Source organism: Heterodontus francisci, unplaced genomic scaffold, assembly GCF_036365525.1.
Source record: "Heterodontus francisci isolate sHetFra1 unplaced genomic scaffold, sHetFra1.hap1 HAP1_SCAFFOLD_518, whole genome shotgun sequence".
Taxonomy (NCBI): Eukaryota; Metazoa; Chordata; class Chondrichthyes; order Heterodontiformes; family Heterodontidae; genus Heterodontus; species Heterodontus francisci.
In genome coordinates, this window is record NW_027141084.1 from 481,071 (window position 1) to 543,294 (window position 62,224).

The 62,224-nt window shown below is 49.0% G+C and overlaps 4 protein-coding genes across 4 annotated transcripts in view; all 4 read left to right on the plus strand.

Annotated features, from left to right (window-relative positions):
- The window catches only part of LOC137361974 (double C2-like domain-containing protein alpha), a 134,358-nt gene extending 133,891 nt beyond the window's left edge, over positions 1-467 (plus strand). Inside the window, exon 10 of the mRNA XM_068026572.1 lies at positions 346-467. Within this exon, the coding sequence (XP_067882673.1) occupies positions 346-467 (122 nt within the window). The remainder of the gene's footprint in view (positions 1-345) is intronic.
- Positions 468-22,545: 22,078 nt separating this feature from the next.
- LOC137361975 (epidermal differentiation-specific protein-like) lies at positions 22,546-30,289 on the plus strand. Its single transcript, XM_068026573.1, has 2 exons — positions 22,546-22,769; positions 29,179-30,289. Exons 1-2 carry the CDS (start codon positions 22,546-22,548, stop codon positions 30,287-30,289), a joined length of 1,335 nt encoding a protein of 444 aa, XP_067882674.1.
- A 2,708-nt stretch (positions 30,290-32,997) lies between these two features.
- Positions 32,998-54,758, plus strand: LOC137361989 (cylicin-2-like). Its single transcript, XM_068026590.1, has 3 exons — positions 32,998-33,261; positions 45,341-45,461; positions 52,800-54,758. Exons 1-3 carry the CDS (start codon positions 33,083-33,085, stop codon positions 54,756-54,758), a joined length of 2,259 nt encoding a protein of 752 aa, XP_067882691.1. The 5' UTR covers positions 32,998-33,082.
- Positions 54,755-59,920, plus strand: LOC137361990 (HIRA-interacting protein 3-like). Its single transcript, XM_068026591.1, has 3 exons — positions 54,755-55,168; positions 55,860-56,034; positions 59,600-59,920. Exons 1-3 carry the CDS (start codon positions 55,100-55,102, stop codon positions 59,824-59,826), a joined length of 471 nt encoding a protein of 156 aa, XP_067882692.1. The 5' UTR covers positions 54,755-55,099; the 3' UTR covers positions 59,827-59,920.
- The last annotated feature ends 2,304 nt before the right edge of the window (positions 59,921-62,224 follow it).

Here is a 62,224-nt window from a genome sequence, read left to right on the forward strand (position 1 = left end):
GATCTGTACCCCGGGGGGGGTGTCAGTGCCCGTTGGGGAACTGTACCCCGGGGGGGGTGTCAGTGCCCGTTGGGGAACTGTATCCCGGGGGGAGTCGGTGCCCGTGGGGGAACTGTACCCCGGGGGGGAGTCGGTGCCCGTGGGGGAACTGTAACCTGGGGGGGAGTCGGTGCCCGTGGGGGGAACTGTACCCCGGGGGGGAGTCGGCCCCCGTGGGGGAACTGTAACCTGGGGGGGACTTGGTGCCCGTGGGGGAACCGGACACTGCGGGTAATCTCTCTCTCCAGCTCACCCCGCAGATCCGATTCTCATCCTGTCTCTCTCTCTCTCTCTCTCCCTTTGCAGGAGGGGTAACTCTGGGTGTGAATTCCCAGGGTCCGTGTCTGAAGCATTGGTTCGACTGTCTGAAGAACGAGAATATCCGCCTGGATCAGTGGCACGTACTGATCAGTCAACTGACCGACTGAGGAGGGGGCTGGACGGGTCCCCTTCCCCGAAAACACAGCCACACCCCACCCCTGACCGCAGGCCCCCCCCCCACCCCACCCCCCCCCAACAAATTCCCCAGATCGAACCGGAATGACAGAAGTGACCGCAGTGCCTTCGAAACACTCAGCGGTCAACACAGACTCCAGCTGGTCCAGAATCGAGAGGAAGGAGCTCGATGGAGAATATCCCTTCGTATCCAATAGGAATCCCAAACATTCCCAAGGCCAATAAAAAATCAACCGTTAGAAATCGTCCCATCATTATTTCTTAATCGGGAGGAGTACAGAAGTATCCCTCCACACCGGGAGTGAGATACACCGGGAGAGAGATACACCGGGAGAGAGATACACCGGGAGTGAGATACACCGGGAGTGAGATACACCGGGAGTGAGATACACCAGGAGTGAGTCACACCGGGAGTGAGATACACCGGGAGTGAGATACACCGGGAGTGAGATACACCGGGAGTGAGTTACACCGGGAGTGAGATACACCGGGAGTGAGATACACCGGGAGTGAGATACACCGGGAGTGAGATACACCGGGAGTGAGTTACACCGGGAGTGAGATACACCGGGAGTGAGATACACCGGGAGTGAGATACACCTGAAGTGAGATACACCGGGAGTGAGATACACCGGGAGTGAGATACACCGGGAGTGAGATACACCGGGAGTGAGATACACCGGGAGTGAGATACACTGGGAGAGAGATACACCGGGAGTGAGATACACCAGGAGTGAGTCACACCGGGAGTGAGATACACCGGGACTGAGATACAACTGGAGTGAGATACATCGGGAGTGAGATACACAGGGAGTGAGATACACCGGGAGTGAGATACACCTGGAGTGAGATACACAGGGAGTGAGATACACCTGGAGTGAGATACAACTGGAGTGAGATACAGCAGGAGTGAGATACACCGGGAGTGAGATACACCGGGAGTGAGTTACACTGGGAGTGAGATACATCAGGAGTGAGATACACCTGGAGTGAGATACACCTGGAGTGAGATACAACGGGAGTAAGATACACCGGGAATGAGATACACCGGGAGTGAGATACACTGGGAGTGAGATACACCAGGAGTGAGTTACACCGGGAGTGAGATACACCGGGAGTGAGATACACCTGGAGTGAGATACACAGGGAGTGAGATACACCGGGAGTGAGATACACCGAGAGTGAGATACACCTGGAGTGAGATACACCGGGAGTGAGATAAACCGGGAGTGAGATACACCGGGAGTGAGATACACCTGGAGTGAGATAAACCGGGAGTGAGATACACCGGGAGTGAGATACACCTGGAGTGAGATACACCGGGAGTGAGATACACCGGGAGTGAGATACATCGGGTGTGAGATACACCTGGAGTGAGATACAACGGGAGTGAGATACACCGGGAGTGAGATACACCGGGAGTGAGATACATCGGGAGTGAGATACACCTGGAGTGAGATACATCGGGAGTGAGATACACCGGGAGTGAGATACACCGGGAGTCAGAAACACCGGGAGTGAGATACACCGGGAGTGAGAGTCAGTACTGAGGGAGTGTCGCACTGTTAGAGGGTCAATACTGAGGGAGTGTCACACTGTTAGAGGGACAGTACTGAGGGAGTGTCACACTGTTGGAGGGTCAGTACTGATGGAGTGTCACACTGTCAGACGGTCAGTACTGAGGGAGTGTCACACTGTCAGAGGGTCAGTACTGAGGGAGTGTCACACTGTCGGAGGGTCAGTACTGAGGGAGTGTCACACTGTCGGAGGGTCAGTACTGAGGGAGTGCCGCACTGTCGGAGGGTCAGTACTGAGGGAGTGTCACACTGTTAGAGGGTCAGTACTGAGGGAGTGTCACACTGTTAGAGGGTCAGTACTGAGGGAGTGTCACACTGTTAGAGGGTCAGTACTGAGGGAGTGACACACTTTTAGAGGGTCAGTACTGAGGGAGTGTCACACTGTCGGAGGGTCAGTACAGAGGGAGTGTCATACTGTTAGAGGGTCACTACTGAGGGAGTGTCACACTGTAAGAGGGTCAGTACTGAGGGAGTGTCACACTGTTAGAGAGTCAGTACTGAGGGAGTGTCACACTGTTAGAGGGTCAGTACTGAGGGAGTGTCACACTGTCAGAGGGTCAATACTGAGGAAGTGTCACAATGTTAGAGGGTCTGTACTGAGGGAGTGTCACACTGTCAGAGGGTCAATACTGAGGGAGTGTCACACTGTTAGAGGGTCAGTACTGAGGGAGTGTCACACTGTCAGAGGGTCAATACTGAGGGAGTGTCACAATGTTAGAGGGTCTGTACTGAGGGAGTGTCACACTGTTAGAGGGTCAGTACTGAGGGAGTGTCACAATGTTAGAGGGTCTGTACTGAGGGAGTGTCACACTGTCAGAGGGTCAGTACTGAGGGAGTGTCACAATGTTAGAGGGTCTGTACTGAGGGAGTGTCACACTGTTAGAGGGTCAGTACTGAGGGAGTGTCACAATGTTAGAGGGTCTGTACTGAGGGAGTGTCACACTGTCAGAGGGTCAGTACTGAGGGAGTGTCACAATGTTAGAGGGTCTGTACTGAGGGAGTGTCACACTGTTAGAGGGTCAGTACTGAGGGAGTGTCACACTGTTAGAGGGTCAGTACTGAGGGAGTGTCACACTGTCAGAGGGTCAGTACTGAGGGAGCGCCGCCCTGTCGGAGGGTCAGCACTGAGGGAGTGTCACACTGTCAGAGAGTCAGTACTGAGGGAGTGTCACACTGTCGGAGGGTCAGTACTGAGGGAGTGTCACACTGTTAGAGGGTCAGTACTGAGGGAGTGTCACACTGTCAGAGGGTCAGTACTGAGGGAGTGTCACACTGTTAGAGGTTCAGTATTGAGGGAGTGTCACACTGTTAGAGGGTCAGTACTGAGGGAGTGTCACACTGTTAGAGGGTCAGTACTGAGGGAGTGTCACACTGTTAGAGGTTCAGTACTGAGGGAGAGTCACACTGTCGGAGGGTCAGTACTGAGGGAGTGTCACACTGTTAGAGGGTCAGTACTGAGGGAGTGTCACACTGTTAGAGGGTCAGTACTGAGGAAGTGTCACAATGTTAGAGGGTCTGTACTGACGGAGTGTCACACTGTTAGAGGGTCAGTACTGAGGGAGTGTCACACTGTAAGAGGGTCAGTACTGAGGGAGTGTCACACTGTTAGAGGGTCAGTACTGAGGGAGTGTCACACTGTGAGAGGGTCAGTACTGAGGAAGTGTCATACTGTCGGAGGGTCAGTACTGAGGGAGTGTCACACTGTCAGAGGGTCAGTACTGAGGGAGTGTCACACTGTGAGAGGGTCAGTACTGAGGGAGTGTCACACTGTCAGTGGGTCAGTACTGAGGGAGTGTCACACTGTTAGAGGGTCAGTACTGACGGAGTGACACACTGTGAGAGGGTCAGTACTGAGGGAGTGTCACACTGTTAGAGGGTCAGTACTGAGGGAGTGTCACAATGTTAGAGGGTCAGTACTGAGGGAGTGTCACACTGTTAGAGGGTCAGTACTGAGGGAGTGTCACACTGTCAGAGGGTCAGTACTGAGGGAGTGTCACACTGTTAGAGGGTCAGTACTGAGGGAGTGTCACACTGTTAGAGGGTCAGTACTGAGGGAGTGTCACACTGTTAGAGGGTCAGTACTGAGGGAGTGTCACACTGTCAGAGGGTCAGTACTGAGGGAGTGTCACACTGTCAGAGGGTCAGTACTGAGGGAGTGTCACACTGTCGGAGAGTCAGTACTGAGGGAGTGTCACACTGTTAGAGGGTCAGTACTGAGGGAGTGTCACACTGTTAGAGGGTCAGTACTGAGGGAGTGTCACATTGTTAGAGGGTCAGTACTGAGGGAGTGACACACTGTTAGAGGGTCAGTACTGAGGGAGTGTCACACTGTGAGAGGGTCAGTACTGAGGGAGTGTCACACTGTCAGTGGGTCAGTACTGAGGGAGTGTCACACTGTGAGAGGGTCAGTACTGAGGGAGTGTCACACTGTTAGAGGGTCAGTACTGAGGGAGTGACACACTGTTAGAGGGTCAGTACTGAGGGAGTGACACACTGTTAGAGGGTCAGTACTGAGGGAGTGTCACACTGTTAGAGGGTCAGTACTGAGGGAGTGTCACACTGTTAGAGGGTCAGTACTGAGGGAGTGTCACACTGTTAGAGGTTCAGTACTGAGGGAGTGTCACACTGTTAGAGGGTCAGTACTGAGGGAGTGTCACACTGTTAGAGGGTCAGTACTGAGGGAGTGTCACACTGTTAGAGGTTCAGTACTGAGGGAGAGTCACACTGTCGGAGGGTCAGTACTGAGGGAGTGTCACACTGTTAGAGGGTCAGTACTGAGGGAGTGTCACACTGTTAGAGGGTCAGTACTGAGGAAGTGTCACAATGTTAGAGGGTCTGTACTGACGGAGTGTCACACTGTTAGAGGGTCAGTACTGAGGGAGTGTCACACTGTAAGAGGGTCAGTACTGAGGGAGTGTCACACTGTCAGAGGGTCAGTACTGAGGGAGTGTCACACTGTCAGAGGGTCAGTACTGAGGGAGTGTCACACTGTTAGAGGGTCAGTACTGAGGGAGTGTCACACTGTGAGAGGGTCAGTACTGAGGAAGTGTCATACTGTCGGAGGGTCAGTACTGAGGGAGTGTCACACTGTCAGAGGGTCAGTACTGAGGGAGTGTCACACTGTCGGAGGGTCAGTACTGACGGAGTGACACACTGTTAGAGGGTCAGTACTGAGGGAGTGCCGCACTGTGAGAGGGTCAGTACTGAGGGAGTGTCACACTGTTAGAGGGTCAGTACTGACGGAGTGACACACTGTGAGAGGGTCAGTACTGAGGGAGTGTCACACTGTTAGAGTGTCAGTACTGAGGGAGTGTCACACTGTCGGAGAGTCAGTACTGAGGGAGTGTCACACTGTTAGAGGGTCAGTACTGAGGGAGTGTCACACTGTTAGAGGGTCAGTACTGAGGGAGTGTCACATTGTTAGAGGGTCAGTACTGAGGGAGTGACACACTGTTAGAGGGTCAGTACTGAGGGAGTGTCACACTGTGAGAGGGTCAGTACTGAAGGAGTGACACACTGTTAGAGGGTCAGTACTGAGGGAGTGACACACTGTTAGAGGGTCAGTACTGAGGGAGTGACACACTGTTAGAGGGTCAGTACTGAGGGAGTGTCACACTGTTAGAGGGTCAGTACTGAGGGAGTGTCACACTGTTGGAGGGTCAGTACTGAGGGAGTGTCACACTGTTAGAGGGTCTGTACTGAGGGAGTGTCACACTGTCAGAGGGTCAGTACTGAGGGAGTGTCACACTGTGAGAGGGTCAGTACTGAGGGAGTGTCACACTGTTAGAGGGTCAGTACTGAGGGAGTGACACACTGTTAGAGGGTCAGTACTGAGGGAGTGACACACTGTTAGAGGGTCAGTACTGAGGGAGTGTCACACTGTTAGAGGGTCAGTACTGAGGGAGTGTCACACTGTTAGAGGGTCAGTACTGAGGGAGTGTCACACTGTTAGAGGGTCAGTACTGAGGAAGTGTCACACTGTTAGAGGATCAGTACTGAGGGAGTGCCGCACAGTTAGAGAGTCAGTACTGAGGGAGTGTCACACTGTTAGAGGGTCAGTACTGAGGGAGTGTCACACTGTCAGAGGGTCAGTACAGAGGGAGGGTCACACTGTTAGAGGGTCAGTACTGAGGGAGTGTCACACTGTTAGAGGATCAGTACTGAGGGAGTGCCGCACTGTTAGAGAGTCAGTACTGAGGGAATGTCACACTGTTAGAGGGTCAGTACTGAGGGAGTGTCACACTGTCAGAGGGTCAGTACTGAGGGAGTGTCACACTGTTAGAGGGTCAGTACTGAGGGAATGCTGCACTGTCGGAGGGTCAGTACTGAGGGAGTGTCACACTGTTAGAGGGTCAGTACTGAGGGAGTGTCACACTGTTATAGGGTCAGTACTGAGGGAGTGTCACACTGTTAGAGGGTCAGTACTGAGGGAGTGTCACACTGTTAGAGGGTCAGTACTGAGGGAGTGTCACAATGTTAGAGGGTCAGTACTGAGGGAGTGTCACACTGTTAGAGGGTCAGTACTGAGGGAGTGTCACACTGTTAGAGGGTCAGTACTGAGGGAGTGTCACACTGTCAGAGGGTCAGTACTGAGGAAGTGTCACACTGTTAGAGGATCAGTACTGAGGGAGTGTCACACTGTCAGAGGGTCAGTACAGAGGGAGTGTCACACTGTTAGAGGGTCAGTACTGAGGGAGTGTCACACTGTTAGAGGATCAGTACTGAGGGAGTGCCGCACTGTTAGAGAGTCAGTACTGAGGGAGTGTCACACTGTTAGAGGGTCAGTACTGAGGGAGTGTCACACTGTCAGAGGGTCAGTACTGAGGGAGTGTCACACTGTTAGAGGGTCAGTACTGAGGGAATGCTGCACTGTCGGAGGGTCAGTACTGAGGGAGTGTCACACTGTTAGAGGGTCAGTACTGAGGGAGTGTCACACTGTTATAGGGTCAGTACTGAGGGAGTGTCACACTGTTAGAGGGTCAGTACTGAGGGAGTGTCACACTGTTAGAGGGTCAGTACTGAGGGAGTGTCACACTGTTAGAGGGTCAGTACTGAGGGAGTGTCACACTGTCAGAGAGTCAGTACTGAGGGAGTGTCACACTGTCGGAGGGTCAGTACTGAGGGAGTGTCACACTGTTAGAGGGTCAGTACTGAGGGAGTGTCACACTGTTAGAGGGTCAGTACTGAGGGAGTGTCACACTGTCAGAGAGTCAGTACTGAGGGAGTGTCACACTGTTAGAGGGTCAGTACTGAGGGAGTGTCACACTGTTGGAGGGTCAGTACTGAGGGAGTGTCACACTGTTAGAGGGTCAGTACTGAGGGAGTGTCACACTGTCAGAGAGTCAGTACTGAGGGAGTGTCACACTGTCGGAGGGTCAGTACTGAGGGAGTGTCACACTGTTAGAGGGTCAGTACTGAGGGAGTGTCACACTGTTAGAGGGTCAGTACTGAGGGAGCTCCGCACTATCAGAGGGTCAGTACTGAGGGAGTGTCACACTGTTATAGGGTCAGTACTGAGGGAGTGTCACACTGTTAGAGAGTCAGTACTGAGGGAGTGTCACACTGTTAGAGAGTCAGTACTGAGGGAATGCTGCACTGTCGGAGGGTCAGTACTGAGGGAGTGTCACACTGTCAGAGAGTCAGTACTGAGGGAGTGTCACACTGTCGAAGGGTCAGTACTGAGGGAGTGTCACACTGTTAGAGGGTCAGTACTGAGGGAGTGTCACACTGTGAGAGGGTCAGTACTGAGGAAGTGTCACACTGTCGGAGGGTCAGTACTGAGGGAGTGTCACACTGTTATAGGGTCAGTACTGAGGGAGTGTCACACTGTTAGAGAGTCAGTACTGAGGGAGTGTCACACTGTTAGAGGGTCAGTACTGAGGGAGTGTCACACTGTTAGAAGGTCAGTACTGAGGGAGTGTCACACTGTTAGAGAGTCAGTACTGAGGGAGTGTCACACTGTCAGAGAGTCAGTACTGAGGGAGTGTCACACTGTCAGAGAGTCAGTACTGAAGGAGTGTCACACTGTCGGAGGGTCAGTACTGAGGGAGTGTCACACTGTCAGAGAGTCAGTACTGAGGGAGTGTCACACTGTCGGAGGGTCAGTACTGAGGGAGTGTCACACTGTTAGAGGGTCAGTACTGAGGGAGTGTCACACTGTCGGAGGGTCAGTACTGAGGGAGAGTCACACAGTCAGAGGGTCAGTACTGAGGGAGTGTCACACTGTCAGAGGGTCAGTACTGAGGGAGTGTCACACTGTTAGAGGGTCAGTACTGAGGGAGTGTCACACTGTCAGAGAGTCAGTACTGAGGGAGTGTCACACTGTCAGAGGGTCAGTACTGAGGGAGTGTCACACTGTCGGAGGGTCAGTACTGAGGGAGTGTCACACTGTCAGAGGGTCAGTACTGAGGAAGTGTCACACTGTCGGAGGGTCAGTACTGAGGGAGTGTCACACTGTTACAGAGTCAGTACTGAGGGAGTGTCACACTGTTAGAGGGTCAGTACTGAGGGAGCGCCGCACTGTCGGAGGGTCAGTACTGTGGGAGTGTCACACTGTTAGAGAGTCAGTACTGAGGGAGTGTCACACTGTCGGAGGGTCAGTACTGAGGGAGTGTCACACTGTTAGAGGGTCAGTACTGAGGGAGTGTCACACTGTTAAAGGGTCAGTACTGAGGGAGTGTCCACACTGTTAGAGGGTCAGTACTGAGGAAGTGTCACACTGTCAGAGGGTCAGTACTGAGGGAGTGTCCACACTGTCAGAGGGTCAGTACTGAGGGAGCGCCGCCCTGTCGGAGGGTCAGCACTGAGGGAGTGTCACACTGTCAGAGAGTCAGTACTGAGGGAGTGTCACACTGTCGGAGGGTCAGTACTGTGGGAGTGTCACACTGTTAGAGAGTCAGTACTGAGGGAGTGTCACACTGTCGGAGGGTCAGTACTGAGGGAGTGTCACACTGTTAGAGAGTCAGTACTGAGGGAGTGTCACACTGTCGGAGGGTCAGTACTGAGGGAGTGTCACACTGTTAGAGGGTCAGTACTGAGGGAGTGTCACACTGTTAAAGGGTCAGTACTGAGGGAGTGTCCACACTGTTAGAGGGTCAGTACTGAGGGAGTGTCACACTGTTAAAGGGTCAGTACTGAGGGAGTGTCCACACTGTCAGAGGGTCAGTACTGAGGGAGCGCCGCCCTGTCGGAGGGTCAGCACTGAGGGAGTGTCACACTGTCAGAGAGTCAGTACTGAGGGAGTGTCACACTGTCGGAGGGTCAGTACTGAGGGAGTGTCACACTGTTAGAGGGTCAGTACTGAGGGAGTGTCACACTGTCAGAGGGTCAGTACTGAGGGAGTGTCACACTGTTAGAGGTTCAGTACTGAGGGAGTGTCACACTGTTAGAGGGTCAGTACTGAGGAAGTGTCACACTGTCAGAGAGTCAGTACTGAGGGAGTGTCACACTGTCGGAGGGTCAGTACTGAGGGAGTGTCACACTGTCAGAGAGTCAGTACTGAGGGAGTGTCACACTGTCGGAGGGTCAGTACTGAGGGAGTGTCACACTGTTAGAGGGTCAGTACTGAGGGAGTGTCACACTGTCAGAGGGTCAGTACTGAGGGAGTGTCACACTGTTAGAGGTTCAGTACTGAGGGAGTGTCACACTGTCAGAGGGTCAGTACTGAGGGAGTGTCACACTGTTAGAGGTTCAGTACTGAGGGAGTGTCACACTGTTAGAGGGTCAGTACTGAGGGAGTGTCACACTGTTAGAGGGTCTGTACTGACGGAGTGTCACACTGTTAGAGGGTCAGTACTGAGGGAGTGTCACACTGTAAGAGGGTCAGTACTGAGCGAGTGTCACACTGTTAGAGGGTCAGTACTGAGGGAGTGTCACACTGTCGGAGGGTCAGTACTGACGGAGTGACACACTGTTAGAGGGTCAGTACTGAGGGAGTGCCGCACTGTGAGAGGGTCAGTACTGAGGGAGTGTCACACTGTTAGAGGGTCAGTACTGACGGAGTGACACACTGTGAGAGGGTCAGTACTGAGGGAGTGTCACACTGTCAGAGGGTCAGTACTGAGGGAGCGCCGCCCTGTCGGAGGGTCAGCACTGAGGGAGTGTCACACTGTCAGAGAGTCAGTACTGAGGGAGTGTCACACTGTCGGAGGGTCAGTACTGAGGGAGTGTCACACTGTTAGAGGGTCAGTACTGAGGGAGTGTCACACTGTCAGAGGGTCAGTACTGAGGGAGTGTCACACTGTTAGAGGTTCAGTACTGAGGGAGTGTCACACTGTTAGAGGGTCAGTACTGAGGAAGTGTCACAATGTTAGAGGGTCTGTACTGACGGAGTGTCACACTGTTAGAGGGTCAGTACTGAGGGAGTGTCACACTGTAAGAGGGTCAGTACTGAGCGAGTGTCACACTGTTAGAGGGTCAGTACTGAGGGAGTGTCACACTGTCGGAGGGTCAGTACTGACGGAGTGACACACTGTTAGAGGGTCAGTACTGAGGGAGTGCCGCACTGTGAGAGGGTCAGTACTGAGGGAGTGTCACACTGTTAGAGGGTCAGTACTGACGGAGTGACACACTGTGAGAGGGTCAGTACTGAGGGAGTGTCACACTGTCAGAGAGTCAGTACTGAGGGAGTGTCACACTGTTAGAGGGTCAGTACTGAGGGAGTGTCACACTGTTAGAGGGTCAGTACTGAGGGAGTGTCACATTGTTAGAGGGTCAGTACTGAGGGAGTGACACACTGTTAGAGGGTCAGTACTGAGGGAGTGTCACACTGTGAGAGGGTCAGTACTGAGGGAGTGTCACACTGTGAGAGGGTCAGTACTGAGGGAGTGACACACTGTTAGAGGGTCAGTACTGAGGGAGTGACACACTGTTAGAGGGTCAGTACTGAGGGAGTGTCACACTGTTAGAGGGTCAGTACTGAGGGAGTGTCACACTGTTAGAGGGTCAGTACAGAGGGAGTGTCACACTGTTAGAGGGTCAGTACTGAGGGAGTGTCACACTGTCAGAGGGTCAGTACTGAGGGAGTGTCACACTGTTAGAGGGTCAGTACTGAGGGAATGCTGCACTGTCGGAGGGTCAGTACTGAGGGAGTGTCACACTGTTAGAGGGTCAGTACTGAGGGAGTGTCACACTGTTATAGGGTCAGTACTGAGGGAGTGTCACACTGTTAGAGGGTCAGTACTGAGGGAGTGTCACACTGTTAGAGGGTCAGTACTGAGGGAGTGTCACACTGTTAGAGGGTCAGTACTGAGGGAGTGTCACACTGTCAGAGAGTCAGTACTGAGGGAGTGTCACACTGTCGGAGGGTCAGTACTGAGGGAGTGTCACACTGTTAGAGGGTCAGTACTGAGGGAGTGTCACACTGTTAGAGGGTCAGTACTGAGGGAGTGTCACACTGTCAGAGAGTCAGTACTGAGGGAGTGTCACACTGTTAGAGGGTCAGTACTGAGGGAGTGTCACACTGTTGGAGGGTCAGTACTGAGGGAGTGTCACACTGTTAGAGGGTCAGTACTGAGGGAGTGTCACACTGTCAGAGAGTCAGTACTGAGGGAGTGTCACACTGTCGGAGGGTCAGTACTGAGGGAGTGTCACACTGTTAGAGGGTCAGTACTGAGGGAGTGTCACACTGTTAGAGGGTCAGTACTGAGGGAGCTCCGCACTATCAGAGGGTCAGTACTGAGGGAGTGTCACACTGTTATAGGGTCAGTACTGAGGGAGTGTCACACTGTTAGAGAGTCAGTACTGAGGGAGTGTCACACTGTTAGAGAGTCAGTACTGAGGGAATGCTGCACTGTCGGAGGGTCAGTACTGAGGGAGTGTCACACTGTCAGAGAGTCAGTACTGAGGGAGTGTCACACTGTCGAAGGGTCAGTACTGAGGGAGTGTCACACTGTTAGAGGGTCAGTACTGAGGGAGTGTCACACTGTGAGAGGGTCAGTACTGAGGAAGTGTCACACTGTCGGAGGGTCAGTACTGAGGGAGTGTCACACTGTTATAGGGTCAGTACTGAGGGAGTGTCACACTGTTAGAGAGTCAGTACTGAGGGAGTGTCACACTGTTAGAGGGTCAGTACTGAGGGAGTGTCACACTGTTAGAAGGTCAGTACTGAGGGAGTGTCACACTGTTAGAGAGTCAGTACTGAGGGAGTGTCACACTGTCAGAGAGTCAGTACTGAGGGAGTGTCACACTGTCAGAGAGTCAGTACTGAAGGAGTGTCACACTGTCGGAGGGTCAGTACTGAGGGAGTGTCACACTGTCAGAGAGTCAGTACTGAGGGAGTGTCACACTGTCGGAGGGTCAGTACTGAGGGAGTGTCACACTGTTAGAGGGTCAGTACTGAGGGAGTGTCACACTGTCGGAGGGTCAGTACTGAGGGAGAGTCACACAGTCAGAGGGTCAGTACTGAGGGAGTGTCACACTGTCAGAGGGTCAGTACTGAGGGAGTGTCACACTGTTAGAGGGTCAGTACTGAGGGAGTGTCACACTGTCAGAGAGTCAGTACTGAGGGAGTGTCACACTGTCAGAGGGTCAGTACTGAGGGAGTGTCACACTGTCGGAGGGTCAGTACTGAGGGAGTGTCACACTGTCGGAGGGTCAGTACTGAGGGAGTGTCACACTGTTACAGAGTCAGTACTGAGGGAGTGTCACACTGTTAGAGGGTCAGTACTGAGGGAGCGCCGCACTGTCGGAGGGTCAGTACTGTGGGAGTGTCACACTGTTAGAGAGTCAGTACTGAGGGAGTGTCACACTGTCGGAGGGTCAGTACTGAGGGAGTGTCACACTGTTAGAGGGTCAGTACTGAGGGAGTGTCACACTGTTAAAGGGTCAGTACTGAGGGAGTGTCCACACTGTTAGAGGGTCAGTACTGAGGAAGTGTCACACTGTCAGAGGGTCAGTACTGAGGGAGTGTCCACACTGTCAGAGGGTCAGTACTGAGGGAGCGCCGCCCTGTCGGAGGGTCAGCACTGAGGGAGTGTCACACTGTCAGAGAGTCAGTACTGAGGGAGTGTCACACTGTTAGAGGGTCAGTACTGAGGGAGTGTCACACTGTTAGAGGGTCAGTACTGAGGGAGCGCCGCACTGTCGGAGGGTCAGTACTGTGGGAGTGTCACACTGTTAGAGAGTCAGTACTGAGGGAGTGTCACACTGTCGGAGGGTCAGTACTGAGGGAGTGTCACACTGTTAGAGGGTCAGTACTGAGGGAGTGTCACACTGTTAAAGGGTCAGTACTGAGGGAGTGTCCACACTGTTAGAGGGTCAGTACTGAGGGAGTGTCACACTGTTAAAGGGTCAGTACTGAGGGAGTGTCCACACTGTCAGAGGGTCAGTACTGAGGGAGCGCCGCCCTGTCGGAGGGTCAGCACTGAGGGAGTGTCACACTGTCAGAGAGTCAGTACTGAGGGAGTGTCACACTGTCGGAGGGTCAGTACTGAGGGAGTGTCACACTGTTAGAGGGTCAGTACTGAGGGAGTGTCACACTGTCAGAGGGTCAGTACTGAGGGAGTGTCACACTGTTAGAGGTTCAGTACTGAGGGAGTGTCACACTGTTAGAGGGTCAGTACTGAGGAAGTGTCACAATGTTAGAGGGTCTGTACTGACGGAGTGTCACACTGTTAGAGGGTCAGTACTGAGGGAGTGTCACACTGTAAGAGGGTCAGTACTGAGCGAGTGTCACACTGTTAGAGGGTCAGTACTGAGGGAGTGTCACACTGTCGGAGGGTCAGTACTGACGGAGTGACACACTGTTAGAGGGTCAGTACTGAGGGAGTGCCGCACTGTGAGAGGGTCAGTACTGAGGGAGTGTCACACTGTTAGAGGGTCAGTACTGACGGAGTGACACACTGTGAGAGGGTCAGTACTGAGGGAGTGTCACACTGTCAGAGGGTCAGTACTGAGGGAGCGCCGCCCTGTCGGAGGGTCAGCACTGAGGGAGTGTCACACTGTCAGAGAGTCAGTACTGAGGGAGTGTCACACTGTCGGAGGGTCAGTACTGAGGGAGTGTCACACTGTTAGAGGGTCAGTACTGAGGGAGTGTCACACTGTCAGAGGGTCAGTACTGAGGGAGTGTCACACTGTTAGAGGTTCAGTACTGAGGGAGTGTCACACTGTTAGAGGGTCAGTACTGAGGAAGTGTCACAATGTTAGAGGGTCTGTACTGACGGAGTGTCACACTGTTAGAGGGTCAGTACTGAGGGAGTGTCACACTGTAAGAGGGTCAGTACTGAGCGAGTGTCACACTGTTAGAGGGTCAGTACTGAGGGAGTGTCACACTGTCGGAGGGTCAGTACTGACGGAGTGACACACTGTTAGAGGGTCAGTACTGAGGGAGTGCCGCACTGTGAGAGGGTCAGTACTGAGGGAGTGTCACACTGTTAGAGGGTCAGTACTGACGGAGTGACACACTGTGAGAGGGTCAGTACTGAGGGAGTGTCACACTGTCAGAGAGTCAGTACTGAGGGAGTGTCACACTGTTAGAGGGTCAGTACTGAGGGAGTGTCACACTGTCGGAGAGTCAGTACTGAGGGAGTGTCACACTGTTAGAGGGTCAGTACTGAGGGAGTGTCACATTGTTAGAGGGTCAGTACTGAGGGAGTGACACACTGTTAGAGGGTCAGTACTGAGGGAGTGTCACACTGTGAGAGGGTCAGTACTGAGGGAGTGTCACACTGTGAGAGGGTCAGTACTGAAGGAGTGTCACACTGTCAGAGGGTCAGTACTGAGGGAGTGTCACACTGTTAGAGGGTCAGTACTGAGGGAGTGTCACACTGTTAGAGGGTCAGTACTGAGGGAGTGTCACACTGTTAGAGGGTCAGTACTGAGGGAGTGACACACTGTTAGAGGGTCAGTACTGAGGGAGTGACACACTGTTAGAGGGTCAGTACTGAGGGAGTGTCACACTGTTAGAGGGTCAGTACAGAGGGAGTGTCACACTGTTAGAGGGTCAGTACTGAGAGAGTGTCACACTGTCAGAGGGTCAGTACTGAGGAAGTGTCACACTGTTAGAGGATCAGTACTGAGGGAGTGTCACACTGTTAGAGGGTCAGTACTGAGGGAGTGTCACACTGTCAGAGGGTCAGTACAGAGGGAGTGTCACACTGTTAGAGGGTCAGTACTGAGGGAGTGTCACACTGTTAGAGGATCAGTACTGAGGGAGTGCCGCACTGTTAGAGAGTCAGTACTGAGGGAGTGTCACACTGTTAGAGGGTCAGTACTGAGGGAGTGTCACACTGTCAGAGGGTCAGTACTGAGGGAGTGTCACACTGTTAGAGGGTCAGTACTGAGGGAATGCTGCACTGTCGGAGGGTCAGTACTGAGGGAGTGTCACACTGTTAGAGGGTCAGTACTGAGGGAGTGTCACACTGTTATAGGGTCAGTACTGAGGGAGTGTCACACTGTTAGAGGGTCAGTACTGAGGGAGTGTCACACTGTTAGAGGGTCAGTACTGAGGGAGTGTCACACTGTTAGAGGGTCAGTACTGAGGGAGTGTCACACTGTCAGAGAGTCAGTACTGAGGGAGTGTCACACTGTCGGAGGGTCAGTACTGAGGGAGTGTCACACTGTTAGAGGGTCAGTACTGAAGGAGTGTCACACTGTTAGAGGGTCAGTACTGAGGGAGTGTCACACTGTCAGAGAGTCAGTACTGAGGGAGTGTCACACTGTTAGAGGGTCAGTACTGAGGGAGTGTCACACTGTTAGAGGGTCAGTACTGAGGGAGTGTCACACTGTTAGAGGGTCAGTACTGAGGGAGTGTCACACTGTCAGAGAGTCAGTACTGAGGGAGTGTCACACTGTCGGAGGGTCAGTACTGAGGGAGTGTCACACTGTTAGAGGGTCAGTACTGAGGGAGTGTCACACTGTTAGAGGGTCAGTACTGAGGGAGCTCCGCACTATCAGAGGGTCAGTACTGAGGGAGTGTCACACTGTTATAGGGTCAGTACTGAGGGAGTGTCACACTGTTAGAGAGTCAGTACTGAGGGAGTGTCACACTGTTAGCGAGTCAGTACTGAGGGAATGCTGCACTGTCGGAGGGTCAGTACTGAGGGAGTGTCACACTGTCAGAGAGTCAGTACTGAGGGAGTGTCACACTGTCGAAGGGTCAGTACTGAGGGAGTGTCACACTGTTAGAGGGTCAGTACTGAGGGAGTGTCACACTGTGAGAGGGTCAGTACTGAGGAAGTGTCACACTGTCGGAGGGTCAGTACTGAGGGAGTGTCACACTGTTATAGGGTCAGTACTGAGGGAGTGTCACACTGTTAGAGAGTCAGTACTGAGGGAGTATCACACTGTCAGAGAGTCAGTACTGAGGGAGTGTCACACTGTCAGAGAGTCAGTACTGAAGGAGTGTCACACTGTCGGAGGGTCAGTACTGAGGGAATGTCACACTGTCAGAGAGTCAGTACTGAGGGAGTGTCACACTGTCGGAGGGTCAGTACTGAGGGAGTGTCACACTGTTAGAGGGTCAGTACTGAGGGAGTGTCACACTGTCGGAGGGTCAGTACTGAGGGAGTGTCACACAGTCAGAGGGTCAGTACTGAGGGAGTGTCACACTGTCAGAGGGTCAGTACTGAGGGAGTGTCACACTGTTAGAGGGTCAGTACTGAGGGAGTGTCACACTGTCAGAGAGTCAGTACTGAGGGAGTGTCACACTGTCAGAGGGTCAGTACTGAGGGAGTGTCACACTGTCGGAGGGTCAGTACTGAGGGAGTGTCACACTGTCAGAGGGTCAGTACTGAGGGAGTGTCACACTGTTAGAGGGTCAGTACTGAGGGAGTGTCACACTGTGAGAGGGTCAGTACTGAGGAAGTGTCACACTGTCGGAGGGTCAGTACTGAGGGAGTGTCACACTGTTACAGAGTCAGTACTGAGGGAATGCTGCACTGTCGGAGGGTCAGTACTGAGGGAGTGTCGCACTGTCAGAGAGTCAGTACTGAGGGAATGCTGCACTGTCGGAGGGTCAGTCTGAGGGAGTGTCACACTGTCAGAGAGTCAGTACTGAGGGAATGCTGCACTGTCGGAGGGTCAGAACTGAGGGAGTGTCACACTGTTAGAGGGTCAGTACTGAGGGAGTGTCACACTGTTAGAGGGTCAGTACTGAGGGAGTGTCACACTGTTAGAGGGTCAGTACTGAGGGAGTGTCACACTGTTAGAGGGTCAGTACTGAGGGAGTGTCACACTGTTAGAGAGTCAGTACTGAGGGTGTGTCACACTGTCGGAGGGTCAGTACTGAGGGAGTGTCACACTGTTAGAGGGTCAGTACTGAGGGAGTGTCACACTGTTAAAGGGTCAGTACTGAGGGAGTGTCCACACTGTTAGAGGGTCAGTACTGAGGAAGTGTCACACTGTCGGAGGGTCAGTACTGAGGGAGTGTCACACTGTTAGAGGGTCAGTACTGAGGGAGTGTCACACTGTTAGAGAGTCAGTACTGAGGGAGTGTCACACTGTCAGAGAGTCAGTACTGAGGGAATGCTGCACTGTCGGAGGGTCAGTACTGAGGGAGTGTCACACTGTCAGAGAGTCAGTACTGAGGGAGTGTCACACTGTTAGAGGGTCAGTACTGAGGGAGTGTCACACTGTGAGAGGGTCAGTACTGAGGAAGTGTCACACTGTCGGAGGGTCAGTACTGAGGGAGTGTCACACTGTTACAGAGTCAGTACTGAGGAAGTGTCACACTGTCAGAGGGTCAGTACTGAGGGAGTGTCACACTGTTAGAGGGTCAGTACTGAGGGAGTGTCACACTGTTACAGAGTCAGTACTGAGGAAGTGTCACACTGTCAGAGGGTCAGTACTGAGGGAGTGTCACACTGTTAGAGGGTCAGTACTGAGGGAGTGTCACACTGTCGGAGGGTCAGTACAGAGGGAGTGTCACACTGTTAGAAGGTCAGTACTGAGGGAGTGTCACACTGTCAGAGGGTCAGTACTGAGGGAGTGTCACACTGTTAGAGGATCAGTACTGAGGGAGTGTCACAATGTCAGAGGGTCAGTACTGAGGGAGTGTCACACTGTTAGAGGATCAGTACTGAGGGAGTGTCACACTGTCAGAGGGTCAGTACTGAGGGAGTGTCACACTGTCAGAGGGTCAGTACTGAGGGAGTGTCACACTGTTAGAGGGTCAGTACTGAGGGAGTGTCACACTGTTAGAGGGTCAGTACTGAGGGAGTGTCTCACTGTCGGAGGGTCAGTACTGAGGGAGTGTCACACTGTTAGAGGATCAGTACTGAGGGAGTGTCAGACTGTCAGAGGGTCAGTACTGAGGGAGTGTCACACTGTCGGAGGGTCAGTACTGAGGGAATGCTGCACTGTCGGAGGGTCAGTACTGAGGGAGTGTCACACTGTCAGAGAGTCAGTACTGAGGGAATGCTGCACTGTCGGAGGGTCAGTACTGAGGGAGTGTCACACTGTCAGAGAGTCAGTACTGAGGAAATGCTGCACTGTCGGAGGGTCAGAACTGAGGGAGTGTCACACTGTTAGAGGGTCAGTACTGAGGGAGCGCCGCACTGTCGGAGGGTCAGTACTGTGGGAGTGTCACACTGTTAGAGAGTCAGTACTGAGGGAGTGTCACACTGTCGGAGGGTCAGTACTGAGGGAGTGTCACACTGTTAGAGGGTCAGTACTGAGGGAGTGTCACACTGTTAGAGGGTCAGTACTGAGGGAGTGTCACACTGTTAAAGGGTCAGTACTGAGGGAGTGTCCACACTGTTAGAGGGTCAGTACTGAGGGAGCGTCACACTGTCAGAGGGTCAGTACTGAGGGAGTGTCACACTGTTAGAGGGTCAGTACTGAGTGAGTGTCACACTGTTAAAGGGTCAGTACTGAGGGAGTGTCCACACTGTTAGAGGGTCAGTACTGAGGGAGCGTCACACTGTCAGAGGGTCAGTACTGAGGGAGTGTCACACTGTCAGAGGGTCAGTACTGAGGGAGTGTCACACTGTTAGAGGGTCAGTACTGAGGGAGTGTCACACTGTCAGAGAGTCAATACTGAGGGAGTGTCACACTGTTAGAGGGTCAGTACTGAGGGAGTGTCACACTGTCAGAGGGTCAGTACTGAGGGAGTGTCACACTGTTAGAGGGTCAATACTGAGGGAGTGTCACACTGTCAGAGGGTCAGTACTGAGGGAGTGTCACACTGTTAGAGGGTCAGTACTGAGGGAGCGCCGCACTGTCGGAGGGTTAGTACTGAGGGAGTGTCACACTGTCAGAGGGTCAATACTGAGGGAGTGTCACACTGTCAGAGGGTCAGTACTGAGGGAGTGTCACACTGTTATAGGGTCAGTACTGAGGGAGTGTCACTCTGTTCGAGGGTCAGTACTGAGGGAGTGTCACACTGTCAGAGGGTCAGTACTGAGGGAGTGTCACACTGTCGGAGGGTCAGTACTGAGGGAGTGTCACACTGTTAGAGAGTCAGTACTGAGGGAGTGTCACACTGTCGGAGGGTCAGTACTGAGGGAGTGTCACACTGTCGGAGGGTCAGTACTGAGGGAGTGTCACACTGTTAGAGAGTCAGTACTGAGGGAGTGTCACACTGTCAGAGGGTCAGTACTGAGGGAGTGTCACACTGTCGGAGGGTCAGTACTGAGGGAGTGTCACACTGTTAGAGGGTCAGTACTGAGGGAGTGTCACACTGTCGGAGGGTCAGTACTGAGGGAGTGTCACACTGTTAGAGGGTCAGTACTGAGGGAGTGTCACACTGTCGGAGGGTCAGTACTGAGGGAGTGTCACACTGTCGGAGGGTCAGTACTGAAGGAGTGTCACACTGTCGGAGGGTCAGTACTGAGGGAGTGTCACACTGTCAGAGGGTCAGTACTGAGGGAGTGTCACACTGTTGGAGGGTCAGTACTGAGGGAGTGTCATACTGTTAAAGGGTCAGTACTGAGGGAGTGTCACACTGTTAAAGGGTCAGTACTGAGGGAGTGTCACACTGTTAGAGGGTCAGTACTGAGGGAGTGTCACACTGTCAGAGGGTCAGTACTGAGGGAGTGTCATACTGTCGGAGGGTCAGTACTGAGGGAGTGTCACACTGTCAGAGGGTCAGTACTGAGGGAGTGTCACACTGTCGGAGGGTCAGTACTGAGGGAGTGTCACACTGTCAGAGGGTCAGTACTGAGGGAGTGTCACACTGTCGGAGGGTCAGTACTGAGGGAGTGTCACACTGTTAGAGGGTCAGTACTGAGGGAGTGTCACTCTGTTAGAGGGTCAGTACTGAGGGAGAGTCACAATGTTAGAGGGTCAGTACTGAGGGAGAGTCACAATGTTAGAGGGTCAGTACTGAGGGAGTGTCACACTGTCAGAGGGTCAGTACTGAGGGAGTGTCACACTGTTAGAGAGTCAGTACTGAGGGAGAGTCACAATGTTAGAGGGTCAGTACTGAGGGAGTGTCACACTGTTAGAGGTTCAGTACTGAGGGAGTGTCACTCTGTTAGAGGGTCAGTACTGAGGGAGAGTCACAATGTTAGAGGGTCAGTACTGAGGGAGAGTCACAATGTTAGAGGGTCAGTACTGAGGGAGTGTCACACTGTTAGAGAGTCAGTACTGAGGGAGTGTCACACTGTTAGAGGGTCAGTACTGAGGGAGTGTCACACTGTCAGAGGGTCAGTACTGAGGGAGTGTCACACTGTCAGAGGGTCAGTACTGAGGGAGTGTCACACTGTTAGAGGGTCAGTACTGAGGGAGTGTCACACTTTCAGAGGGTCAGTACTGAGGGAGTGTCACACTGTCGGAGGGTCAGTACTGAGGGAGAGTCACACTGTTAGAGGGTCAGTACTGAGGGAGTGTCACACTGTTAGAGGGTCAGTACTGAGGGAGAGTCACAATGTTAGAGGGTCAGTACTGAGGGAGTGTCACACTGTTAGAGGGTCAGTACTGAGGGAGTGTCACACTGTTAGAGGGTCAGTACTGAGGGAGTGTCACACTGTTAGAGGGTCAGTACTTAGGGAGTGTCACACTGTCAGAGGGTCAGTACTGAGGGAGTGTCACACTGTCGGAGGGTCAGTACTGAGGGAGTGTCACACTGTCAGAGGGTCAGTACTGAGGAAGTGTCACACTGTTAGAGGGTCAGTACTTAGGGAGTGTCACACTGTCGGACGGTCAGTACTGAGGGAGTGTCACACTGTCGGAGGGTCAGTACTGAGGGAGTGTCACTCTGTCAGAGGGTCAGTACTGAGGGAGTGTCACACTGTTAGAGGGTCAGTACTGAGGGAGTGTCACACTGTTAGAGGGTCAGTACTGAGAGAGTGTCACACTGTTAGAGGGTCAGTACTGAGGGAGTGTCACACTGTTAGAGGGTCTGTACTGAGGGAGTGTCACACTGTCAGAGGGTCAGTACTGAGGGAGTGTCACACTGTTAGAGAGTCAGTACTGAGGGAGTGTCACACTGTTAGAGGGTCAGTACTGAGGGAGTGTCACTCTGTTAGAGGGTCAGTACTGAGGGAGAGTCACAATGTTAGAGGGTCAGTACTGAGGGAGTGTCACACTGTTAGAGGGTCAGTACTGAGGGAGTGTCACACTGTCAGAGGGTCAGTACTGAGGGAGTGTCACACTTTCAGAGGGTCAGTACTGAGGGAGTGTCACACTGTCGGAGGGTCAGTACTGAGGGAGTGTCACACTTAGAGGGTCAGTACTGAGGGAGTGCTGCACTGTCGGAGTTGCTGTCTTTCAGTTAGTGATGTTAAACCGAGGGGTTTCTTACCGAAGACTCCTCGGGCGAAATGCTCTTCAGCAGTTTTGACCCGTCTCGGTCCCTCATCCTCCAATCCTGTGGACGTTAAGTCGGGCTCCACATCAGCCTCCGATCTGAGTCATGGAGTCACCTACGGGCTCGCAGGCCAAGGCCACTCGGCCCTTTGTGTGCCTGCCGGCCCTGTAGCATCGGCCATCGCTGGCTCTGAGGTCTGCCTCCCTCGCACGATCTTTTCATCCAGACCCCCGAGTTAACCTCCAACTGTTACCCCTCGCTCCTCCCGCCTCCGTCCCCCCCCCCCCCCCACCCCAGCCGCACCCTCCGAACCTCCGGGGCACGGCCAAGCGGCGGTAGGTGCGGATTGCCTTCTCCTCCGATACCTCATCTCCCTCTCTCTCTCTCTCTCTCTCTCTCTCTCTCTCACCTTTGTGCTTTGGGTGTTCAACGTGGGAAGTTAAACGGGTGTCACGATGACCCTGGGAAACGGGGGGCTCGCGAGTGGGGAGGGCCGCAATGGAAAGCAGGAACTGACATCCGGAGAGATAGAGCGTGGAAGGCGAGAGAGAGAGAGAGGGAGAGAGGGAGAGAGGGAGAGGGAGGGGACGGCCCGAGTGGAGCTTCTATGAAGAGGCTTGTCACACAGAATGAGCTGGTGCTCACTCTCACTCACTCACTCACTCTCTCTCTCTCTCTCGCTCTCCCTCTCTCTTGCCGAACAGGATGTTGAGATCCTGGCCTGCCGAGGAGGGGCATGGGGTCTCAGACCGTCCATCAACCGGACCTGCCTGACTGGCATTCAAAATGCCCATCCACGCAGTAAACCAGGACGCCAGGTCAAGGGACCATCCAGGATCCATGCTCCAACTCCCTCAGACAAAGGGGGCCAGGCCAATAAAAGGGCAGCCCTCAGCCACCCAGCCCAGCCAGAGCCGAGCAGCAGCCACTGCAACCCCAGACCTGTGCTCCTGTGACGATTCCACCATGAGGTGCCTCGCCATGTGGCTCCTGCTCCTGTCCTGCCTCAGGTAAGGGCCCCCAGCCCGCTGGGCATCCAACAGGCGGTCCCCTCCCTCCCTCTCCCCCATCTCTCTCACCCTCCCATCCCCACACTCCCCTCCCGTCAGGGCCGGGGGAGCGCCGCGCTGTCGGAGGGTGAGTAGTGAGGGAGCGCCGCGCTGTCGAAGGGTCAGTACCGAGGGAGTGCCGCGCTGTCGGAGGGTCAGTACTGAGGGAGTGCCGCAATGTCGGAGGGTCAGTACCGAGGGAGAGCCGCGCTGTCTAAGGTTCAGTACCGAGGGAGTGCCGCACTGTCGGAGGGTCAGCACTGAGGGAGTGCCGCACTGTCGGAGGGTCAATACTGAGGGAGCGCCTCACTGTCGGAGGGTCAGTACCGAGGGAGTGCCGCGCTGTCGGAGGGTCAGTACTGAGGGAGTGCCGCACTGTCGGAGGGTCAGCACTGAGGGAGTGCCGCACTGTCGGAGGGTCAATACTGAGGGAGCGCCGCACTGTCGGAGGGTCAGTACTGAGGGAGCGCCGCACTGTCAGAGGGTCAGTACTGAGGGAGTGCCGCACTGTCGGAGGGTCAGTACTGAGGGAGCGCCGCACTGTCAGAGGGTCAGTACTGAGGGAGCGCCGCACTGTCGGAGGGTCAGTACTGAGGGAGTGTCACACTGTCAGAGGGTCAGTACTGAGTGAGCGCCGCACTGTCAGAGGGTCAGTACTGAGTGAGCGCCGCACTGTCAGAGGGTCAGTACTGAGGGAGTGTCACGCTGACAGAGGATCAGTACTGAGGGAGTGTCACACTGTCAGAGGGTCAGTACTGAGGGAGCGCCGCACTGTAGGGGGGTCAGTACTGAGGGAGTGTCACACTGTCAGAGGGTCAATACTGAGGGAGCGCCGCACTGTCGGAGGGTCAGTACTGAGGGAGCGCCGCACTGTCGGAGGGTCAGTACTGAGGGAGCGCCGCACTGTCGGAGGGTCAGTAATGAGGGAGTGCCGCACTGTCGGAGGGTCAGTACTGAGGGAGTGCCGCACTGTCGGAGGGTCAGTACTGAGGGAGCGCCGCACTGTCGGAGGGTCAGTACTGAGGGAGCGCCGCACTGTCGGAGAGTGAGTACTGAGGGAGTGCCGCACTGTCGCAGGGTCAGTACTGAGGGAGCGCCACACTGTCGGAGGGTCAGTACTGAGGGAGTGTCACGCTGTCGGAGGATCAGTACTGAGGGAGCGCCGCACTGTCAGAGGGTCAGTACTGAGGGAGCGCCGCACTGTCGGGGGGTCAGTACTGAGGGAGGACCGCGCTGTCGGAGGGTCAGTACTGAGGGAGCGCCGCGCTGTCGGAGGGTCAGTACTGAGGGAGCGCCGCAGTGTCGGAGGGTCAGTACTGAGGGAGCGCCGCGCTGTCGGAGGGTCAGTACTGAGGGAGCGCCGCAGTGTCGGAGGGTCAGTACTGAGGGAGCGCCGCACTGTCGGAGGGTCAGTACTGAGGGAGTGTCGCACTGTCGGAGGGTCAGTACTGAGGGAGAGCCGCACTGTCGGAGGGTCAGTACTGAGGGAGCGCCGCACTGTCGGAGGGTTAGTACTGAGTGAGCACCGCACTGTCGGAGGGTCAGTGCTGAGGCAGTGTCACACTGTCGGAGGGTCAGTACTGAGTGAGTGCCGCACTGTCGCAGGATCAGTACTGAGGCAGTGTCACACTGTCGGAGGGTCAGTTCTGAGTCAGCGCCGCACTGTCGGAGGGTCAGGACTGAGGGAGCGCCGCACTGTCGGAGGGTCAGTACTGAGGGAGTGTCACACTGTCGGAGGGTCAGTACTGAGGGAGACCCGCACTGTCGGAGGGTCAGTACTGAGGGAGTGTCATACTGTCGGAGGGTCAGTACTGAAGGAGATCCGCACTGTCGGAGGGTCAGTACTGAGGGAGTGTCACACTGTCGGAGGGTCAGTACTGAGGGAGATCCGCACTGTTAGAGGGTCAGTACTGAGGTAGTGTCACACTGTCGGAGGGTCAGTACAAAGGGAGCGCCGCAATGTCGGAGGGTCATTACTGAGGGAGTGTCACACTGTCAGAGGGTCAGTACTGAGGAAGTGCCACACTGTCAGAGGGTCAGTACTGAGGGAGTGTCCACACTGTTAGAGGGTCAGTACTGAGGAAATGCCGCACTGTCGGAGGGTCTGTACTGAGGGAGTGTCACACTGTCGGAGGGTCAGTACTGAGGGAGTGCCACAATGTCGGAGGGTCAGTACTGAGGGAGTGTCACACTGTCAGAGGGCCAGTACTGAGGGAGTGCCGCACTGTCGGAGGGTCAGTACTGAGGGAGCGCCACACTGTCGGAGGGTCAGTATTGAGGCAGTGTCACACTGTCGGAGGGTCAGTACTGAGGGAGTGCCGCACTGTCGGAGGTTCAGTACTGAGGGAGTGCCGCACTGTCGGAGGGTCAGTACTGAGGGAGTGCCACACTGTCGGAGGGTCAGTACCGAGGGAGCGCCACACTGTCGGAGGGTCAGTATTGAGGCAGTGTCACACTGTCGGAGGGTCAGTACTGAGGGAGTGCCGCACTGTCGGAGGGTCAGTACTGAGGGAGTGCCACACTGTCGGAGGGTCAGTATTGAGGCAGTGTCACACTGTCGGAGGGTCAGTACTGAGGGAGTGCCACACTGTCGGAGGGTCAGTACTGAGGGAGTGCCACACTGTCGGAGGGTCAGTACCGAGGGAGCGCCACACTGTCGGAGGGTCAGTATTGAGGCAGTGTCACACTGTCGGAGGGTCAGTACTGAGGGAGTGCCGCACTGTCGGAGGGTCAGTACTGAGGGAGTGCCACACTGTCGGAGGGTCAGTACTGAGGGAGCGCCGCACTGTCGGAGGTTCAGTACTGAGGGATCGCCGCACTGTCGGAGGGTCAGTACTGAGTGAACGCTGCACTGTCGGAGGGTCAGTACTGAGGGAGCGCCGCACTGTCGGAGGGTCAGTACTGGGACATAGGGAGGGTAGTAGGGACTGGACGAGGTTACAGAGATAGGGAGGGTTGTAGGGACTGGAGGGAATTACAGAGATAGGGAGAGTTGTAGGGGCTGGTGGAGGTTACAGAGAAAGGGAGGGTTGTAGGGGACTGGAGGAGGTTACAGAGATAGGGAGGGTTGTAGAGGCTGGCGGAGGTTACAGAGACAAGAGGGGGTGTGGGGACTGGAGGAGATTACAGAGATAGGGAGCGTTGTAGGGTCTGGAGGAGGTTACAGAGATAGGGAGGGTTGGAGGGTCTGGAGGAGATTACAGAGATAGGGAGGGGTGTAGGGGCTGGAGGAGGTTACAGAGATAGGGAGGGTTGGAGGGTCTGGAGGAGGTTACAGAGATAGGGAGGGTTGGAGGATCTGGAGGAGGTTACAGAGATAGGGAGGGTTGGAGGGTCTGGAGGAGGTTACAGAGATAGGGAGGGTTGTAGGGGCTGGAGGAGGTTACAGAGATAGGGAGGGTTGGAGGGTCTGGAGGAGGTTACAGAGATAGGGAGGGTTGTAGGGGCGGGAGGAGGTTACAGAGATAGGGAGGGTTGGAGGGTCTGGAGGAGGTTACAGAGATAGGGAGGGTTGGAGGGTCTGGAGGAGGTTACAGAGATAGGGAGGGTTGGAGGGTCTGGAGGAGGTTACAGAGATAGGGAGGGTTGGAGGGTCTGGAGGAGGTTACAGAGATAGGGAGGGTTGGAGGGTCTGGAGGTGGTTACAGAGATAGGGAGGGTTGGAGAGTCTGGAGGAGGTTACAGAGATAGGGAAGGCAGACGCGGGGAAACACCACCACCTGCAAGTTCCCCTCCCAGTCACACACCATCCTGATTTGGAACTATATCGGCCGTTCCTTCACTGTCGCTGGGTCAGAGACAGAAACAGACAGACAGAGAGAGAGAGACATTTACAGACAGACAGACAGAGAGGGAGACAGAGAGAGAGAGACAGAGAAGGAGACAGAGAGAGAGAGACAGAGAGGGAGACAGACAGACAGAGAGGGAGGCAGAGAGAGAGAGAGAGAAAGAGACAGAGAGGGAGACAGAGAGCGAGAGAGACAGACAGAGAGAGAGACAGAGAGAGAGAGACAGAGACAGACAGCCAGACAGAGAGGGACAGAGAGAGAGAGAGAGAGAGAGAGAAAGAGACAGAGAGGGAGACATTGAGTGAGACAGACAGACAGAGAGGGAGATAGAGAGAGAGACAGAGAGAGAGAGACAGACAGAGAGAGAGAGAGACAGAGACAGAGACTGAGAGAGAGAGAGAGAGAGAGAGAGAGAGAGGGAGACATTGAGACAGACAGACAGACAGAGAGGGAGACAGAGATTCAGACAGACAGAGAGAGACAGAGACAGAGAGAGAGAGAGACAGAGAGACAGAGAGAGAGACAGAGAGAGAGAGAGAGACAGAGACAGCGAGACAGAGACACAGAGAGAGAGAGAGAGAGACAGAGACAGCGAGACAGAGACAGAGACACAGAGAGAGACAGAGACAGCGAGACAGAGACAGAGACAGCGAGACAGAGACAGAGACACAGAGATAGAGACAGAGAGAGAGATGATTTAGGGATGGGTAATAAATTCTGACAGAGCCAGTGACTCCCACATCTAACAAAATTAAATGGAGTAAACACCAAAAAAAGAAGAGACTGAGAAGGTGATTTACAAAGGAGTTTCAGCAGGAAATTGCGTGTGGAAATTGTATGTTGTTGCACCCTCTTGCCACTGGTGGCACTGTAGTGTGACGTGTTTACATAGGAAATTCCCAGTATAAATCAGGGCATTTAAACTGAGAAGAGTTAGGCGTTAAATAAAGTCTGAGACTGGCTTCCCCATTTGTTAATCCATCCCTCCATCATTTATTAAACTCAATGAAATCTCCCAAGTTTATTTCATGATTTTCCTTTTGCCTCTCTCTCCCGCTCTCACTCTCGCTCCCCATCCCACTCTCCCTTCTTCACACTCGCCCTCACTCCCCCGTCTCCCTACATCGCTGTTTCTCTCACTCTCTCTCTCTCTGTCCTCCTCTCTTTCCCTCCCTCTCTCTCTCTGCCTCTCTCTCTCTTTCTCTCTATCTCTCCTGTCTCTCTCCCTCCCTCTCTCTCTGTCTCTCCTTGTCTCTCACTCTCTGTCCCGCTCTCTCGCTCTCTCTTTCTGTCTCTTACTGTCTCTCTCTCTGTCTCTCTCTGTCTCACTGTCTCTCTCTCTATCTCTCTGTCTCTGTCTCTCCCTCCCTCTCTTTCTCTGTCCCTCTCTCTCTCTCTCTCTGTCTCTCTATTTCTGTCTCTGTCTCTCCCTCCCACTCTCTCTCTGTCTCTCTATCTGTCTCTCCCTCTCTTTCTCTGTCCCTCTCTCTCTGTCTCTGTCTCTCTCTCTATCTCTCTCTGTCTCTGTCTCTCCCAACCTCTCTTTCTCTCTCTCTCTCTGTCTCTCTCTGTCTCTCTCTCTGTCTCTCTCTGTCTCTGTCTCTCCCTCCCTCTCTTTCTCTGTCTCTCTCTGTGTCTCTTTCTCTGACTCTCTCTCTCTATCTCTGTCTCTGTCTCTCCCTCCCTCTCTCTCTCTGTCTCTCTCTCTGTCTCTCCCTCTTTCTCTCTGTCTATCTCTGTCTCTGTCTCTCCCTCCCTCTCTCTGTCTCTCTCTCTGTCTCTGTCTCTCTCTCTCTCTCTCTGTCTCTCCCTCTTTCTCTCTCTCTGCATCTCCTCTGTCTCTGCCTCTCTCTCTCTTCCCCTCTCTGTCTGTCTGTCTCTCTCTGTCTCTCTCTCTGTCTCTCTCCCTCTCTGTCTCTCCCTATCGCTCTTTCTCTCTCTCCATCTCTGTCTCTCGCTATCTCTCTGTCCCTCTCTCTCTCTGTTTCTGTCTTTCTCTCTCTCTCTCTCTGTCCCTCGCTCTCTCTCTCTCTGTCTCTCTCTCTCTCTCTCTCTTTCTCTGTCCCTCTCTCTCTATCCATCTCTGTTTCTCACTCTCTCTCTGTCCCTCTCTCTCTCTGTCTCTCTCTCTCTCTCTATCCATCTCTGTCTCTCACTCTCTCTCTGTCCCTCTCTCTCTCTGTCTTTCTCTCTCTCCCTCTGTCTCTCTCTCGCTACCTCTCTGTCCCTCTCTCTCTCTGCCTCTCTTTCTCTCTCTCCATCTCTGTCTCTCCTGTCCCTCGCTCTCTCTTGTCCCTCTCTCTCCCTCTCTCTCTGTCTCTCTCTCTATCTCTTTCTCCCTCTCTCTCTCTGTCTCTCTCTCTATCACTTTCTCCCTCTCTCTCTCTCTCTCTCTCTCTCTATCTCTTTCTCTCTCTCCATCTCTGTCTCTCCTGTCCCTCGCTATCTCTTGTCCCTCTCTCTCTCTCTCTCTCTCTGTCTCTCTCTCTATCTCTCTCTCTCCATCTCTGTCTCTCCTGTCCCTCGCTCTCTCTGTCCCTCTCTCTGTCCCTCACTCTCTGTCTCTCTCTGCCTCTCCCCAGCCCCTCCTCTGCCTGCACAGAGATCCCCAAAGACGAGCACTGTGATCTGGATGGCCTGACTGGGCCTTGCATTGTGCTGTACGAGTCCCCGCAGTACACTGGCCTGAGCCGCGTGTTCAAGGACGACGTACCGGACCTGTCCGTCGAGGCCTTCAACAACTACACGCAGTCGATCAAGGTTCGCGGTGGCCCCTGGCTTGCTTGCGACGACAAGCTCTGCAGCGGTGAGGAGCGCTTGGAGGTTTTCGAGGAGGGCTGCTACCCACACCTCCAGGGCTTCAGCAACCGGATCTCCTCGCTGCGGGCCGTGAAGGATTCGCTGAGGGATCCGGATATCCTGCTCTGCGTGGACTTTGAGCTGGAGGGAGTCAGACGGAATTTTAGCAACGAGGCCAACCTTGCGCAGAGCGATGTGCATGATCAGATCTCCTCGCATCGCGTGGAGGATGGAGTGTGGCTGCTCTCCTCCGACACGAAGAACCAGGGGAGGAAAAGGGTGGCCAGGAAGGGCGAGGTCCTGGACTACACCCAGTACGGCCTGGTCTCCTTCAACGACGTCCTCAGCCACGTCTGCCCCCTGACCCAGGGCAAGCCGGTGGTCCTCGACATCAGACCTGACTGCCCGCAAGCCACCATCACCTCCACGCTGGAGATCCTCAACGAGCTGATCATCGAGAACAAATCGCCGGTGCAGCAGGTGCTCACCGTCACGCACGACCTGCGGAATGAGCTGAGCGTCCGGGAGACCTTCACGTTCGGCGAGTACACGGTCCTGCGCACCGGCGTCTCCTTCTACCTGGGCGCCGGCAGCTTCTACGAGGACTTCTTCGTGCTGGTGGGGGTGGAGCTGCGGCTCGAGCTCGAGCAGGGCTTCTGGGTGGTGAAGGACGTGACGGAGAGCCGCACGCGCATTGTCAGCCGCTTGCTGGAGTTCTCGGTCAGCGTCCCGGCCAACCAGACGGTGAAGGCCATCATCCGGGTGGAGGAGAAGAAGTACATCATTCCCGTCGTCCTGGTGATCCGGGAAGGCTTTGTGATCATCGAGGAGAGGGCCAACCTCACCTGCACTGACCGTACCTATGTCACTGTCCTGTACGAGGTGGTCAATTGAGGGAGGCCGGGAGGAGGTGGCGGGAGGTGGTGGGTGGAGTGGGAGTTGGGGGGAGGGGGGGGGAGGTGAAGGCGGGGGGTGTTCTACGGGTGTTAGCACGGGATAGAGAGTGAAGGTGGAGGGAGGTTGAGGAGGGCGGGGGAAAGAGGAGGAAGGGATGGAGAGAGAGAGAGAGAGGGAGATGGACGGAGAGAGGCAGAGAGCTGGAGTGAAATGGAGAGCAAGAGATGGAGAGGAGGATGGGGAGAGAGAGAGAGATGAAAAATCCAATTGGTCGTCAATTGGAGGGTATGAGGTGGCGATAAATTTTGGCCAATTGTAGCCTGACTCTCCCCCTCCCCCGCTTCCCCTTTGCCTCTCCCCCTCCCCCTCCCAACCCCCCAGCCTGTTCTCTTTCTCTGGGTTAAATTTTGCTGTTTGTGATTTTTCATTTTGAATTTAAACCAATAAAAGAACTGTCGCACCGCACTCAGTCTGCGTCTCTGTGGGTGTGTCTGCGTCTGTGTCCGTTTTGCAACACTTCATCGAAGGTCTTTTGGACGTCCATATAACTCCACATCCGCTGCATTACGGCCCTCTCTGTTACCTCAGCCAACCAAAATAAAAAAACAATCAAACAAGCTAACCGAACAAGGTTTGGCCCTGAACAAACCCCACGCTGGCTTTCCTTAATTAATCAAAAAACAAAAACCCTGAAGAAAATAAGGTAAATGGGATTGTGGAGGGGGTGGGGGGGGGGGGAAGATGGGGGAAGGCTGGAGGGGGGCAGGTGAGGTATCGAGGGCTCTTCACCTGCACCAAGATGGCCACCCCTCCCCATTGTAAACAACAGCGGGAGCTCCTCTACCAAGATGGCCACATAGCACATTGAATGAAAAAAGGAGCTCCTGCACAACGCCGGCCACATAGCCCATTGAACGCAACAGGGGAGCTCCTTTACCAATATGACCACCCCACCCCATGTAAAGAACGGCAAATTGTTGGAGATACGGGCTGACAAGTCCCCAGGTCCTGATGGACTTCATCCGAGGGTGTTAAAAGAATTGGCGAGTGAGATAGCTGATGCTTTGTTTTAATTTTCCAAAATTCCCCAGATTCGGGGAAGGTTCCGTTAGATTGGAAAATAGTGAATGTAACTCCTTTATTCAAAAAGGGAGAGAGACAGAAATCCGGAAACTGCAGGCCAGTTAGCTTAACATCTGTCTTCGGGAAAATGTCAGAAGCTATTATTAAAGATGTTATAGCAGGGCATTTAGAATAATTCAAGGAAATCAGGCAGAGTCAACGTGGTTTTGTGAAAGGGAAATTGTGTGTAACCAATTTATTGGAGTTCTTTGAGGGAGTTACATGTGCCGTGGATAAAGGGGTACCGGTGGATGTATTGTACTTAGATTTCCAGATAAGGTGGCACATCAAAGGTTATTGCAGAAAATAAAAGTTCAGGGTAAAGGGGTAACATATTGGCATGGATAGAAGATTGGCTAGCTAACAGAAAATAGGGAGTAGGCATAAATGGGTCATTTTCTGATTGGCGAGATGTAACGAGTGGTGTGCCACAGGGATCTGGACTGGGGCCTCAACATTTAAAATTTATATAAATGACTTGGATGAAGGGACCGAAGGTATGTTTGCTAAATTTGCTGATGACACAACGATAGATAGGAAAGTAAGTTGTGAAGAGGACATAAGGAGGCTACAAAGGGATATTGATGGGTTAAGGGAGTGGGCAAAGACCTGGCAAATGGAGTATAATGGTGGGAAAGTGTGAAATTGGCCACTTTGGCGGGAAGAATAAAAAAGCTGCAGCTTATCAAAATGGTGAGAGATTGCAGAGCTCTGAGATGCGGAGGGATCTGGGTGTCCCGGTGCATGAATCGAAAATACAGCACGTAATTAGGAAAGCTAATAGAATGTTATCGTTTATCGCGAGGGGGGTTGAATATAAAAGGAGGCAGGTTGTGCTTCAGCTACACAGGGCATTGGTGAGACCACATCTGGAGTACTGTGTACAGTACTGCTCTCCTTTATTGAAGGAAGGATGTAAATGTGTTGGAGGCAGTACGGAGAAGGTTTACTGGACTAATACCTGGAATGGACGGGCTGTCCTTATGAGGAAAGGTTGGACGGGCTCGGCTTGTATCCACCGGAGTTCAGAAGAGTAAGAGGTGACTTGATTGAAACATATAAGATTCTGAGGGGTCTTCACAGGGTGGATGTGGAAAGGATGTCTCTCCTTGTGGGAGAATGTAGAACTAGATTGTTGATACGCAAGGAGGTGGACGGTGATTGCGCGGAGGGTGGGCAGCTGGAATTGTGGAGTTGAGGATGCCACCAGCCATTATCTTCTTGAATGAGTTGGCAACAGGGGGCTCCTTTACCAAGATGGCGGCAACGCCCAATGCAAACAGTGGGAGCACCTTTACCAAGATGGCGGCCACCCACCCCCTCGTCAAAACATCAGGGGCGACATTTACAAAGATGGCCGCGAAGCCCTTTGACAACAACAGCGGGAGTTACTTTACAAATATGGCCGCCGCGCAGCTTCAACATAAAAGGCAGCCCTTTACATGGATGGCCGCACAGCCAGTTGAAAACAGGCGTGCCGGGGACTCCTTTACCAACATGGCCGCCTCGCCGCTGAGAACACAAGCGACGGTCACTTTACGAAGATGGCCGCCGCGACCGCCCACAGAAGGGGTCGGGCCGGCCGCCCCTCACCAAGATGGCCGCGCCCCCGACCCCCATTTCCCCCGCGTCCGACCGAGCGCGGCACGATTGCCCCTCACCAGCAAGATGGCGGTCGGATATAAGCGGCCTTCCGATTGGTCGATGCGGGCCGAGGCTCCCCGCCTTCGCAACACGGAACCATCGCCGCCTCTGATTGGTCTGGGGCGTTTGGGCGGCAAAATGGCGGCGCTCGATCCGATGGAGCAGTTCGTTTGCGGCCTAGTCAGAGGTGGTGAAGCCTTAAGGTAAACAAATCACTCAAAAAACCATCAAATAATAGTATCAAAAGCCGAGAAATAGACAGCAATGTATCAGCAACCCGTTAAAGAGCAAAATATTCCAAAATTAAACCTGTGTGGTAAAAACTGTAGCAAATATCACTTTAAATAGATCAAAATATGAATAAAACCTCTAAAGAGATCAAAATATTAATGTATCTCCTCAAAATAGATCAAAATATTAATGTATCTCCTCAAAATAGATCAAAATATTAATGTATCCTCTAAATAGATCAAAATATTAATGTATCTCCTCAAAATAGATCAAAATATTAATGTATCTCCTCAAAATAGATCAAAATATTAATGTATCTCCTCAAAATAGATCAAAATATTAATGTATCCTCAAAATAGATCAAAATATTAATGTATCTCCTCAAAATAGATCAAAATATTAATGTATCCTCTAAATAGATCAAAATATTAATGTATCCTCTAAATAGATCAAAATATTAATGTATCTCCTCAAAATAGATCAAAATATTAATGTATCTCCTCAAAATAGATCAAAATATTAATGTATCCTCAAAATAGATCAAAATATTAATGTATCTCAAAATAGATCAAAATATTAATGTATCCACGAAATAGATCAAAATATTAATGTATCTCCTCAAAATAGATCAAAATATTAATGTATCCTCTAAATAGATCAAAATATTAATGTATCCTCTAAATAGATCAAAATATTAATGTATCTCCTCAAAATAGATCAAAATATTAATGTATCTCAAAATAGATCAAAATATTAATGTATCCACGAAATAGATCAAAATATTAATGTATCTCCTCAAAATAGATCAAAATATTAATGTATCCTCTAAATAGATCAAAATATTAATGTATCCTCTAAATAGATCAAAATATTAATGTATCTCCTCAAAATAGATCAAAATATTAATGTATCTCCTCAAAATAGATCAAAATATTAATGTATCTCCTCTAAATAGATCAAAATATTAATGTATCTCAAAATAGATCAAAATATTAATGTATCCACGAAATAGATCAAAATATTAATGTATCTCCTCAAAATAGATCAAAATATTAATGTATCCTCTAAATAGATCAAAATATTAATGTATCCTCTAAATAGATCAAAATATTAATGTATCTCCTCAAAATAGATCAAAATATTAATGTATCTCCTCAAAATAGATCAAAATATTAATGTATCTCCTCAAAATAGATCAAAATATTAATGTATCTCAAAATAGATCAAAATATTAATGTATCCTCAAAATAGATCAAAATATTAATGTATCCTCAAAATAGATCAAAATATTAATGTATCTCCTCAAAATAGATCAAAATATTAATGTATCCTCAAAATAGATCAAAATATTAATGTATCTCCTCAAAATAGATCAAAATATTAATGTATCCTCAAAATAGATCAAAATATTAATGTATCCTCAAAATAGATCAAAATATTAATGTATCTCCTCAAAATAGATCAAAATATTAATGTATCTCCTCAAAATAGATCAAAATATTAATGTATCCTCTAAATAGATCAAAATATTAATGTATCTCCTCAAAATAGATCAAAATATTAATGTATCCTCTAAATAGATCAAAATATTAATGTATCTCCTCAAAATAGATCAAAATATTAATGTATCTCCTCAAAATAGATCAAAATATTAATGTATCCTCTAAATAGATCAAAATATTAATGTATCTCCTCAAAATAGATCAAAATATTAATGTATCCTCAAAATAGATCAAAATATTAATGTATCCTCAAAATAGATCAAAATATTAATGTATCCACGAAATAGATCAAAATATTAATGTATCCTCAAAATAGATCAAAATATTAATGTATCCTCAAAATAGATCAAAATATTAATGTATCTCCTCAAAATAGATCAAAATATTAATGTATCTCCTCAAAATAGATCAAAATATTAATGTATCCACAAAATAGATCAAAATATTAATGTATCTCCTCAAAATAGATCAAAATATTAATGTATCCACGAAATAGATCAAAATATTAATGTATCTCCTCAAAATAGATCAAAATATTAATGTATCTCCTCAAAATAGATCAAAATATTAATGTATCTCAAAATAGATCAAAATATTAATGTATCTCCTCAAAATAGATCAAAATATTAATGTATCCTCAAAATAGATCAAAATATTAATGTATCCTCAAAATAGATCAAAATATTAATGTATCTCCTCAAAATAGATCAAAATATTAATGTATCCTCTAAATAGATCAAAATATTAATGTATCCCCGAAATAGATCAAAATATTAATGTATCCTCTAAATAGATCAAAATATTAATGTATCCACGAAATAGATCAAAATATTAATGTATCCACGAAATAGATCAAAACATTAATGTATCCTCTAAATAGATCAAAATATTAATGTATCCCCGAAATAGATCAAAATATTAATGTATCTCCTCAAAATAGATCAAAATATTAATGTATCTCCTCAAAATAGATCAAAATATTAATGTATCCTCAAAATAGATCAAAATATTAATGTATCTCCTCAAAATAGATCAAAATATTAATGTATCTCCTCTAAATAGATCAAAATATTAATGTATCTCCTCAAAATAGATCAAAATATTAATGTATCTCCTCAAAATAGATCAAAATATTAATGTATCCTCTAAATAGATCAAAATATTAATGTATCTCCTCTAAATAGATCAAAATATTAATGTATCTCCTCAAAATAGATCAAAATATTAATGTATCCTCTAAATAGATCAAAATATTAATGTATCTCCTCTAAATAGATCAAAATATTAATGTATCTCCTCAAAATAGATCAAAATTTTAATGTATCTCCTCAAAATAGATCAAAATATTAATGTATCCTCTAAATAGATCAAAATATTAATGTATCTCCTCTAAATAGATCAAAATATTAATGTATCTCCTCAAAATAGATCAAAATATTAATGTATCTCAAAATAGATCAAAATATTAATGTATCTCCTCAAAATAGATCAAAATATTAATGTATCTCCTCAAAATAGATCAAAATATTAATGTATCTCAAAATAGATCAAAATATTAATGTATCCTCAAAATAGATCAAAATATTAATGTATCCTCAAAATAGATCAAAATATTAATGTATCTCCTCAAAATAGATCAAAATATTAATGTATCCTCAAAATAGATCAAAATATTAATGTATCCTCAAAATAGATCAAAATATTAATGTATCTCCTCAAAATAGATCAAAATATTAATGTATCTCAAAATAGATCAAAATATTAATGTATCCTCTAAATAGATCAAAATATTAATGTATCCCCGAAATAGATCAAAATATTAATGTATCCTCTAAATAGATCAAAATATTAATGTATCCACGAAATAGATCAAAATATTAATGTATCCACGAAATAGATCAAAACATTAATGTATCCTCTAAATAGATCAAAATATTAATGTATCCCCGAAATAGATCAAAATATTAATGTATCTCCTCAAAATAGATCAAAATATTAATGTATCTCCTCAAAATAGATCAAAATATTAATGTATCCTCAAAATAGATCAAAATATTAATGTATCTCCTCAAAATAGATCAAAATATTAATGTATCTCCTCTAAATAGATCAAAATATTAATGTATCTCCTCAAAATAGATCAAAATATTAATGTATCTCCTCAAAATAGATCAAAATATTAATGTATCCTCTAAATAGATCAAAATATTAATGTATCTCCTCTAAATAGATCAAAATATTAATGTATCTCCTCAAAATAGATCAAAATATTAATGTATCCTCTAAATAGATCAAAATATTAATGTATCTCCTCTAAATAGATCAAAATATTAATGTATCTCCTCAAAATAGATCAAAATTTTAATGTATCTCCTCAAAATAGATCAAAATATTAATGTATCCTCTAAATAGATCAAAATATTAATGTATCTCCTCTAAATAGATCAAAATATTAATGTATCTCCTCAAAATAGATCAAAATATTAATGTATCTCAAAATAGATCAAAATATTAATGTATCTCCTCAAAATAGATCAAAATATTAATGTATCTCCTCAAAATAGATCAAAATATTAATGTATCTCAAAATAGATCAAAATATTAATGTATCCTCAAAATAGATCAAAATATTAATGTATCCTCAAAATAGATCAAAATATTAATGTATCTCCTCAAAATAGATCAAAATATTAATGTATCCTCAAAATAGATCAAAATATTAATGTATCTCCTCAAAATAGATCAAAATATTAATGTATCTCCTCAAAATAGATCAAAATATTAATGTATCCTCTAAATAGATCAAAATATTAATGTATCTCCTCAAAATAGATCAAAATATTAATGTATCTCCTCAAAATAGATCAAAATATTAATGTATCCTCTAAATAGATCAAAATATTAATGTATCTCCTCAAAATAGATCAAAATATTAATGTATCTCCTCAAAATAGATCAAAATATTAATGTATCTCCTCAAAATAGATCAAAATATTAATGTATCCTCAAAATAGATCAAAATATTAATGTATCTCCTCAAAATAGATCAAAATATTAATGTATCCTCTAAATAGATCAAAATATTAAAGTATCTCCTCAAAATAGATCAAAATATTAATGTATCCTCAAAATAGATCAAAATATTAATGTATCCTCAAAATAGATCAAAATATTAATGTATCCACGAAATAGATCAAAATATTAATGTATCCTCAAAATAGATCAAAATATTAATGTATCTCCTCAAAATAGATCAAAATATTAATGTATCCTCAAAATAGATCCAAATATTAATGTATCTCCTCAAAATAGATCAAAATATTAATGTATCTCCTCAAAATAGATCCAAATATTAATGTATCTCCTCAAAATAGATCAAAATATTAATGTATCCTCTAAATAGATCAAAATATTAATGTATCTCCTCTAAATAGATCAAAATATTAATGTATCTCCTCAAAATAGATCAAAATATTAATGTATCCACGAAATAGATCAAAATATTAATGTATCTCCTCAAAATAGATCAAAATATTAATGTATCTCCTCAAAATAGATCAAAATATTAATGTATCTCAAAATAGATCAAAATATTAATGTATCTCCTCAAAATAGATCAAACTATTAATGTATCTCCTCAAAATAGATCAAAATATTAATGTATCCTCAAAATAGATCAAAATATTAATGTATCTCCTCAAAATAGATCAAAATATTAATGTATCCTCAAAATAGATCAAAATATTAATGTATCTCCTCAAAATAGATCAAAATATTAATGTATCTCGTCAAAATAGATCAAAATATTAATGTATCCTCAAAATAGATCAAAATATTAATGTATCCTCTAAATAGATCAAAATATTAATGTATCCCCGAAATAGATCAAAATATTAATGTATCCTCTAAATAGATCAAAATATTAATGTATCCACGAAATAGATCAAAATATTAATGTATCCTCTAAATAGATCAAAATATTAATGTATCCCCGAAATAGATCAAAATATTAATGTATCCTCTAAATAGATCAAAATATTAATGTATCCCCGAAATAGATCAAAATATTAATGTATCCTCTAAATAGATCAAAATATTAATGTATCCACGAAATAGATCAAAATATTAATGTATCCACGAAATAGATCAAAATATTAATGTATCCTCAAAATAGATCAAAATATTAATGTATCCCCGAAATAGATCAAAATATTAATGTATCCTCTAAATAGATCAAAATATTAATGTATCTCCTCAAAATAGATCAAAATATTAATGTATCCCCGAAATAGATCAAAATATTAATGTATCCTCTAAATAGATCAAAATATTAATGTATCTCCTCAAAATAGATCAAAATATTAATGTATCTCAAAATAGATCCAAATATTAATGTATCTCCTCAAAATAGATCAAAATATTAATGTATCTCCTCTAAATAGATCAAAATATTAATGTATCCCCTAAATAGATCAAAATATTAATGTATCCTCTAAATAGATCAAAATATTAATGTATCTCCTCAAAATAGATCAAAATATTAATGTATCCTCAAAATAGATCAAAATATTAATGTATCCCCTAAATAGATCAAAATATTAATGTATCCTCTAAATAGATCAAAATATTAATGTATCCACTAAATGGATCAAAATATTAATGTATCCTCTAAATAGATCAAAATATTAATGTATCCACGAAATAGATCAAAATATTAATGTATCTCCTCAAAATAGATCAAAATATTAATGTATCCTCAAAATAGATCAAAATATTAATGTATCTCCTCAAAATAGATCAAAATATTAATGTATCCTCTAAATAGATCAAAATATTAATGTATCCTCTAAATAGATCAAAATATTAATGTATCCACTAAATAGATCAAAATATTAATGTATCTCAAAATAGATCAAAATATTAATGTATCCACGAAATAGATCAAAATATTCATGTATCTCCTCTAAATAGATCAAAATATTAATGTATCTCCTCAAAATAGATCAAAATATTAATGTATCCTCAAAATAGATCAAAATATTAATGTATCCCCTAAATAGATCAAAATATTAATGTATCCTCAAAATAGATCAAAATATTAATGTATCCTCTAAATAGATCAAAATATTAATGTATCTCCTCAAAATAGATCAAAATATTAATGTATCCTCAAAATAGATCAAAATATTAATGTATCCTCAAAATAGATCAAAATATTAATGTATCCTCAAAATAGATCAAAATATTAATGTATCCACGAAATAGATCAAAATATTAATGTATCCTCTAAATAGATCAAAATATTAATGTATCCCCTAAATAGATCAAAATATTAATGTATCCTCTAAATAGATCAAAATATTAATGTATCTCCTCAAAATAGATCAAAATATTAATGTATCTCCTCAAAATAGATCAAAATATTAATGTATCTCCTCAAAATAGATCAAAATATTAATGTATCTCAAAATAGATCCAAATATTAATGTATCTCCTCAAAATAGATCAAAATATTAATGTATCTCCTCAAAATAGATCAAAATATTAATGTATCTCCTCTAAATAGATCAAAATATTAATGTATCCCCTAAATAGATCAAAATATTAATGTATCCTCTAAATAGATCAAAATATTAATGTATCTCCTCAAAATAGATCAAAATATTAATGTATCCTCAAAATAGATCAAAATATTAATGTATCCCCTAAATAGATCAAAATATTAATGTATCCTCTAAATAGATCAAAATATTAATGTATCCACTAAATAGATCAAAATATTAATGTATCCTCTAAATAGATCAAAATATTAATGTATCCACGAAATAGATCAAAATATTAATGTATCTCCTCAAAATAGATCAAAATATTAATGTATCCTCAAAATAGATCAAAATATTAATGTATCTCCTCAAAATAGATCAAAATATTAATGTATCCTCAAAATAGATCAAAATATTAATGTATCCTCTAAATAGATCAAAATATTAATGTATCCACTAAATAGATCAAAATATTAATGTATCTCAAAATAGATCAAAATATTAATGTATCCACGAAATAGATCAAAATATTCATGTATCTCCTCTAAATAGATCAAAATATTAATGTATCTCCTCAAAATAGATCAAAATATTAATGTATCCTCAAAATAGATCAAAATATTAATGTATCCCCTAAATAGATCAAAATATTAATGTATCCTCAAAATAGATCAAAATATTAATGTATCCTCTAAATAGATCAAAATATTAATGTATCTCCTCAAAATAGATCAAAATATTAATGTATCCTCAAAATAGATCAAAATATTAATGTATCCCCTAAATAGATCAAAATATTAATGTATCCTCTAAATAGATCAAAATATTAATGTATCCACTAAATAGATCAAAATATTAATGTATCTCCTCAAAATAGATCAAAATATTAATGTATCCTCGAAATAGATCAAAATATTAATGTATCCTCAAAATAGATCAAAAATATTAATGTATCTCCTCAAAATAGATCAAAATATTAATGTATCCTCTAAATAGATCAAAATATTAATGTATCCACGAAATAGATCAAACTATTAATGTATCCCCGAAATAGATCAAAATATTAATGTATCCACGAAATAGATCAAAATATTAATGTATCTCCTCAAAATAGATCAAAATATTAATGTATCCACGAAATAGATCAAAATATTAATGTATCTCCTCAAAATAGATCAAAATATTAATGTATCCTCTAAATAGATCAAAATATTAATGTATCCCCGAAATAGATCAAAATATTAATGTATCCTCTAAATAGATCAAAATATTAATGTATCCCCGAAATAGATCAAAATATTAATGTATCCTCTAAATAGATCAAAATATTAATGTATCCCCGAAATAGATCAAAATATTAATGTATCCTCTAAATAGATCAAAATATTAATGTATCCCCGAAATAGATCAAAATATTAATGTATCCTCTAAATAGATCAAAATATTAATGTATCCACGAAATAGATCAAAATATTAATGTATCTCCTCAAAATAGATCAAAATATTAATGTATCCCCGAAATAGATCAAAATATTAATGTATCCTCTAAATAGATCAAAATATTAATGTATCTCCTCAAAATAGATCAAAATATTAATGTATCCTCTAAATAGATCAAAATATTAATGTATCCCCGAAATAGATCAAAATATTAATGTATCTCCTCAAAATAGATCAAAATATTAATGTATCCTCGAAATAGATCAAAATATTAATGTATCCTCAAAATAGATCAAAAATATTAATGTATCTCCTCAAAATAGATCAAAATATTAATGTATCCTCTAAATAGATCAAAATATTAATGTATCCACGAAATAGATCAAACTATTAATGTATCCCCGAAATAGATCAAAATATTAATGTATCCACGAAATAGATCAAAATATTAATGTATCTCCTCAAAATAGATCAAAATATTAATGTATCCACGAAATAGATCAAAATATTAATGTATCTCCTCAAAATAGATCAAAATATTAATGTATCCTCTAAATAGATCAAAATATTAATGTATCCCCGAAATAGATCAAAATATTAATGTATCCCCGAAATAGATCAAAATATTAATGTATCCACGAAATAGATCAAAATATTAATGTATCTCCTCAAAATAGATCAAAATATTAATGTATCCACGAAATAGATCAAAATATTAATGTATCTCCTCAAAATAGATCAAAATATTAATGTATCCTCTAAATAGATCAAAATATTAATGTATCCCCGAAATAGATCAAAATATTAATGTATCCACGAAATAGATCAAAATATTAATGTATCTCCTCAAAATAGATCAAAATATTAATGTATCCTCTAAATAGATCAAAATATTAATGTATCTCCTCAAAATAGATCAAAATATTAATGTATCCACGAAATAGATCAAAATATTAATGTATCCTCAAAATAGATCAAAATATTAATGTATCCTCTAAATAGATCAAAATATTAATGTATCCCCGAAATAGATCAAAATATTAATGTATCCTCAAAATAGATCAAAATATTAATGTATCCTCTAAATAGATCAAAATATTAATGTATCCTCGAAATAGATCAAAATATTAATGTATCTCCTCTAAATAGATCAAAATATTAATGTATCCTCTAAATAGATCAAAATATTAATGTATTCCCGAAATAGATCAAAATATTAATGTATCCTCTAAATAGATCAAAATATTAATGTATCTCCTCTAAATAGATCAAAATATTAATGTATCTCCTCAAAATAGATCAAAATATTAATGTATCCTCGAAATAGATCAAAATATTAATGTATCCTCGAAATAGATCAAAATATTAATGTATCTCCTCTAAATAGATCAAAATATTAATGTATCCTCTAAATAGATCAAAATATTAATGTATTCCCGAAATAGATCAAAATATTAATGTATCCTCTAAATAGATCAAAATATTAATGTATCCTCGAAATAGATCAAAATATTAATGTATCTCCTCTAAATAGATCAAAATATTAATGTATCCTCTAAATAGATCAAAATATTAATGTATTCCCGAAATAGATCAAAATATTAATGTATCCTCTAAATAGATCAAAATATTAATGTATCTCCTCTAAATAGATCAAAATATTAATGTATCCACGAAATAGATCAAAATATTAATGTATCTCCTCTAAATAGATCAAAATATTAATGTATCCTCGAAATAGATCAAAATATTAATGTATCTCCTCAAAATAGATCAAAATATTAATGTATCTCCTCTAAATAGATCAAAATATTAATGTATCTCCTCTAAATAGATCAAAATATTAATGTATCCCCGAAATAGATCAAAATATTAATGTATCTCCTCAAAATAGATCAAAATATTAATGTATCTCCTCTAAATAGATCAAAATATTAATGTATCCTCTAAATAGATCAAAATATTAATGTATCTCCTCTAAATAGATCAAAATATTAATGTATCCTCTAAATAGATCAAAATATTAATGTATCCTCAAAATAGATCAAAATATTAATGTATCTCCTCAAAATAGATCAAAATATTAATGTATCCTCAAAATAGATCAAAATATTAATGTATCCTCTAAATAGATCAAAATATTAATGTATCTCCTCAAAATAGATCAAAATATTAATGTATCTCCTCAAAATAGATCAAAATATTAATGTATCCACTAAATAGATCAAAATATTAATGTATCTCCTCAAAATAGATCAAAATATTAATGTATCTCCTCTAAATAGATCAAAATATTAATGTATCCTCAAAATAGATCAAAATATTAATGTATCTCCTCAAAATAGATCAAAATATTAATGTATCCTCAAAATAGATCAAAATATTAATGTATCCTCTAAATAGATCAAAATATTAATGTATCTCCTCAAAATAGATCAAAATATTAATGTATCTCCTCAAAATAGATCAAAATATTAATGTATCCTCTAAATAGATCAAAATATTAATGTATCTCCTCAAAATAGATCAAAATATTAATGTATCTCCTCTAAATAGATCAAAATATTAATGTATCCTCTAAATAGATCAAAATATTAATGTATCTCCTCAAAATAGATCAAAATATTAATGTATCCTCTAAATAGATCAAAATATTAATGTATCTCCTCAAAATAGATCAAAATATTAATGTATCCTCTAAATAGATCAAAATATTAATGTATCCTCTAAATAGATCAAAATATTAATGTATCCTCAAAATAGATCAAAATATTAATGTATCCTCTAAATAGATCAAAATATTAATGTATCTCCTCAAAATAGATCAAAATATTAATGTATCTCCTCAAAATAGATCAAAATATTAATGTATCCACTAAATAGATCAAAATATTAATGTATCTCCTCAAAATAGATCAAAATATTAATGTATCTCCTCTAAATAGATCAAAATATTAATGTATCCTCAAAATAGATCAAAATATTAATGTATCTCCTCAAAATAGATCAAAATATTAATGTATCCTCAAAATAGATCAAAATATTAATGTATCCTCTAAATAGATCAAAATATTAATGTATCTCCTCAAAATAGATCAAAATATTAATGTATCTCCTCAAAATAGATCAAAATATTAATGTATCCTCTAAATAGATCAAAATATTAATGTATCTCCTCAAAATAGATCAAAATATTAATGTATCTCCTCTAAATAGATCAAAATATTAATGTATCCTCTAAATAGATCAAAATATTAATGTATCTCCTCAAAATAGATCAAAATATTAATGTATCCTCTAAATAGATCAAAATATTAATGTATCTCCTCAAAATAGATCAAAATATTAATGTATCCTCTAAATAGATCAAAATATTAATGTATCCACTAAATAGATCAAAATATTAATGTATCCTCTAAATAGATCAAAATATTAATGTATCCTCTAAATAGATCAAAATATTAATGTATCCACGAAGTAGATTCTCTGATCTGAGGAGGGTGACTGTTCTGGAAGTGCTTTGAATGCACCTTCTCGTCCACTTGTCTTTTGTTCTGTCCTCCCAGCGACCTCACTCACTCCATCGTGAAGGAGAAATACCTGAAGCACTTCCAGAAGCCCTCGCTGAGCAAGGAGGAGAAACTGGATCTGAAGCGGGCGGTGGAACGAGCGCTGCTTGCTTATCAGGTCAGCGAGGGGGAAAGCAGCCACTCACCTATCCCCGCAGCTCCGTTCAGCATCGAAGCCGCTTCCCAGCCCGGGACGTGCTTTCCTGTGGTGTGATCCTGGTTGTATTGTTGTAAACGGGACAGCCAGTTTGCGTACCGCAATGTGAGAATCACCAGTTCGGCATTTTATTCTTTAGTGAGGTTGGTGGAGGGATAAATGTTGGCCCCCGGACACCGGGGAGAACTCCCTCCACAGCCCCCGCCACCACCCTACCACGCACATGCTCTTCTTCCAGTAGTGGCCGTGGGATCTTTCACATCCACCCGAGAGGGCAGACGGGACTCTCGGTTTAACGTCTCATCTGATAGACCGTACCTCCAGTGCGGCGCTCCCTCAGTACTGACCCTCTGACAGTGCGGCGCTCCCTCAGGACTGACCCTCTGACAGTGTGGTGCTCCCTCTGTACTGACCCTCTGACAGTGCGGCGCTCCCTCAGTACTGACCCTCTGACAGTGCGGCGCTCCCTCAGTCCTGACCCTCTGACAGTGCGGCGCTCCCTCAGTACTGACCCTCTGACAGTGCGGCGCTCCCTCAGTACTGACCCTCTGACAGTGCGGCGCTCCCTCAGTACTGACCCTCTGACAGTGCGGCGCTCCCTCAGTACTGACCCTCTGACAGTGCGGCTCTCCCTCAGTACTGACCCTCTGACAGTGCGGCGCTCCCTCAGTACTGACCCTCTGACAGTGCGGCGTTCCCTCAGTACTGACCCTCTGACAGTGCGGCGCTCCCTCAGTACTGACCCTCCAACAGTGCGGCGCTCCCTCAGTACTGACCCTCTGACAGTGCGGCACTCCCTCAGTACTGACCCTCTGACAGTGTGACATTCCCTCAGTACTGACCCTCTAACAGTGTGACACTCCCCCAGTACTGACCCTCCGACAGTGCGGCGTTCCCTCAGTACTGACCCTCCGACAGTGAGACACTCCCTCAGTACTGACCCTCTGACAGTGCGGCGTTCCCTCAGTACTGACCCTCTGACAGTGCGGCACTCCCTCAGTACTGACCCTCTGACAGTGCGGCACTCCCTCAGTACTGACCCTCTGACAGTGTGGTGCTCCCTCTGTACTGACCCTCTGACAGTGTGACACTCCCTCAGTACTGACCCTCTGACAGTGTGACACTCCCTCAGTACTGACCCTCTGACAGTGCGGCGTTCCCTCAGTACTGACCCTCTGACAGTGCGGCGTTCCCTCAGTACTGACCCTCTGACAGTGCGGCACTCCCTCAGTACTGACCCTCTGACAGTGCGGCGTTCCCTCAGTACTGACCCTCTGACAGTGCGGCGTTCCCTCAGTACTGACCCTCTGACAGTGCGGCACTCCCTCAGTACTGACCCTCCGACAGTGCGGCGTTCCCTCAGTACTGACCCTCCGACAGTGCGGCTCTCCCTCTGTACTGACCCTCTGACAGTGCGGCACTCCCTCAGTACTGACCCTCTGACAGTGTGGTGCTCCCTCTGTACTGACCCTCTGACAGTGCGGCGTTCCCTCAGTACTGACCCTCTGACAGTGCGGCGCTCCCTCAGTACTGACCCTCTGACAGTGCGGCGCTCCCTCAGTACTGACCCTCTGACAGTGCGGCGCTCCCTCAGTACTGACCCTCTGACAGTGCGGCGCTCCCTCAGTACTGACCCTCTGACAGTGCGGCGCTCCCTCAGTACTGACCCTCTGACAGTGCGGCGCTCCCTCAGTACTGACCCTCTGACAGTGCGGCGCTCCCTCAGTACTGACCCTCTGACAGTGCGGCGCTCCCTCAGTACTGACCCTCTGACAGTGCGGCGCTCCCTCAGTACTGACCCTCTGACAGTGCGGCGCTCCCTCAGTACTGACCCTCTGACAGTGCGGCGCTCCCTCAGTACTGACCCTCTGACAGTGCGGCGCTCCCTCAGTACTGACCCTCTGACAGTGCGGCGCTCCCTCAGTACTGACCCTCTGACAGTGCGGCGCTCCCTCAGTACTGACCCTCTGACAGTGCGGCGCTCCCTCAGTACTGACCCTCTGACAGTGCGGCGCTCCCTCAGTACTGACCCTCTGACAGTGCGGCGCTCCCTCAGTACTGACCCTCTGACAGTGCGGCGCTCCCTCAGTACTGACCCTCTGACAGTGCGGCGCTCCCTCAGTACTGACCCTCTGACAGTGCGGCGCTCCCTCAGTACTGACCCTCTGACAGTGCGGCACTCCCTCAGTACTGACCCTCTGACAGTGCGGCGCTCCCTCAGTACTGACCCTCTGACAGTGCGGCGCTCCCTCAGTACTGACCCTCTGACAGTGCGGCGCTCCCTCAGTACTGACCCTCTGACAGTGCGGCGCTCCCTCAGTACTGACCCTCTGACAGTGCGGCGCTCCCTCAGTACTGACCCTCTGACAGTGCGGCGTTCCCTCAGTACTGACCCTCCGACAGTGCGGCTCTCCCTCTGTACTGACCGTCTGACAGTGCGGCACTCCCTCAGTACTGACCCTCCGACAGTGCGGCACTCCCTCAGTACTGACCCTCCGACAGTGCGGCTCTCCCTCAGTACTGACCCTCCGACAGTGCGGCGCTCCCTCAGTCCTGATCCGCCGACAGTGCGGCGTTCCCTCAGTACTGACCCTCTGACAGTGCGGCACTCCCTCAGTACTGACCCTCCGACAGTGCGGCACTCCCTCAGTACTGACCCTCCGACAGTGCGGCGTTCCCTCAGTACTGACCCTCCGACAGTGCGGCTCTCCCTCAGTACTGACCCTCCGACAGTGCGGCGTTCCCTCAGTACTGACCCTCCGACAGTGCGGCTCTCCCTCTGTACTGACCCTCTGACAGTGCGGCACTCCCTCAGTACTGACCCTCTGACAGTGTGGTGCTCCCTCTGTACTGACCCTCTGACAGTGCGGCGTTCCCTCAGTACTGACCCTCTGACAGTGCGGCGCTCCCTCAGTACTGACCCTCTGACAGTGCGGCGCTCCCTCAGTACTGACCCTCTGACAGTGCGGCGCTCCCTCAGTACTGACCCTCTGACAGTGCGGCGCTCCCTCAGTACTGACCCTCTGACAGTGCGGCGCTCCCTCAGTACTGACCCTCTGACAGTGCGGCGCTCCCTCAGTACTGACCCTCTGACAGTGCGGCGCTCCCTCAGTACTGACCCTCTGACAGTGCGGCGCTCCCTCAGTACTGACCCTCTGACAGTGCGGCGCTCCCTCAGTACTGACCCTCTGACAGTGCGGCGCTCCCTCAGTACTGACCCTCTGACAGTGCGGCGCTCCCTCAGTACTGACCCTCTGACAGTGCGGCGCTCCCTCAGTACTGACCCTCTGACAGTGCGGCGCTCCCTCAGTACTGACCCTCTGACAGTGCGGCGCTCCCTCAGTACTGACCCTCTGACAGTGCGGCGCTCCCTCAGTACTGACCCTCTGACAGTGCGGCGCTCCCTCAGTACTGACCCTCTGACAGTGCGGCGCTCCCTCAGTACTGACCCTCTGACAGTGCGGCGCTCCCTCAGTACTGACCCTCTGACAGTGCGGCGCTCCCTCAGTACTGACCCTCTGACAGTGCGGCGCTCCCTCAGTACTGACCCTCTGACAGTGCGGCGCTCCCTCAGTACTGACCCTCTGACAGTGCGGCGCTCCCTCAGTACTGACCCTCTGACAGTGCGGCGCTCCCTCAGTACTGACCCTCTGACAGTGCGGCGCTCCCTCAGTACTGACCCTCTGACAGTGCGGCGCTCCCTCAGTACTGACCCTCTGACAGTGCGGCGCTCCCTCAGTACTGACCCTCTGACAGTGCGGCGCTCCCTCAGTACTGACCCTCTGACAGTGCGGCGCTCCCTCAGTACTGACCCTCTGACAGTGCGGCGTTCCCTCAGTACTGACCCTCCGACAGTGCGGCTCTCCCTCTGTACTGACCGTCCGACAGTGCGGCACTCCCTCAGTACTGACCCTCCGACAGTGCGGCACTCCCTCAGTACTGACCCTCCGACAGTGCGGCTCTCCCTCAGTACTGACCCTCCGACAGTGCGGCGCTCCCTCAGTCCTGATCCGCCGACAGTGCGGCGTTCCCTCAGTACTGACCCTCTGACAGTGCGGCACTCCCTCAGTACTGACCCTCCGACAGTGCGGCACTCCCTCAGTACTGACCCTCCGACAGTGCGGCGTTCCCTCAGTACTGACCCTCCGACAGTGCGGCTCTCCCTCAGTACTGACCCTCCGACAGTGCGGCGCTCCCTCAGTCCTGATCCGCCGACAGTGCGGCGCTCCCTCAGTACTGACCCTCCGACAGTGCGACGCTCCCTCAGCACTGACCCTCCGACAGTGCGGCGCTCCCTCAGTACTGACCCTCCGACAGTGCGACGCTCCCTCAGTACTGACCCTCCGACAGTGCGACGCTCCCTCAGTACTGACCCTCCGACAGTGCGACGCTCCCTCAGTACTGACCCTCCGACAGTGCGACGCTCCCTCAGTACTGACCCTCCGACAGTGCGACGCTCCCTCAGCACTGACCCTCCGACAGTGCGACACTCCCTCAGCACTGACCCTCCGACAGTGCGGCACTCCCTCAGTGCTGGCCCTCTGACAGTGCGGCGTTCCCTCAGTACTGACTCTCCGACAGTGCGGCGTTCCCTCAGTACTGACTCTCCGACAGTGCGGCACTCCCTCAGTACTGACCCTCCGACAGTGCGGCACTCCCTCAGTACTGACCCTCTGATGGTGATCTCCAGCCCACGGTCTGTGATGATTTCGGTGCCCTCACAGCCGGGTGAGGATTTCTGTCACCAGCAGCTGCGAGTTTTGTGAGCCTGGCGTGGGATGGGTTTGATCTCCCTCGCTCTGTCTTTGATCCAGGAGAGTGATTCAAGTGACGATGAGCCTCTGAGCAAGAAGGCGGAGGCCCTGAGGAAGGCGGGTTTCCGACCGAAGGCTTCGAGGAAACGGCAGCGATGTTCCAGTGGCAGTGAGGGCAACGCCGACCGCAGCCCCTCCTCCACTCAACAACCGCGCCAGGGCAAGAGGACACGGCCAGATTCATCTAACTCTGGTAATACTGTCCCTCTTTCCCCCACCCCCCGCCAGTCCTTTCCCTCATTTCCAGAGCTCTGCTCCCTCACGCCCTCCTCCCCCCACTCCTCATTGCCCCAGTCTCCCATAATGGTGGAACCGTTAAAATCGAGGGTGCTCAAGAGGCCGGATTTGGAGGAACACCGAGGTCTTGGAGAGGTGTAGGGGCTGGAGGAGGTTACAGAGATAGGGAGGGTCGTAGAGACTGGAGGAGGTTACAGAGATAGGGAGGGTTGTAGAGACTGGAGGAGGTTACAGAGATAGGGAGGGTCGTAGGGACTGGAGGAGGTTACAGAGATAGGGAGGGTCGTAGAGACTGGAGGAGGTTACAGAGATAGGGAGGGTTGTAGAGACTGGAGGAGGTTACAGAGATAGGGAGGGTCGTAGGGACTGGAGGAGATTACAGAGATAGGGAGGGTTGTAGGTGCTGGAGGAGGTTACAGAGATAGGGAGGGTCGTAGGGACTGCAGGAGATTACAGAGATAGGGAGGGTTGTAGGTGCTGGAGGAGGTTACAGAGATAGGGAGGGTTGTAGGGGACTGGAGGAGATTACAGAGATAGGGAGGGTTGTAGGGACTGGAGGAGGTTACAGAGATAGGGAGGGTTGTAGGGGCTGGAGGAGGTTACAGAGATAGGGAGGGTTGTGGGGACTGGAGGAGGTTACAGAGATAGGGAGGGTCGTAGGGACTGGAGGAGGTTACAGAGATAGGGAGGGTTGTAGAGACTGGAGGAGGTTACAGAGATAGGGAGGGTCGTAGGGACTGGAGGAGATTACAGAGATAGGGAGGGTTGTAGGTGCTGGAGGAGTTTACAGAGATAGGGAGGGTTGTAGGGGACTGGAGGAGGTTACAGAGATAGGGAGGGTTGTAGGGACTGGAGGAGGTTACAGAGATGGGGAGGGTTGTAGGGGCTGGAGGAGATTACAGAGATAGGGAGGGTTGTAGGGACTGGAGGAGGTTACAGAGATAGGGAGGGCTGTAGGGGCTGGAGGAGGTTACAGAGATAGGGAGGGTTGTAGGGGACTGGAGGAGGTTACAGAGATGGGGAGGGTTGTAGGGGCTGGAGGAGGTTACAGAGATAGGGAGGGTTGTAGGGGCTGGAGGAGATTACAGAGATAGGGAGGGTTGTAGGGGACTGGAGGAGGTTACAGAGATAGGGAGGGTTGTCGGGACTGGAGGAGGTTACAGAGATAGGGAGGAGTGTAGGAGGGGCTGCAGGTGGTTACAAAGATAGGGAGGGTTGAAGAGACTGGAGGAGGTTACAGAGATGGGGAGGGTTGTAGGGGCTGGAGGAGGTTACAGAGATAGGGAGGGTTGTCGGGGCTGGAGGAGGTTACAGAGATAGGGAGGGTTGTCGGGGCTGGAGGAGGTTACAGAGATAGGGAGGGGTGTAGGGGCTGGAGGAGATTACAGATATAGGGAAGGTTGTAGGGGCTGGAGGAGGTTACAGAGATAGGGAGGGGTTGTACGGACTGGAGGAGGTTACAGAGATAGGGAGGGTTGTCAGGGCTGGAGGAGGTTACAGAGATAGGGAGGGTGTAGGGGCTGGAGGAGATTACAGATATAGGGAGGGTTGTAGGGGCTGGAGGAGGTTACAGAGATAGGGAGGGTGTAGGGGCTGGAGGAGATTACAGATATAGGGAGGGTTGTAGGGGCTGGAGGAGGTTACAGAGATAGGGAGGGGTTGTAAGGACTGGAGGAGGTTACAGATATAGGGAGGGTTGTAGGGGCTGGAGGAGGTTACAGAGATAGGGAGGGTGTAGGGGCTGGAGGAGATTACAGATATAGGGAGGGTTGTAGGGGCTGGAGGAGGTTACAGAGATAGGGAGGGGTTGTAAGGACTGGAGGAGGTTACAGATATAGGGAGGGTTGTAGGGGCTGGAGGAGGTTACAGAGATAGGGAGGGGGGAGCGAGTGGCCATGGAGTGATTTGAAAACGAGGATGAGAATTTTTAAATCGAGGTGTTACCGGACCGGGAGCCGGTGTCGGTCAGCGAGCACGGGGGGTGACAGGTGAACGGGAATCGGTGCGAGTTTGGACACGGTGGGGGGGGGATCAACTGGAGTTTTGGGATGAGCTGAAATTTACGGAGGGTGGAATGTGGGAAAGCAGCCAGGAGAGTGTCGGAATGGTCGAGTCTAGAGGGGAACGAAGGCACGGGTGAGGGTTTGCGTCAAGTGTGGTGTTGACCTGGGTTTAACGTCGGGACTTCCACTTGTCACTCTGGGTACACCTGGTGAGTCATCTGTTTTTTGTCTGTTTTCTGTTAAAGATCCAGATCACGGATCGAAGGGATCAGCCTGGCACCAGAACAAGGCTGTGCAACAGAGCGAGGGGTCCCCCGGGGGCTCAGACTCTGACAAGGAGCTGGGAGCCACGCGGAAAAGCTCCCCAGGGAGCGGAGCGGGAGAACGGAAGGGGTAAAGCGGTGGTACCGCTCGCCCAAGAGGGCACTGGGAAATGTAGCGAGGAGGAGGAGGAGAGCGACTTGGAAACGGCGGGAGTGAGGCAGGCGGGCGACAGAGGCAGCAGCGTCCGACAGAGCCTCTCGGCAAAGGAGGGGCCGGGGAAGGTGAACCCCAAGTCGGAGAATGGGCTGCCAAGCAAAGATCGGGGCCGCAGCGACGAAAGAGAGCGCCTCGGCAGCGAGGGTGAAGAGGAAGCAAGAGAGGCAAAGAGGGGAGGAGTCAAGTCTCGTGTGGGGGTGAAGCAGAGCAAGTGCGTAAACGCCACCGCCAAACGGGAGGAGGTCACGTCGGAAGACGGCAGTGCCCAGAGTGAGGAGCAGCAATCTGATCTGAGCGAGGAGGATTACCGAGGGTCGAAGAAGGGAAGAACGGCCAAAGCGGCGGTGAAACAGCTGAAGAGCACACAAGGAAGTCGGCGCAACGGCAGCAGCAAACAGAAGGAGGCCGTCTCGGAAGGAAGCGATGGGGGGGATTTGAGTGAGAGCGAAGAGGATGGCGGAGAGTCGAAGAAGGGCAGGACAAAGGTGAACGCGGGGCTGACACAGCGGAAGAGCACACAAGGAAGTCAGCAGCAGACCGGCGCCAAACAGAAGGAGGCAGTGTCAGAAGATAGCGATGAAACGAAATCGAGTGAGAACGAAGAGGATGGCGGAGAGTCGAAGAAGGGCAGGACAAAGGTGAACGCGGGGCTGAAACAGCGGAAGAGCACACAAGGAAGTCAGCGGCAGACCGGTGCCAAACAGAAGGAGGCAGTGTCAGAAGATAGCGATGAAACGAAATCGAGTGAGAGCGAAGAGGACGGTGGAGAGTCAAAGAAGGGCAGGACAAAGGCGAACGTGGGGGTGAAACAGCGGAAGAGCGCACAAGGAAGTCAGCGGCAGACCGGTGCCAATAAGAAGGAGGCCGTCTCGGAAGAAAGTGATGAAACGAAATCGAGTGAGAGCGAAGAGGACGGCAGAGAGTCGAAGAAGGGCAGGACAAAGGCGAACGTGGGGGTGAAACAGCGGAAGAGCACACAAGGAAGTCAGCGGCAGACCGGTGCCAAACAGAAGGAGGCCGTCTCGGAAGAAAGTGATGAAACGAAATCGAGTGAGAGCGAAGAGGACGGCAGAAAGTCGAAGAAGGGCAGGACAAAGGCGAACGTGGGGGTGAAACAGCGGAAGAGCACACAAGGAAGTCAGCGGCAGACCGGTGCCAAACAGAAGGAGGCCGTCTCGGAAGAAAGTGATGAAACGAAATCGAGTGAGAGCGAAGAGGACGGCAGAGAGTCGAAGAAGGGCAGGACAAAGGCGAACGCGGGGCTAAAACAGCGGAAGAGCACACAAGGAAGTCAGCGGCAGACCGGTGCCAAACAGAAGGAGGCAGTGTCAGAAGATAGCGATGAAATGAAATCAAGTGAGAGCGAAGAGGATGGCGGAGAGTCGAAGAAGGGCAGGACAAAGGTGAACGCGGGGCTGAAACAGCGGAAGAGCACACAAGGAAGTCAGCGGCAGACTGGTGCCAAACAGAAGGAGGCCGTCTCGGAAGAAAGCGATGAAACGAAATCGAGTGAGAGCGAAGAGGATGGCGGAGAGTCGAAGAAGGGCAGGACAAAGGTGAACGCGGGGCTGAAACAGCGGAAGAGCACACAAGGAAGTCAGCGGCAGACCGGTGCCAAACAGAAGGAGGCTGTCTCGGAAGATAGCGATGAAATGAAATCAAGTGAGAGTGAAGAGGATGGCAGAGAGTCGAAGAAGGCAGGACAAAGGCGAACGCGGGGCTGAAACAGCGGAAGAGCACACAAGGAAGTCCGCGGCAGACCGGTGCCAAACAGAAAGAGTCGGACAGCGAGAGCTCGGCAAGCGAGGGGGTGCATGATTCGAAGTCAACTGCCGGGCGGAAAGCCAAGATCCAACAGAAGAAGGTGGGGTCGGAGGAAGGATCCTCCAGCGAGGAGGAAGACACCCGGGAGAAGGCGACTGCCAAAAAGAAGGCGTTGAAGAAGGCTGCATCCGGGAAGAAGAGAGACCACACAAGGGAGCAGAGCTCGGCGAGGGACAGTTCCAGCTCCAGTGACAGTGAGGACGGAGAAAAGAGACCAGGGAGGAAACATTCCGGTGGGAGCATGAGTGAGGGAGACGGGGAAAATGTGTCACCTAACACTGCAAGAAAACACCACAAGAAACAGCCCACGGTGAGCCCATCCCTGATTATCTGTTTTCATTGATCCCTGAATACACTCTGCCCCCATCAAACAATCCCAGGACAGGTACAGTACGGAGGTTAGATACAGAGTAAAGCTCCCTCTACACTGTCCCCCATCAAACACTCCCAGGACAGGTAAAGTACGGGGTTAGATACAGAGTAAAGCTCCCTCTACACTGTCCCCCATCAAACACTCCCAGGACAGGTACAGTACGGGGGTTAGATACAGAGTAAAGCTCCCTCTACACTGTCCCCCATCAAACACTCCCAGGACAGGTACAGTACGGGGGTTAGATACAGAGTAAAGCTCCCTCTACACTGTCCCCCATCAAACACTCCCAGGACAGGTACAGTACGGGGGTTAGATACAGAGTAAAGCTCCCTCTACACTGTCCCCCATCAAACACTCCCAGGACAGGTACAGTACGGGGGTTAGATACAGAGTAAATCTCCCTCTCCACTGTCCCCATCAAACACTCCCAGGACAGGTACAGTACGGGGGTTAGATACAGAGTAAAGCTCCCTCTCCACTGTCCCCATCAAACACTCCCAGGACAGGTACAGTACGGGGGTTAGATACAGAGTAAAGCTCCCTCTACACAGTCCCCCATCAAACACTCCCAGGACAGGTACTGGTTTCTTACGTGCTGTGTCCTGATGGCTGGACAATTGCTTTGCAGAAGACGAATGGGAAGGAGAGCGGGAGAGAGGAACATCCTTCTATTAAGCGGCTGAAACGCTGCATCGTCGCCTGTGGAGTACGTCGCAATTATAAGAAGCTATTTGAGAACTGCCATTCGAACAAGGCCAAGATCAGAGCCCTGCGTCGGGAACTGGAGGATCTGGGCATTGAAGGTAACCATGACCGTGTACCCCTTTATCTGCCTGTGGCCCCGTACCCCGGGGGAGAATCGGTGCCCATGGGGGACCCGTACCCCCCCCCCGGGCAGAGTCGGTGTCCGCGTGCTGTTTGGTTCTGTTGAAGAGTTGTGTCTCGCTTCCTGAATGTGCCCACTGGGAAGTGCTGTCGGCCAGCCCAAGCCCCCCAGTGTTGGGACAACACTGCCTAATTGCTGGGAGAGCCACGGTGTTGTATCGCTTGGCAGTGATGGTGTGTGCACAGTGCAAATCAGGGCAATTCCAGCGCCAGCTGACTCCCTCACTCCTCGACTCACAATGGACTGAGCCTCCGTCAAGGGTCAGTCAATTAGTGACAGGTACAGCACCCCCACCCCCACCCCTATCCCCGCGACAGATGTGAGACACCTGTGAATAAATGTTTCACTCATTCATTTTCCCCCCCCCCTCCCCTCCCTCTCCCCACTCCCACTCTCTCTCTCTCCCCACTCCCCCTCTCTCTCCCCACTCCCCCTCTCTCTCTCTCTCCCCTCATCTCTCTCTCTCCCTCCCTCGGTCTCCCCTCATCTCTCTCTCCCTCCCTCGGTCTCTCCCCTCGTCTCTCACTCTCTCTCTCTCTGCCTCCTTCCCTTTCCCTGTGTCTCTCTCTCACTCTCACTCTGTCTCTTTATCTCTGTTTCTCTCTCCCTGCCTCCTTCCCTTTCCCTGAGTCTCTCTCTCTGTATCTCTCTCGCTCTCTCTCTCTCTCTCTCTGTCTCTCTCTCTCTGTCTGTCTGTCTCTCTCTCTCTGTCTCTCTCTCTCTGTCTCTTTATCTCTCTCTTTCTCTCTCCCTGTTTCTGTCCCTCTCTTTCCCCCTCTGTCTCTCTCTCCCCCTCTGTCTCTCTCTCTATGTCTCTCCTCAATCTCTCTCTGTCTCTTTCTCTCTCCCCCTCTCCCCCTCTCTTTCCCCCCTGTCTCTCTTTCCCCCCTGTCTCTCTTTCCCCCCTGTCTCTCTTTCCCCCCCTGTCTCTCTTTCCCCCCTGTCTCTCTTTCCCCCCTGTCTCTCTTTCCCCCTGTCTCTCTTTCCCCCTGTCTCTCTTTCCCCCTGTCTCTCTTTCCCCCTGTCTCTCTTTCCCCCCTGTCTCTCTTTCCCCCCTGTCTCTCTTTCCCCCCTGTCTCTCTTTCCCCCTGTCTCTCTTTCCCCCCTGTCTCTCTTTCCCCCCTGTCTCTCTTTCCCCCCTGTCTCTCTTTCCCCCCTGTCTCTCTTTCCCCCCTGTCTCTCTTTCCCCCTGTCTCTCTTTCCCCCCTGTCTCTCTTTCCCCCCTGTCTCTCTTTCCCCCCTGTCTCTCTTTCCCCCCTGTCTCTCTTTCCCCCCTGTCTCTCTTTCCCCCCTGTCTCTCTTTCCCCCCCGTCTCTCTTTCCCCCCCGTCTCTTTCCCCCCCCGTCTCTCTTTCCCCCCCCGTCTCTCTTTCCCCCCCGTCTCTCTTTCCCCCCCGTCTCTCTTTTCCCCCCCCGTCTCTCTTTCCCCCCCGTCTCTCTTTCCCCCCCGTCTCTCTTTCCCCCCCGTCTCTCTTTCCCCCCGTCTCTCTTTCCCCCCCGTCTCTCTTTCCCCCCCGTCTCTCTTTCCCCCCCGTCTCTCTTTCCCCCCCGTCTCTCTTTCCCCCCCGTCTCTCTTTCCCCCCCGTCTCTCTTTCCCCCCCGTCTCTCTTTCCCCCCCGTCTCTCTTTCCCCCCCGTCTCTCTTTCCCCCCCGTCTCTCTTTCCCCCCCGTCTCTCTTTCCCCCCCCGTCTCTCTTTCCCCCCCGTCTCTCTTTCCCCCCCGTCTCTCTTTCCCCCCCGTCTCTCTTTCCCCCCCGTCTCTCTTTCCCCCCCGTCTCTCTTTCCCCCCCGTCTCTCTTTCCCCCCCGTCTCTCTTTCCCCCCCCGTCTCTCTTTCCCCCCCGTCTCTCTTTCCCCCCCCGTCTCTCTTTCCCCCCCGTCTCTCTTTCCCCCCCGTCTCTCTTTCCCCCCCGTCTCTCTTTCCCCCCCGTCTCTCTTTCCCCCCCGTCTCTCTTTCCCCCCCGTCTCTCTTTCCCCCCCGTCTCTCTTTCCCCCCCGTCTCTCTTTCCCCCCCGTCTCTCTTTCCCCCCCGTCTCTCTTTCCCCCCCGTCTCTCTTTCCCCCCCGTCTCTCTTTCCCCCCCCGTCTCTCTTTCCCCCCCGTCTCTCTTTCCCCCCCGTCTCTCTTTCCCCCCCCGTCTCTCTTTCCCCCCCGTCTCTCTTTCCCCCCCGTCTCTCTTTCCCCCCCGTCTCTCTTTCCCCCCCTGTCTCTCTTTCCCCCCTGTCTCTCTTTCCCCCTGTCTCTCTTTCCCCCCTGTCTCTCTTTCCCCCCTGTCTCTCTTTCCCCCCTGTCTCTCTTTCCCCCCTGTCTCTCTTTCCCCCCTGTCTCTCTTTCCCCCCTGTCTCTCTTTCCCCCCTGTCTCTCTTTCCCCCCTGTCTCTCTTTCCCCCCTGTCTCTCTTTCCCCCCTGTCTCTCTTTCCCCCCTGTCTCTCTTTCCCCCCCTGTCTCTCTTTCCCCCCTGTCTCTCTTTCCCCCCTGTCTCTCTTTCCCCCCTGTCTCTCTTTCCCCCCTGTCTCTCTTTCCCCCTGTCTCTCTTTCCCCCCTGTCTCTCTTTCCCCCCTGTCTCTCTCTCCCCCCTGTCTCTCTCTCCCCCCTGTCTCTCTCTCCCCCCTGTCTCTCTCTCCCCCCTGTCTCTCTCTCCCCCCTGTCTCTCTCTCCCCCCTGTCTCTCTCTCCCCCCTGTCTCTCTCTCCCCCCTGTCTCTCTCTCCCCCCTGTCTCTCTCTCCCCCCTGTCTCTCTCTCCCCCCTGTCTCTCTCTCCCCCCTGTCTCTCTCTCCCCCCTGTCTCTCTCTCCCCCCTGTCTCTCTCTCCCCCCTGTCTCTCTCTCCCCCCTGTCTCTCTCTCTCCCCCCTGTCTCTCTCTCTCCCCCCCTGTCTCTCTCTCTCCCCCCCCTGTCTCTCTCTCTCCCCCCCCCTGTCTCTCTCTCTCCCCCCCCCTGTCCTCTCTCTCTCCCCCCCCCTGTCTCTCTCTCTCCCCCCCCTGTCTCTCTCTCTCCCCCCCCTGTCTCTCTCTCTCCCCCCCCCTGTCTCTCTCTCTCCCCCCCCTGTCTCTCTCTCTCCCCCCCCTGTCTCTCTCTCTCCCCCCCCTGTCTCTCTCTCTCCCCTCTCTCTCTCCCCCCCTGTCTCTCTCTCTCCCCCCCCTGTCTCTCTCTCTCCCCCCCCTGTCTCTCTCTCTCCCCCCCCTGTCTCTCTCTCTCCCCCCCCTGTCTCTCTCTCTCCCCCCCCTGTCTCTCTCTCTCCCCCCCCTGTCTCTCTCTCTCCCCCCCCTGTCTCTCTCTCTCCCCCCCCTGTCTCTCTCTCTCCCCCCCTGTCTCTCTCTCTCCCCCCCCTGTCTCTCTCTCTCCCCCCCCCTGTCTCTCTCTCTCTCCCCCCCCTGTCTCTCTCTCTCCCCCCCCCTGTCTCTCTCTCTCCCCCCCCCTGTCTCTCCACTCCCCCCCCTGTCTCTCTCTCTCCCCCCCCTGTCTCTCCACTCCCCGACCCTCTCTAGGTAACCCATCTCTGGAGAAGTGTAAAGTGCTTCGGATTAAACGAGAGGAGCAGGCTGAACTGGCTTCACTGGATGTTGCTAACATTATTCACACAGAAGGTATGGCTGCTGTTCTGTATTCGCTGCACACCCTGTCATCATGGACAGTGTCCCTCCCTCTGTATTCACTACACCCCCTGTCACCACGGACAGTATCATTCCCTCTGTATTCACTGCGCACCCTGTGACTCTATTCACAACACCCCCTATCACCACAGACAGTATCACTCCCTCAGTATTCACTACATGCCCTGTCACCACGGACAGTATCACTCTATTTACTGCACACCCTGTTACCAGGGACAGTATCACTCCCTCTGTATTCACTACATGCCCTGTCACCACGGACAGCATCATTCCCTCTGTATTCACTGCACACCCGGTCACCACGGACTGTATCACTCTATTTACTGCACACCCTGTCACCAGGGACAGTATCGCTCCCTCTGTATTCACTGCACACCCTGTCACTCTATATTCGCTACACCCCCTGTCCCCACAAACAGTATCACTCTCTGTCTATTCACTACACACCCTGTCACCATGGACAGTATCACTCCCTCTGTATTTACTGCACACCCTGTCACCACGGACAGTATCACTCTATTACTGGACACCCTGTCACCACAGACAGTATCACTCCCTCTGTATTTACTGCACACCCTGTCACCACAGACAGTATCACTCCTTCTGTATTTACTGCACACCCTATCACCACAGACAGTGTCACTCCCTCTGTATTTACTGCACACCCTGTCACCACAGACAGTATCACTCCCTCTGTATTTACTGCACACCCTGTCATCACGGACAGTATCTCTCTGTATTTACTGCACACCCTGTCACCACGGACAGTATCACTCCCTCTGTATTTACTGCACACCCTGTCACCACAGACAGTATCACTCCCTCTGTATTTACTGCACACCCTGTCACCACGGACAGTATCACTCTATTTACTGGACACCCTGTCACCACAGACAGTATCACTCCCTCTGTATTTACTGCACACCCTGTCACCACGGACAGTATCTCTCTGTATTTACTGCACACCCTGTCACCACGGACAGTATCTCTCTGTATTTACTGCACACCCTGTCATCACGGACAGTATCTCTCTGTATTTACTGCACACCCTGTCACCACGGACAGTATCTCTCTGTATTTACTGCACACCCTGTCACCACGGACAGTATCTCTCTGTATTTACTGCACACCCTGTCACCACGGACAGTATCTCTCTGTATTTACTGCACACCCTGTCATCACGGACAGTATCATTCCCTCTTTACATGGTCCATCTCCAACACCTCCCTTCTCTTTCTCAACATCTCTGACTCCATCTCTGGGGATAGGCTGTCTGCTAATATTCGTGATAAGCCCAGCGACTCCCATGGATACCTTGACTACACTTCTTCACACCCTGCCTCCTGTAAGGACTCCATTCCATCCTCCCAGTTTCACCGTCTCCAACGCATCGGTTCAAATGATGCAACCTTCCACAACCGTGCCTCTGATATGTCTTCCTTTCTCCCCATCTGAGGATTCAACCCCACTGTGGTTGACAGGGCCCTCGACCGTGTCCGGCCCATTCCCCGCACCTCTGCCCTCACCCCCTTCCCCTCCCTCCCAGAACCGCGACAGGGTCCCCCTTGTCCTCACTTTCCACGACACCCTGATCCACTCCTCCATCACCCCCGACACCTCGTCCCCTTCCCACGGCACCTTCCCCTGCAATCGCAGGAGGTGTAATACCTGCCCATTTACCTCGCTCTCTCCTCACTATCCCAGGCCCCAAACACTCCTTTCAGGTGAAGCAGCGATTTACTTGTACTTCTTTCAATGTGGTATACCGTCCTCGCTGTTCACAATGCGGTCTCCTCCACATTGGGGAGACCAAACGCAAACTGGGTGACCACTTTGCAGAACACCTCCACTCAGTCCGAGATCGTCCGGTCGCTTGCCATTTTAACACCACCACCCACCCACCCACCTCAGCCCTCCTGCCCCAGTGTTCCACTGAACATCAACGCAACTTCGAGGAACAGCACCCGATCTTCCGATTAGACACTCTACAGCCTCGCGCACTCAACATTGAGTTCAATAATTTCAAGAGCATGACAGGCCTTTTTTAAAATTAATTAATTTTTTGACTATTTTAATTTTTAACCACGTACATGTTTTTAATGTCGTACTTTTGGGCAGAGCTGCTTTGAATTTCATTAACACACTCTTTGCCTTTGTCCCAGGACACCTTTGTTATTTAAATTCTCCTGCCCTATCACACGCCTTCCTTTTTGTCCTCATTCCCCCCCCCCGCCCCCTTCACTTGCTTAAAACCTATTACATTTCTGACCTTTGCCAGTTCTGATGAAAGGTCACAGAGCTGAAACGTTAACTCTGCTCTTCTCTCCACAGACGCTGCCAGGCCTGCTGAGTATTTCCAGCACTTCCTGTTTTTATTTCACATTTCCAGCGTCTTTCCTTCAAACACTCCCCCTGTGGCCTGGTGTCTCTCACAGTTCTCCAACCACTCGGGGTTTCCACGCATCAGCTCTTGTCCCATTCGAGCCACGACAGTCACTT

Bases quoted from the DNA above. Each gene is read 5' to 3' on its own strand.
- LOC137361990 (XM_068026591.1), top strand. From the start codon at position 55,100: ATGAGTGAGGGAGACGGGGAAAATGTGTCACCTAACACTGCAAGAAAA. The intron at 55,169-55,859 runs GTGAGCCCATCC...ATTGCTTTGCAG, and splicing joins ACCACAAGAAACAGCCCACG to AAGACGAATGGGAAGGAGAG. The intron at 56,035-59,599 runs GTAACCATGACC...GACCCTCTCTAG, and splicing joins GGAGGATCTGGGCATTGAAG to GTAACCCATCTCTGGAGAAG.
- LOC137361975 (XM_068026573.1), top strand. From the start codon at position 22,546: ATGCCCATCCACGCAGTAAACCAGGACGCCAGGTCAAGGGACCATCCA. The intron at 22,770-29,178 runs GTAAGGGCCCCC...GCCTCTCCCCAG, and splicing joins CTGCTCCTGTCCTGCCTCAG to CCCCTCCTCTGCCTGCACAG.
- LOC137361989 (XM_068026590.1), top strand. From the start codon at position 33,083: ATGGCGGTCGGATATAAGCGGCCTTCCGATTGGTCGATGCGGGCCGAG. The intron at 33,262-45,340 runs GTAAACAAATCA...CTGTCCTCCCAG, and splicing joins AGAGGTGGTGAAGCCTTAAG to CGACCTCACTCACTCCATCG. The intron at 45,462-52,799 runs GTCAGCGAGGGG...TTTCTGTTAAAG, and splicing joins GAGCGCTGCTTGCTTATCAG to ATCCAGATCACGGATCGAAG.